This window comes from Panicum virgatum, chromosome 2N (genome assembly GCF_016808335.1).
Source record: "Panicum virgatum strain AP13 chromosome 2N, P.virgatum_v5, whole genome shotgun sequence".
Lineage (NCBI taxonomy): Eukaryota > Viridiplantae > Streptophyta > Magnoliopsida > Poales > Poaceae > Panicum > Panicum virgatum.
In genome coordinates this window covers 53454146-53522978 of record NC_053146.1, presented here as the reverse complement: position 1 = coordinate 53522978, position 68833 = coordinate 53454146, and the positions used below count along the sequence as shown (strand labels likewise).

General features: G+C 46.1%; 4 protein-coding genes and 1 pseudogene across 7 annotated transcripts; 3 read left to right on the top strand and 2 right to left on the bottom strand.

The window, feature by feature from the left end:
• The first annotated feature begins 15589 nt into the window (after positions 1–15589).
• Positions 15590–18412, top strand: LOC120662761 (transcription factor MYC2-like). The gene is made up of 2 exons (XM_039941840.1): positions 15590–16442; positions 18039–18412. Exons 1-2 carry the CDS (start codon positions 15590–15592, stop codon positions 18410–18412), a joined length of 1227 nt encoding a protein of 408 aa, XP_039797774.1.
• An 8763-nt stretch (positions 18413–27175) lies between these two features.
• On the top strand, positions 27176–35753 carry LOC120661264 (annotated as a pseudogene).
• Positions 35754–36912: 1159 nt separating this feature from the next.
• On the bottom strand, positions 36913–40759 carry LOC120661263 (ankyrin repeat-containing protein At5g02620-like). The gene is made up of 4 exons (XM_039940027.1): positions 40566–40759; positions 39612–40411; positions 38461–38870; positions 36913–38070 (listed from the first exon to the last, which is right to left on the bottom strand). Exons 2-4 carry the CDS (start codon positions 40018–40020, stop codon positions 37201–37203), a joined length of 1689 nt encoding a protein of 562 aa, XP_039795961.1. The 5' UTR covers positions 40021–40411; positions 40566–40759; the 3' UTR covers positions 36913–37200.
• A 4531-nt stretch (positions 40760–45290) lies between these two features.
• LOC120661260 (protein unc-13 homolog) lies at positions 45291–66093 on the top strand. Of its 4 annotated transcripts, none has more exons than XM_039940025.1 (27): positions 45291–45536; positions 46259–46348; positions 46436–46611; positions 46688–46752; positions 46974–47316; positions 47638–47704; positions 47808–47961; positions 48578–48745; positions 48835–48945; positions 49043–49252; positions 49347–49448; positions 51484–51714; positions 52237–52311; positions 52485–52556; positions 52899–53084; positions 53170–53328; positions 53507–53599; positions 54207–54278; positions 56276–56393; positions 56673–56851; positions 57772–57853; positions 58006–58116; positions 63989–64095; positions 64609–64686; positions 64770–64865; positions 65058–65153; positions 65500–66093. In XM_039940025.1, the coding sequence occupies exons 2-27, from the start codon at positions 46341–46343 to the stop codon at positions 65665–65667; spliced, it is 3327 nt and encodes a 1108-aa protein (XP_039795959.1). In that variant the 5' UTR covers positions 45291–45536; positions 46259–46340; the 3' UTR covers positions 65668–66093. The 4 variants fall into 4 exon arrangements, with proteins under 4 accessions (XP_039795959.1, XP_039795958.1, XP_039795956.1 ...); XM_039940024.1 differs by having other exon boundaries at positions 45329–45536; positions 46264–46348; XM_039940022.1 differs by having other exon boundaries at positions 45333–45536; positions 46264–46348; positions 54195–54278.
• Positions 66022–67838, bottom strand: LOC120661261 (UDP-glucosyltransferase UGT13248-like). Its single transcript, XM_039940026.1, has 2 exons — positions 67109–67838; positions 66022–67023 (listed from the first exon to the last, which is right to left on the bottom strand). The coding sequence occupies exons 1-2, from the start codon at positions 67766–67768 to the stop codon at positions 66301–66303; spliced, it is 1383 nt and encodes a 460-aa protein (XP_039795960.1). The 5' UTR covers positions 67769–67838; the 3' UTR covers positions 66022–66300.
• Positions 67839–68833: the final 995 nt, after the last annotated feature.

Here is a 68833-nt window from a genome sequence, read left to right as displayed (position 1 = left end):
TGTAAAACATGAGTCTTTTCGTCCTAAGATGCCCAAGCATAGAAGGGAGCCATCACCTCACAGATACTCAGAGCCTGAGGATGATATAGTTGTAGAAGAAGAAGAGGGAGGACAGCACGCTCAGCAGCAGCAACAGCCATCTCCTGGTGGACTGACTGGGACTGGTCTGACCGGTGCCCAAGACCGGTCTGACTGGTCTCGGCCTGAGCAGCACAGGCACAGGCACGGCTCCACCTCTCCCATTAAGAAGCTAATTAATTTGTTTGTGGGGATGTGTAAGAGCCAGAGAGATATAGAAGTTGAGCAGCAGAGGCAGTGGAGGGCTAGCAAGAAAGAAAGAGATTCAGTTAAGATGATGCATAATGCAATGAATCTACAGCCGCCTCGCTCACCCGTTTCTCCTTCACCTCCTGAGGCTGTAATACCATCAGTTGAGGACCGAGTTCAAGGATATGTGGACTCCGGATACTTTGAGCAGTATGGTCATATCTTCTACCCGGATGTCAGTGGTCCTTCTCAGGCACCTCCACCTCCTCCTGGAGAAGGAGTGTTTGGCACGTATTCAGGGCACTTCTATGAAGGAGAAGGACCTTCACATGAGTCATCTCGACCTTCTGCAGCATATCAGTTTGCTACTCGATTATCCGATGCTGTGTTTGGCCACCACTGGGATGATCATTCCTCTTTAGGTGGAAATGGAGGAAATGGACAGTGATGGGCAGCCTGGTTTCTTCTCCCAGCCCCTTTTATGGTGATGGATGACAAAGGGGGAGAAGAACGAGATTAAAGCTTAGGAAAAACAAAGAGGGAGAAGAACAAGGACTAAATCTTGAAGAAGGAGAAGAAGAGAGAAAATTCAGAGTTTTTGCTTTCTGTTCTAGACAGCCCGGTCTGACCGGTCTGTGCTTTGAAGCTCTGAAATTTGTAATAATCTCGTACTTTATCTAGTTCGTGGACTTGAGGACATTTGTATTGTGTGCTAATGAGTGTAATAGACTTAATCATTCTATCTAAGTGATATTGTGATAGTGTGATGCAAATTGTTTGATGTAATGTTTTTGGCTGGCTGTCTGGGGCAGACCGGTCTGACCGGTCTGTGAGACCGGTCTGACCGGTAGGCACCAGACAGAGTCACTTTCCTTTCTTTTTGATGAACTGAGTTATCCTGTCATATGCATCACGTATAGAATTTTTGTGTAGGCGCACTTACACTTTTTCACCCCACGGATGCTGAGATTTAGGGGGAGTTCCACATTTCTTTGATTTGTGCAACATTGGCATGTGAGGCCAAATTTGTTGAGTTTTATTCTTTTGCACAAATTAAGGGGGAACTCAAACTAAATCTGAGAATTCAAAAGAGTTATTGAATATCTTTTTGTAAGCTTTAATCGGTTTGTCATCAATCACCAAAAAGGGGGAGATTGAAAGAGCATCTAGGCCCCTAGTGGGTTTTGGTGTATTGATTGACAATACGATTAAAGGACTAACTTGTTTGCATGAGATTATGAGCAGATATTTAATTTGTGGAATGATATAGCTCATGTATTACAAGCAAATGTGTATGTCCCATTTACAATCATTATATGTGACAAGCTAGAATGAGAAAGAAGAATGGAAGAGCAAGGTATTCTTGTGTAGTATGAAGGCTCTAATATTGTGTTGAAGCTTGTTAGTTTATGTGGGACTCAAAGTGGCAAGCAAAAGTTGTAAAAGAAAATAGAGCAAGGTATTCATGGTTGATATAAATGCTCTAATATGCGAAGGCTTGTTTCGGATGTATATGACAAGCGAAACAAGAAAAAGGAAAAATGTGAGCAAGTATTCATGATTGACATGAAGGCTCAAATATCTATTAAAGGCTTATTCGACTTATGATAAAATTCGTATGACAAGTAAAGGTTATGAGAATGAGACAATATGTTGTTGCATAGTCTCAAATTGGAAAGACTTGTCGCATGAGATGAGTATTATTGTACAAGGGAAGCAAGCAAGAGAAAGGTGAATGAGACATGAGTTGATGTGCATATGTTATCTCAAATTAGAAGGCTTGTATATAAGATTGAATTGAGAATTCAAATTGACAACGAAGATTTCATGCATGACACAAATCAATATGAGTTCGAGATGGACGGCTAGGATAAAGGTAGAGGACCGAGAGGCGTGTTTCAAGAGGCTACGCAAGCATTGGCTTGGGGGGAGCAAGGAAATAGATACAGGTCAAAATACTGGAGATCCTAGAGTCATGGAGAGCTCTATGTTGAAGAGTGTCATTATTTGGAAAATGGGAGTGACTTGTGAATCAAAGATGGATTTCATTCTTATATGAAGGAAGATTCAAAGTCACTAGCTCAAGTAGGCATGCTCACTGAAATTAAGGATGTTGACAACCTCAAGATATTGATTGAAGAAGTTCGGCTTGATCAAGACATGAAAGCTCAAGTGTTTTGTATGTCATTTTATGTGAACTTGAGTATAGGATGCCGTACTATCAAGAGGGATGCAACATCAGTGGTTTGACATTACCAAAAGTGCTCATAGCTATCCCATGTGAGAAAAATCAGAAAGAAACACTTGGGAGCAGAAAACCTACTTGGACCGGTCTGACCGGTCCAGCCGACCGGTCTGACCGGTCGGGGTCCAACGGCTAGTTATTTTGAACTGACCGGTCTGACCGGTCTGACCGGTCTAAGTCTGACAGAGCAACGGCTAGTTTTGAGAGAGGGGTATTTATACCCCACACCCTCACCCATTCGCAAAGGCTGAAGCTATTACATTCTAGAGCCATCTCTGAGCCGTGAGAGCACTTGAGAAGTCCTCCCCAACCTCTCTTTGTGAGATTTGAGTGATTAGAGTTGAATCCTTTGAGTTGGGTTGAGTGAAATTTTTGCTAAGAGAGCATTTGAGCAGTGAGAGCATAAGCCCTAGCTTGAGCACTTGTGGTTGTGTCGCCAACTTGATTGAAGCATTTGTTACTCTTGGAGGAGAAGCCTCCTAGACGGCTAGGCGTCGCCGGCTAGCTCCCAAGCTTGTGGTGAGCAGCGGCAAGTTTGTTGCAGCAGCGATCGTGTGGCACGAGGACACATGGTCATATAGTGGAAAGGAGGAGATAGCTTGTCCTTGTGGTCGCGATAAGCTTCCTCAACGGAGACTAGGATTCACACGTGGTGAACGTGGTGAATCCGAACTTCGGTGAAACAAATCTCTGTGTCTCCTTGCATTATTTTCATTTTGTTTGTCTCACACTTTGTACTCTAGCTTTATTTGTGCTTCCGCTTCGATCTACTTGGTTTTGTTGTTTCTGTGTGTGCAGGGTTAAGAAATACATTTGTAAGCATCTAAAGAAGCACCTTACCAAGCTACATTTGTGCTAGAGCTCGTAAAGGGGAGGATTAACACTTTTGTGCAGGTTCTGCGTAGGACCGGTCTGCTCAACCGGTCTGACCGGTCTGAGTGTTTGAATCCTGTTTCTAAGCCTAGTACCGGTTTAACCGGTCTTCCAGACCGGTCTGACCGGTTGGTTGCTGACAATTGTGTTAAGTGCTTTAATCTGCAGGATTATTTTTAAACGCCTATTCACCCTCCTCTAGGCGACATCACGTGATTAAGGTCCTTTCAGGTTGGCCGTAGGACGTGACCCTAGGAGCGAAACCCATTTTCAGGCCCTTTCACACTAGGACTTTCCTTTCTTAATCCTTCTTTCACACAAATACTCACCACTGGTTCTTGCCCTGTTCCAGATGGCTGACAATGGATGGATTGGCGGAATCTGTCACGCAGAGCCCGGCCTTCCTAAGTTATTGATACTCAGCCTGGAATGTATTGGAGTGGTGGACCCACCAGAGTACGTCTACCGGGAGTACGACTCCAAAGGCACTCTTCGGTGCGACGTAATGATTTTCATGGGAAAGAGCACCCGCTACCCTGATGTGGATCCCTGGTTCATCTCCACCACTGGATTTCGTTTCCCTGACACCTACCGGAAAGCCGCCCGTAAAGCACTCTGACGCCTGCGTGTAATCTACAAGCACCATCTTCAGCAGACTCCCATGGGATTTTTCCCGCCTACTGAAGGAAGAGGACGCACATGGATTGCCCGGATGAGAGGAGTTGGAAGAGAAGAAGAAGACCTAGAAGATACGGTCTCCCACCTGTCCATCTATCTCACCGGCCTGGATGAGCTCTACCGCGAACAAGCGGCACAACTGAAGCAACAAGTCCACAGAGCAGAAAAGGCAACCCGAGAGCTGGATGAACAACGGACAAGAACCGCACGCGCCGAGTATTCCCTAGCCGCTCTCCAAGCCCAAATGCAAGAATGTGAGGCAGAACTGGAAGAACAACGAACAAGAGCCGCATGCGCCAAGAATTCCCTAGCCGCTCTCCAAGCCCGAATGCAAGAGTACGAGGCTCGCAGAGAAATAGGTGGGTGGATAGAGGAAGAAGAAGAAGAACCTGAAGAAGTCCAATGGGATGTAGGCACTCAGACGGAAGAAGAAGAACCCGAAGAAACTCATTGGGACATAGGCACTCAGACTGAAGAGGAAGAACCCGAAGAAACCCACTGGGATAAAGGTACTCAGACCGAAGATGACGTGATGGATCAGTGTCTTCCACTGAAGAAGCGCCCTATCCGGATCGAGGAAGAGTCCCCATGATAGGAGTAGCACCCTAAGCTAGAACCTCTGCCCTAATAATCGTGTATCCATGAAGTCTGTATCCCACCATGTTGCAATAATAAATACTCCTTTTGTGTACCCCAAATAATTGTGCAAGTTTATTCACCATATCTTTGTTTTCAGATGGCTGAGGAAGGTTGGACCCAGGGCAATTGCCAAGCTGCACCTGGCTTTCTTAGCCTGTTGATCAACGCTCTGGAAAGCCTTGGCATTATGGAACGCCCAAGGTACTACAGCAGAGAGTATGAGCACCATGGTACCCTCCGCTGCAGGGTGATCCTGGTCATCGCCAGGAGTGATCGCTACCCCGACATCCAGCCGTGGCGAGTGACCGCTACGGGATTTAGGCACCATGACACCTATCCCTTGGCCATCAGAAAGGCACTTCGTTACCTGTGCCGGATTTTCAAAGAACACCTAGCCCCCACGCCAATGAGGTTCTTTCCGCCGGCCATCAGAACCCCAGTTTGGGAAGCTCGAATGAGGAGTCTAGAACGGCGCCGCCATGAAGAAGATCCTCTGTACCAAGTGGCTACTTACCTAGCCGCCTTGGATCAGCTCTTTGACGAGCAAGCCAACATTCTGAGGGAGCAGACCCATCGAGCCGAGCAAGCAGAGCTCGCGGTAAGACTGCAACAGATCCGAGCAGCCCAAGCCGAGGCAAGAGCCGCAGCCGCGGTTAGCAGTGAAGCAGTTGCTCAGAAGAGCTTCAGGCAAGCCCGAGACCGGCGTATGCAAGAATGGATCAGAAGTGGAACCCCAGTCCCAGCAGTTGGGGGAAGACCAAGTTCTACTCGGGACACCCGTCATAGGATGGGGACCACTCATGATAACTCCACAAGCCCCACCCGAGAACCCTGAAAGGTCTACCGCCATCGATGAAGGAGAAGCTGCTATGCAACCCTTGGCAAATGGAAACCTAGAGGACGGCGAGCAAGGACTACTCGCACACCCCCGCCCCAGAAGAAGGCTCGCCCCGCGAATAGAATGCCCGACGCCACCCTAGTGTTGTACTTCCCAACCCCACTGACTTAAGTTGTACCCTTAAGTATGAACCTGTACCCGGACGTGTAGTACGCATTTTAGTCTTACCCCGTGTTGTACCCTCCCTTGCGATAATAAAGTTGTGTGTGCTTGTTGTTTGCTATGTTTGTGTGCTTGTTAGTTGTGTGCTTATCGGCAGAAGGAAGATTCTGCCTTTTCAAAAATACGAATTAAACAACTTAAACAGCATTTAATCCCAATCTCACAAAAACTCTACCCATTCTACAGATGGCTTCCCGAAGCGTTACGAGGGCCTCCCGCATTCGGAACCCTACAGTCACTGGTACGGGAGTGCAGCCTAATGGACAGAATCATCCTCAGGAAGAACAGGAAGTGAGTCAGAACAGGGGGAAAATCAAGAAGTGCCACTGCCACCACCACCACCCCTCGGAGACCTGGCACAGATAATCCACAATCAGACCCTCATACTGGAAACACTGGCCAATGCCCTTGTCAACAAGCGGCCTCGAGAGCAAACCATGAATGACAAACTGGCAGCTTTTCTGAGGACCAAGCCGCCCACTTTTGCCGGATCCAGCAACCCCTTGGATGCAGACGACTGGCTTCGGGTGATCCAGAGGAAGCTCGAGCCGTTTGAATGCTCATTCATGAGTTATTTTAAAAGGAAAATATTTCCTTCTCAATCACAATTGTTGTGTAGGTGAGATGGTAAAGGAGCAACAAGTGAGGCAAAAGGTTGTGGGTTCAAATCCAATCCAAAAGATTTTTTGCGTGACTATATTTTAGTACCGGGTGAAACCTTGACCGGGTACCAAAGGAGATCTAGGCACCGGTTAAAATATCCGGTGTCTTAAATGCCCTCTCGGTTTGGTAGTACCGATACCTAAGGTCATTTTGAACCGGCACCTATGGCCTTCTTTCTAGAGTGAAGCTTGTGAGATACTCTAGAAAATTTGTAGCACTCGAGAGTAGTCTCCACGTCGTCCAGTACAAAGCAAGACGCCAGTCGAACCAATGCAGCAAAAGCTAACTGAACCAAGCTCTTCGCTTTCGTTGTCTCCATGTTGGAGTAATGGGCTTGGCCCATTACTTCTAAAGCATTAAAAGAATTTAAAGCCCACTATTAATGCTAGGGAATCAATGCTTAATTCCGTACCGGGAATTGAGGAGGATCTCAACCGACTTAAAAGGTGGACTTCGTGTACACCACTTGTGAAGCCGGTAAGAGGAGGATGGTGAACCACACGCGCGCGCGCGCTCGCTCGCCTCGCCGAGCCGGGCCGGGCCGGGCCGGGCCGTGGCCGAGACGAGGCGCGGCGCGGCCGGCCGACCGGACGGGCGGTGCGGTGCGCGTGCGCGTGCGCGGCCGGACGTGACGTGCAGGTGCCGGTGCGGTGCGGTGCGGTGCGATGTGATGGCTATTTTGCCGTTGACAGCAATTAATCGTGCAATTAAACGTGCAATTAAATCTGTAATTAATTACCATAATCGCATCACCTAAATGACTCTGATGGTGTCCAGGTTCAACGATCCTGAGCACCTGAGTCACTATATAAGAAGTGACATTCCCCTCATCCATTCTGCACCAGAGCACTGAGGCAACTCGGCTCCTCTCTTCTCCCTCTCCAGTTGCAACAACTGAGTTCCCCAACGCTAATTTCTGCGCGCACAGAATTAGCGTGAGCAGGCCTCCGAAACCTTGCTCGCCTTGAGATCCTGCACGGGATAGGCGGGCAATCAGGTTTTTGGGTAATGCTTTAGCGTGACTGCTCAAAAATACAAAGGTTTTGCCCGATTGAACGACTACTTCCTGGGGGACGAGCCGAACGACTACGTCGACTACATTCTGGTGGCGAATGACTACGTCGACAATATCTTGGTGACCGTTCGCGGGACTGCACTGCGAACTTCTTCCTGCACCGATTTAGTTTGACTACTTCGACTGAGGCCAACCGAGTAGATGTCTACTCCAGTTGGTAACAGCGCAGCCAATGCCTCCGGCAACGGCCCCGCTTCAGGGTACTCCCTGAAACTTTGGTTATTTATATTGTTTATGCTTATCTGTGTGATAAGTATAAACATGTTCACATGTTTTATTTTACTCCTTAAATTCATAGAAATATTGCTAGTTTATACATTTAATTTTGGAATTAAATTGTGCCCGAAATTGCCTAAATTTCTAACAATCCAAAAACCTGATTGTGTTAATAGGCTTTCGGTATCTAGCTTTGCTGCATCAATCAAACCACCACCTTTTGATGGTTCAAATTACAAACGTTGGCAAGAGCGGCTTATACTGTGGTTAACACTATCGAGAGTGATCCATGTGAAAGAGGGTAAGCCTGAACAATTCTCTCCAGAGGAAGGGAGTGCGTTCGATGAGGCTGATATCCTCTTTCGAGGCTTGATCATTAGTGTTCTCGGTGATAACCTGGTGGATTCTTATATCCGGCTGCCAACTGGCAAAGCATTGTGGGATGCTCTTGAGGCTCAATATGGAGTATCTGACGCCGGGAGTGAGTTGTATATCATGGAGCAGTTCCTTGAGTACAGGATGGTCGAAGACCGTTCTGTAGTGGAACATGCTCATGAAATACATACTCTGGCAAAAGATCTCAAAAATTGCAGCAAAGAGTCCTCATGTGTGTTACCCAATAAGTTTGTGGCCGGAGGTATAATCTCTAAGCTGCCACCTTCTTGGAGGGACTTTGCTACTTCTCTAAAACACAAGAGACAGGAGTTCACAATAGATGGACTCATAAGGACTCTTGATGTTGAGGAGAAGGCGAGAGTAAAGGACATACGTGGGAAAGGAGTTGTTGGTGCTTCAAGTGCCAATCTTGTTCAGAAGAACAACTCCCACAAGAACAAGAAAAAGCCACCGCAGAACCAACCAAAGACTAAGAAGACAACCACTTTTAAGAAGAAGAAGAAGACGGGAGCTTGCTATGTGTGCGCTAGTACGGATCACTTTGCTGTAAAGTGTCCGAACCACAAAGGCAACGACTCCGCCAACATGGTTATTAGCGAGCCTGGAGGAACTTCGGGGTACGGTAATTTATTACCTACTGTTCTTTCAGTCTTTGGTTCACCCGAGTGGTGGGTTGACACTGGTGCTAATATTCATGTTTGTGCTGATGCTTTTTTGTTCTCTTCTTACCAGACCGGCGGGACTTCCTCCTTGCTGATGGGGAACGGATCACATGCGCGTGTTCTTGGTGTTGGTACGGTAAATCTGAAGTTTACTTCGGGGAAGACCGTGCAGCTGAAGAACGTGCAGCATGTCCCCACCATCAAGAAGAATTTAGTCAGCGGCTCTCTACTGTGTAGAGATGGTTTCAAATTAGTCTTTGAGTCCAATAAATGTATCTTGTCTAAGTTTGGTACTTTTGTTGGAAAAGGTTATGAAAGCGGAGGCTTGTTCCGTCTTTCTTTGTCAGATGTTTGTAATAAAATTGCATACAATGTTATTAACGTTGATGAAATAAATGTTTGGCATTCAAGGCTTTGTCACGTTAATTTTGGTTGTATGATGCGCTTAGCTAATTTGAGCTTAATTCCAAAGTTCACTTTTGTAAAAAATTCTAAGTGTCATGTATGTGTTGAATCAAAACAAACTCGTAAGCCTCATAAGACCGCGGAGGCAAGGAGCTTGGCACCCTTAGAATTAATTCATTCCGATTTGTGCGAAATGAATGGAGTGTTGACAAAAGGTGGTAAAAAATATTTCATGACTTTGATTGATGATAGTACTAGATTTTGTTACATCTATTTGTTGAAGTCAAAAGATGAAGCTTTACACTACTTTAAAATCTATAAAGCTGAAGTAGAAAACCAACTTGAGAGAAAGATCAAAAGAGTTAGGTCAGATCATGGTGGCGAGTATTTCTCAAATTTATTTACTTTATTCTGCGAGGAACATGGTATTATTCATGAAAGGACGCCTCCCTATTCACCTCAGTCAAATGGGGTTGCCGAAAGAAAGAACCGCACTCTAACGGATTTGGTTAACGCCATGTTAGATACAGCGGGACTTTCCAAGGAATGGTGGGGTGAGGCTATATTGACTGCATGTCATGTCCTAAACCGTGTTCCTACAAAGAATAAAGAGATAACTCCATTCGAGGAATGGGAGAACAAAAGGCCAACACTGTCATACTTACGTACATGGGGTTGTTTGGCAAAAGTGAGTGTGCCAATAACCAAGAAACGTAAGCTTGGACCTAAAACTGTGGATTGTATCTTTCTAGGTTATGCTATTCACAGCGTTGGATATAGATTTTTAATAGTGAAATCTGGAGTACCTGACATGTATGTTGGTACTATAATGGAGTCCAGAGATGCTACATTTTTTGAAAACATTTTTCCCATGAGAGATGAAACAAGTTCATCTAGGCAAGAGTTCATCGAGGATGATGGCTCTGCTGAGCCGATAGAACACAATGAACATACACTTGTAGAAAATCCTGAGGAGGATAACAATGATGCTCCGAGAAAAAGCAAGAGACAAAGGACTGTAAAGTCTTTTGGTGATGATTTCATTGTATACCTCATAGATGATACACCCAGAACCATTGAAGAGGCATATTCATCTCCTGATGCTGACCATTGGAAGGAAGCAGTAAGGAGTGAGTTGGATTCTATTATGTCTAATGGAACCTGGGAGGTCGTTGAACGTCCTTATAGATGTAAACCGGTTGGATGCAAGTGGGTGTTCAAGAAAAGTTTAGGCCAGATGGTACTATTGAAAAGTACAAGGCTAGGCTTGTGGCCAAGGGTTATACCCAAAAAGAAGGAGAAGATTTCTTTGACACTTATTCACCAGTTGCCCGATTGACCACAATTCGAGTGTTACTTTCCCTGGCAGCCTCTTATGGTCTTCTCGTTCATCAGATGGACGTTAAGACGGCTTTCCTCAATGGAGAGTTAGAAGAGGAGATCTATATGGATCAGCCGGATGGGTTTGTATCAAAGGGTCAAGAAGGAATGGTTTGTAAGTTGTTAAAATCTTTATATGGTCTCAAGCAAGCGCCTAAGCAGTGGCATGAAAAGTTTGATAGAACTTTGACCTCTGCCGGCTTTGTTGTGAACGAAGCTGACAGATGTGTGTACTATCGCTATGGTGGGGCTGAAGGAGTGATTTTGTGCTTGTATGTGGATGACATACTGATCTTTGGCACTAGCCTTAATGTGATTAAGGAAGTCAAAGAGTTTTTATCTCAAAATTTTGAGATGAAGGATCTGGGAGAAGCTAATGTTATCCTTAATATAAAACTGGTAAAAGAGATCAATGGTGGGGTGATTCTTACACAGTCTCACTATGTGGAGAAGGTGTTAAGTCGCTTTGGTTATAGCGACTATAAACCTGTCTCAACACCATATGATGCCAGTTTAATTCTTAGAAAGAACAAAAGGATAATGCGAGATCAGCTGAGATATTCTCAGATCATTGGTTCATTAATGTATTTAGCGAGCACTACAAGACCTGACATCTCGTTTGCTGTAAGCAAACTGAGCCGATTTGTTTCAAACCCGGGAGATGATCATTGGAAGGCTCTTGAAAGAGTAATGCGCTATCTGAAGGGGACAATGAACTATGGAATTCACTACACCGGGTACCCAAGGGTACTAGAAGGGTATAGTGATTCAAATTGAATTTCTGATGCTGATGAGATAAAGGCCACAAGTGGATGTGTGTTTACACTTGGTGGTGGAGCTGTTTCCTGGAAGTCTTGTAAGCAGACCATCTTAACGAGGTCAACTATGGAAGCAGAACTCACAGCATTAGATACCGCCACTGTTGAGGCTGAGTGGCTTCGTGAGCTCCTTATGGACTTGCCGATAGTTGAAAAACCGTTACCGGCAATCCTAATGAACTGTGACAATCAAACGGTAATTGTCAAGGTGAATAGTTCAAAGGATAACATGAAGTCATCTAGACATGTGAAAAGGCGGTTGAAATCTGTCAGAAAATTGAGAAACTCCGGAGTTATAGCCCTGGACTATGTTCAGACGGCTAAGAATCTGGCAGATCAGTTTACAAAGGGTCTTTCACGAAATGTGATAGACAATGCATCTATGGAATTGGGCTTGAGACCCACGTGAGTCATTCTATAGTGGAAACCTGTCCTATGTGATCGGAGATCCCGTGAATTAGGATGGTGAAACAAACTAAAGTCTGACTGTGAGAAGAGAACCTTTGTGAAAAGGGCTCATTCCGTGTATAAGGTGCATTTCTCTTCTAATCTGTATGGCAGGTTGGTCTATACCTTAATGTGTGCCAGGTGGTTTCTTTTAAACAAATGAGTTGTTTTCTTGAAACAAAGATGTTGTCCTACAGAACATCTGAAAGGAACACACCTATATGAGTTTGACCACTGGTCATGGTCTATGAGAATTGGGTATTCTCTAGAAACTCATGAAGGGCCTGGAGTATGACTTATAAGCTCCAAACCGCGGGGATGCTTTTGCAGCCTAGTACCAGTGTAGGGCTCTGGTCAAACTTGTTTGCACAAAACTGGCAATTCAAGTCATAGTCCATTGCACAGTTGTGAATAAGTGTAGCCTTTGTCCTAGATGGAAGTTCAACTTAACAGTCTCTGTCGAATACTGGTATATCAATGAGGGAATGAGGGTATTTCTAGTGTGGCTTGAATTTCTTGGTGGGGATTGTTGGAGTAATGGGCTTGGCCCATTACTTCTAAAGCATTAAAAGAATTTAAAGCCCACTATTAATGCTAGGGAATCAATGCTTAATTCCGTACCGGGAATTGAGGAGGATCTCAACCGACTTAAAAGGTGGACTTCGTGTACACCACTTGTGAAGCCGGTAAGAGGAGGAAGGTGAACCACACGCGCGCGCGCTCTCGCTCGCCTCGCCGGGCCGGGCCGGGCCGTGGCCGAGACGAGGCGCGGCGCGGCGCGGCGCGGCCGGACGTGCGGTGCGCATGCGCGGCCGGACGTGACGTGCAGGTGCCGGTGCGGTGCGGTGCGGTGCGGTGGCTATTTTGCCGTTGACAGCAATTAATCGTGGAATTAAACGTGCAATTAAATCTGTAATTAATCCACCTATGCCTATTGCCGTCCACCCGTGCCCCTACCGACAGCAGCCGCGCGATCGACGGCTGGGGTCACCTCGATCTGAACGGAGAGCGCGCGCCGTCTACGCGTCGTCGTCGTCGATGGCCTCCGCCTGGGCATTTACGCGCCGGGGCCCTGCTGGGCTGGTGCGAAGGCGCCGGCGTCTCAGATCCAACCAGGGATTGCATTATCGTTCGATAATCAACGATTATCGACTCATAATCGAAGCCGATTTTAGCGATAATCGCGATTATCATGATAATCGAAGCCAATATCAACGATAATCTGTATTGATTATCGCTACCGGGCTCCATTGATAAATACCTTACCGTTGGTAAGGTATTCCCTGGATCCAACGCGGCACCGCCCGGGCTGACCGGCAGAATTGCAAAAACGCCAAGGGTGAATGCAATGTATATAACGGATGGCTACACACAACTAAGTTTAAGCTAAAGCGATCGAGTAAGCGTACGGTAAAGTGACCTAATAAAGGTATCATGAATAATGCTTTAAGAAATTAAAAAATTTAGCAGTTAGGCTAATAATCTTTGAATTAAATCTCATGTCTGAAAACATGGTCCGCTTTTCAGATTTCTGCAGCAAGCAAGGAAATGTCCGTCTTGCTAGGTCTACACTGCAGTAGTTCCTTCACTCATACATAGTGGACGGGCCGCGTGCACGACGAACGTACCAGAGATTGACCGCTAGCTCTATTTGTGCATTACACCATCGAATTAGGCCATTTGACGGTCCAAAAATTACGCTAGCTAGGCCTGATAGGATAAACTAGTTCAGTAAATTCACCGTTATCATGCCGCGCTGAAACCTAAGATAACTTCATTCGATAATGTACCTAAGTTAACATATCGAATGATGATTTTGTTTTCTGTAAGTTACTAGTAGAATACCCGCGCGTTACTACGCGTGAAAAAAAATTATAGAACCCCATCCTACCATGCAACCATAGATGGGTTAGCGAACGGATATAAGGGTTGAAATTAAGTGTGGAAGCTAGTCATAGGATAAATCCATACCCAGACTCGTAAGCATAGCATACGATGAACTAATCCTTTTTATTTTTACAACCTGCTATATTCCATCAAAAGTCCAAGATGGTGAAAACTAAATTTTACGGTAGTTATTAGCTAGTTGCCAAACAAAATGAACAACCAAAATGCTCACCAATTCGTTGTGCCAAGTTTCAACATTCGTTTTCCTCGTCCATGGATATTCATGACACCCATGCTTTTATTCCTCTCAAACTGAAAACTCTGGTATGTGGTTTGGTCTGCAAACACTTTGATTATCTTATATATATGTACATCAATTTCAGTTTCCAACTTAAGGTATTGCCAAGTTCATGTCTAGGTAAGGGGATGTTTGGATCACAGCCACACATTCTGTGGCGAGTGTGGCGGCGCCTAAGTTGTGGCGGTCGAAATCGCCGCCGCGGCTGTGGCGTATTTTATAACGGAGAAATGTTGTGGAGGCCACTTCCAAGCTTTGAACCAAACAACTGCCATCTGCTGGTGGCGAGCCGAACTTGAGGCAAGCATCTGTGGGCTGTGGCGGCGAAGCAAACACCCCCTAAGAGTTTTGTGACTAAGACTACGTGTTTGTAGCCCAACGGTTCCCAAACCTCAAGCAGAGCCCTCCAATCCTCAATCATGGATTGCTGATCTTTTTTCTTTTCAATGTTCTACCTGCTTTGGGTGTGGTTTTTCTTTTGCGAATATACCTTCCTCCTCCAAGTGTTGATTGGTCTAATCTAACCGAAAAGGAAGTAAAAATTGTCAATTTGACACGGGAACAAAGGGCAATGTTAACTACCGAGCCGTTTGGGCAAATCCATAGCCGGATATGCGCACTAACCACAGAACAGAAAAAGTAAAGAAAGTCAGAGAGATGCAAAGAGCTATGTTCTGTGCCCATGCTACTAATTGTGTAATTGTTGAAAATAAAATAAGTATTGCCTTGCTAGTGTTTGGCTTCGCTCTAATTTTCACTCCGGGTACCATGAAATTAAAATCACGACACGTTGTACGCACGTCTGCCACGTCACAGGTGCCCCCAACAGTTTAGTTCGGCAGTGGCGGACCTAGGTGGTTTTTGAATAGTCCGCGACTTCGGCTTCCTGGCCGAGAAAATCCTCTTAGCCCTAGCTTCTTTGACTAACGAGAGGGATTTTTTTAACCTCAGTTTGAAATTCGCTTCCATCGGAAGTCGAACCCAGAACTCGAGGAGTCCTAAAAACCAAGTCAGCTAGGGGCCCTTTCGCTTGTGTTTACTAGTTAGATATCAACAGCAAATAGCTAGCTCATATACTACTACTTTGCAATCCCACTACAAATCCCTCTGCCAGGCATACCTTAGATTCGGAGTTCTGGGTCCGCCACTGTAGTTCGGAACACGTTGGCATGATTCGACCGTTGAGCTGCACAGCTTGTACCGGATCCCTGAACCCTGATGTACCAGAGCCAAGCTACAGAACGCACGTACGTATGGTATCCCGTATCCAGCCATGTCCTGCAAATTAGTATTTCGGATGATATACTGTATCCAGTACTCCGGCCACTGCAAGTCGAACAGCATCAACGCTGTTCGGAACTACGAGCGAGAGAGTCAAATAAAGCCGGTAGATGATTGAACACGCGTTGGGTGCATGGAGCTGAGTCGGCATTGGCATAGGCGTCTCACCTTCTAAATGAAATCAAGCTGATCAGCTAGCGATCACGATATAAAACCTCCTGATCACCATTTGCCATCTGCCACCTTCATCAGCGGTAGTGTCGCGGTCGAACCGGAACGTGCAAGGAGCGAGCGACGCCATGGATGAGGAGCGTCTCTGCCCATCCTCCTCCTCCGGACCCGCGCCTCTCTCCTTCTCCGAGGCGGCGTCATGCACGATTCTCGAGCTACCGTCCTTCGAAGTCCCGGAGCAGTGGCTGCTGGCCGATGTCATGGCGGCGGGCGAGAACGAGAACGATGATGTTGGCGCCTATTACCTGGTGGAGACGCCGACGCCGACGCCGGCGGCGGCAGGCGGCGTGCTCTCCCCAGCAGACTCGGAGCTCTCCAAGCTGATCCTCCCGAGCCCCTCGGCACCGGCGGCGCCGCGGCGGGGCCGGAAGCCAGGGCCGCGCGCCGCCGCGGGGGCCGCGGCCGCAAGCCACGTGGAGTCCGAGCGGCAGCGCCGCGAGAAGCTGAACCGCCGGTTCTGCGAGCTCCGCGCCGCCGTGCCCACCGTGTCGCGCATGGACAAGGCCTCCCTGCTCGCCGACGCGGCGCGGTACATCGCCGAGCTCCGCGCCCGCGTGGCGCAGCTCGAGGCCGACGCCGACGCGAGGCACCACGCGGCCCTGGCGAGGTGGGAGCCGGCCAGCGCCGGCGGAGATGACGCGGGCGCGGCCGTCGGCGGGGAGCTGTACGTGCGGAAGGTGGGGCGCGACGCGGCCGTGGTGCGCGTGACGAGCGGCGCGCGCCACGCGCCGGCGTGGCTGATGGGCGCGCTCCGGTCGCTGGAGCTGCAGGTGCAGCACGCCTGCGTGAGCCGCGTGCACGGCGTGACCACGCAGGACGTGCTCGTGAACCTGCCCGACGGCGCCGCCGCGCTGCAGGACCATGACGGCCTACGCGGGGCTCTGCTCCAGAAGGACAGCATGTTTCTCTTCGTTCTAAGCCGTGTGTTAGCCTTTTTTTATTTTTGTGTGTCGATTGCGTAAACACATCAATGTGCCATAGCCCATAGCGTAGAGGGACATCGATCACAGGAGGAAAGACAACCTGACGGTGTTCATAACATAATTAAAGAGATATCCCATAACAATATAATTAATGAGATCTCCCAGCACCACTGACGTCAAGACCCCTCCCGAACTCGCCGATTTCGCCACGACGCCCTCACCACCGCGCCGCCGCTGCGATCAACCCCGGTGCTGCATTTCCGCTTATGTCACTACCAGAAATTGGTTGCCGTGGGCGGCACTCGGTAAACCCTTCGCCGAGTGCAATTAGGGCTTTGCCAAGTGCCGCAGGCACTCGGCGAATACGCGAAATCCGGTAGTGTCTGATGCTACCTTTAGTGCATCTCCAAAATTTTTAGTTTAAAATTTTATATTATTTTTTTAATTTTAGATTAGATCTCATTTTAAAAAATTAGTGTAAAACTTTGAACTAAAAGGATTGGAGATGTACCTAAGGATTACCAATTTGTACCCCTAATGCTAGGTGTTGAGTGGGAGGTAGAGCCCGCCCGATGGCAGCGCCACCGGCGAGGGCTCGAGCTGCTCCGTGTGATTTGGCGTTTCGATTGGGATCCGGTACCCAAATCAGCCTCTGCTCCAAATGGTTTGCGCAAAATGTGAATGTTCATATTGTTCAAGTCACCGTGCCCCTGCTTGCTTTGATCAAGCGTCGTCTGGATGGAAGGAGAGAGCTAGCCGACCGGGTGGCTTCGCCGGCATCCATCCCATCGGCGACGGATAGAGAGGGTGGCTCGATCGCCACTAGCTCAACTCAAATGGAAGGGAAGGCAAACTCGTTATCCATGCGCTGGAGTAGCTCTGCTCGTACGTGTGTACGAGCTGCGGAAGAAGGGCAACCGCTGCTGTGCTATAATTTTTGCATTTTAGTTTTATCTCTTGAAAGTTTTTATATTTTTTATTCCGGTGGAAAAGTTTGAAGAAATAATGGATCCTATATTGGCAGCTAGCGCTAAAGGTTACGGCGCCGTGGGTAAATACCGCGGCGCCAGAATTTTCTTCGACAATGTTGCCGGCCGGCCGGTCGTTGTCGACCATCTCCTGCTCCTACACCACTACTACCATGCTACCAGCAGGGTACGTAGCCAGGCGGCCGGTGAACGGCGTCGTCACCTTAACAACACATTGCTTGTCTAATAGCACATGATGTATGATGTATCTCGGCAAGGACACCGTATCGATCGATGCACGTGATTAGCACGCACGGTATCGTACGGTCGCACGGGCTCATGCGTGTGTGCGACGCGCGACCCCAAAAGTAAAGCCTGGCATCATCGATCGTCAGTTTTTTAGGGGTGTGCCAACTTTACTCAAACAGCATACCTGGTACTACAAACTCCATAAGGAGGATAAAAAAAATAAATATGTCTTCCTAATGATTCATAAATCGAGCTTTTAGCTAAAGCATGGACATCAGTGTTCGATGCCCTCTCTTCATGGACAACTTCTGCTCTTTCGAAATTCGTCATGCCAGCCTTCATCTCTCTGATTACGTGGCCGTATCGACCCATTCCAGGCCCTGCCATGCTTCGGACAGCACAAGCGCAGTCTGTGGCAATCCGCACCCTCCTGATCATGAGGTCCGCTGCAAGGGCTAGGCCTTCACGGCACGCCAGCACTTCCGCCGTCTCCGGGTCGGATATGCCCTTCATCACTAGGGCCGACGCTCCCATGAAAGCGCCCGCCCCATCCCTCGCCACCGCCGCCATCGCCACAATATCAGAATTCTTCGAAAATGCGGCGTCGACATTTACCTTCATCAGGCCTTGTGAGGGCGGAATCCATTTGGGAGCTGCAGCAGGTGCACAGCCCGCACCCGCGTCCCCCTTCCTCTCCACTGTCAGCATAGCCGTCTCCAAGTCTGCAATAAACCTCTCTATGAAGCTGTGAGTGGACAACGGGCTCTAAAAAATATTTTCATGAATTGCCTTCCTCCTCGCATGCCAAATCGCCCACAAAGTTACAACAAGGCTCACCAACTTATCATGAGCGAGACCTGCTATTGCTTCGTGGATCCACCCGCGTCCATTGTCATATTGTGCCTGACTAATGAAATCAACAAGTTCATCACATTGTAAAGCCCAAACGCACCTGGCCATATTGCATTCAAGCAGCGAGTGCTTCCACGAATCCTGACCCCCACAGATAGAGCAATTGCTTGTATGTGCCATGTTTCTGCGATGCCGCACATCCGTCCAGGATCTTCGACGGGACCTTGACTGACCACAGATCCGTCCAGTCTTTCTGGTCCGCCTCGACATCTGATCTCCCAGAGTTGTGTTCAATCCAGTTCGACCGCCGTTCCCGTGTCGTGACCAGCATCTGGTAAGCCGATCTAACAGAGAAAACTCCGGACTTCTCATAATGCCAGGCCCAGAAATCCTCCTGCCTCCGCCCAGACAGCGGAATGCTTCTGATCAGCTCGCCATCCATCGGCATGAAGTGTGTGTCCACCGCCTGTAAGTCCCATGTAAACGTCAGCGGGTTAATCAGTTCACTGACCTTTCCCGGTGGTGTGTCACTGATGCAGCATATTGGTCGTAGCTGCCCATCCCTCGGAAGCCAATTTGAGTGCCACACCTCCGTATCTTCCCCGGTTCCAATCCTACGAATTAAGCCTTGTTTGGGCACTTCTTTGCCATCGACAATAGCCCGCCAAACTCTAGATGGAGAGGGTCCCAGGTCTGCCTCCAGAAATAAGTTGCTCGGAAAGTACACTGCTTTGAGAACCCTTGCGCTAAGCGAGTCAGGATCTTGCAGGATCCGCCATGCCTGTCGTGCCAGCAGTGCAAGGTTGAAAATCTCTATGTCTCGGAAACCCATGCCTCCCATGTATTTTGGTTTGGCCATCTCCTCCCATGCGACCCAGCATGTCTTCCTTTTACCCTCCTTGCTTCCCCACCAGAAACTCCGGAGTAGATTGTCAATGTGCTGGCATAGCCCCTGTGGTAGTCTGAAGCATGACATAGAAAAAGTTGGGATCGCTTGCGCTACAGACTTGATCAGGGCTTCTTTTCCTCCAGATGAAAGAGTCAGTTTCAACCAGCCTTGAACTCGCTTCCACACCCTATCTTTTAGGTACTTGAACGCCCCATTTGTTGAGACACCAACATCCGAGGGCATGCCCAGATACTTCTCACTCAATGCAACATTATGGACCTGTAAGGAGTCCATGACAGCCTCACGAATGCTCCCGCTGACACCTTTTGCAAAATGTATCGAAGATTTATCCATATTAATCCGCTGCCCAGAGGCTTGGCAGTAGATGTGTAATACATCCTTCACCTGATCCGCACTCTCCCTGTTTGCTTGAAAAAACAGCAGGCTGTCATCTGCGAACAGTAAGTGACTAACCATCGGAGCCGAGGCAGCCACTGTGATTCCCCTGAGGTTCGATGACTGGATTCTGGACTTCAAGAGGCACGAAAGGCCATCTGCTGCTAGCAAGAACAAATAGGGTGAGACTGGATCCCCTGGCGGATCCCTCTAGAAGGTACAAACCTCTCCTGTCGCTCCCATTAAAAAGAACAGAGAAAGAAACCGAGGTTACCAATCTCATAATGGTGTCGACCCACAAACAATGAAAGCCAAGCCGTAACATAATAGCCTGTAAATAGCTCCACTCTACCCGATCATAGGCTTTTCTCATATCCAGCTTGAGGACAGCGAACTTGCTGTCGCGGGCTCTCTTCTTCTTCATGAAATGCATACACTCATAAGCTATAATTATATTGTCAGTAATCGAGCGCCCTGGCACAAAGGCTGACTGCTCATCTGAAATAAGATCAGGGAGCACCTTCTTCAGCCTATTGGCCATCACCTTGGAGGCAATTTTATACACCACGTTGCAAAGACTTATTGGCCGAAACTGGCCTAGCTCCTCCAAGCTATCGACTTTTGGAATGAGCACAATACTGGTGTTATTAAATATTAATGGATCATCCTCCCCCCTCAGTACTCTGAGGACAACCACAGTTACCTCATCGCCGCATAATTCCCAATGGCGCTAGAAAAAATATGCTGGCATGCCATCTGGCCCAGGCGCCTTGGTCGGAAACATTTGGAAAAGAGCTATTTTTACTTCCTCCTTCTCGAAGGGCGCCAACAGTCCCTCATTCATAGCCGTTGTCACCTTAACACACGGTCCATATCAGTCGTGCCTTCTAATCGGTACAACGTCTTATAGAAATCTGTCGCCATAGCTCCCATCTTGTCCTCATTCTCAGTGAACTGACCATTTGATTTCTTGAGCTTTGAGATTTTATTTTTCCTCCTTCTTTGGCTGGCCCTAAGATGGAAGAATTGTGTGTTCTTGTCGCCTGCTGGCAGCCACATTATTCTGGATCGCTGTTTCCACATGATTTCCTCCCTGTAGTTCAGCTCCATAATTCTCTCCACCGCCTTGATCTCTGCATGTGACGGCCCCACGCGCGAAGGAACTGATCTCATACGGTCGAGTTCCTCATTTAGTGCCTTCAACTCCTGGCGGACATGGCCAAACGTCTGTGTATCCCACAAACTGAGACTCCCAGCTAAAGATGTCAACTTGTCATGCAAATTCTCTAAGAGTATGCGCCTTCCCAGCGCCCTGCCAAGTTCGAGCCAACATGGCCTCAAACTCGTCGTGAGACTCCCACATCACCTCATATCTGAACATCTTCTTCCTGTGTTTCCTTCTTCCCCGCTCCACCTCCCTATCCCAGCGGAGGAGGATGGGGTCATGGTCCGAGGCAGCAGCAGTGAGGTGCGACACCTGTGCAAGAGGAAAACGAGAACACCAATCTGCAGTCGCTAGTGCTCTGTCCAACATCACGCGGCAGAAAGTTCCTCCCGCCACTTTCTTCTCGAAAGTCCACTTCTGACCCACAAAACCGAGGTCGTACAAACCATAAAATGTCAACCATCTCCCGGAACCCCTCGATCTGCGCCCAGCTTTGTTCTTGCACCCCTGAATGCTCATCTCTATGCAAGACCTCATTAAAATCGCCGATACAGACCCACGGTAAATTAGATGATGCCTTGATAAATTTCAGCATATCCTATGTCTTATGGCGCTCTGCAACCTGTGCCTCGCCATAAACACACCTCAACCTCCATGGGTCATGCCCATTCTCCGTAACAATAGCATCGATATGGTACTGGGAGAATGGTAAGATCTCAACTCTAGTATTATTGTTCCAGTAGATACCGAGTCCACCACTGCGGCCAACACTACTTACAACAAAAGCATTATCATACCCTAGAGTATTCTTCAGACCTTCTACCCGTGCCTTGTGCACCTGAGTTTCGAGCACACATAGCACGGTCGGGGCAACCTTCTTCGCGAGATCGCGAAGTTCCTTCACCGTCGAGGCGTTGCCCAGTCCTCGACAGTTCCAACTTAAGCAACTCATTGCTCCTGGTGGCGCTCCGACATGGAGCCCGCCTCGTCGTGTGAAAATTCACCCCCTGCGCTTGTCGTGCTCTTCTTCCTGTCTCTCGGCAAGACATACACTGCAACCATCCATTTGATCGCCGGTAAAACCGCGCTGTCATCCTTCGTTAGCAACACCCCCTCTCGTTCCGTCTCACTGAGGCAGAGCTTCTGCTCCTCCACCTCGACGTCCTGCTTCCCTGTCTTCGTTCGCGATAGTCCCGCCGCCATGGTCACCCTCATCCTCACAGATCAAAAACTAAAACCCACCAAGGCCGGGCAGCTGAGTCAGATCAGCCCCATGGTCAGCCCGAGTAGGAACAGATCGAACCCAGGTGAGGAGGAGGTGCGGCGTCGGTGAAAAATACTTCGCCCGGCGGAGATCGCCGACGGAGTCGCTGGAACACTGGCGGCGGCGCAGCCAGGTATTTTGTGTGCGAATAATGGTTATCTAATCATCGACCGTCAGTTGCTCAGTGCTGCTACCCGTGGTAATGGAAAAGGAGGACTGGACCTCAACAAATCCGGCCCGCCCCGTTGATAGATTTAAGGAGACTGTTATTTTCCTTATTAAAAACCCCACGTGGAGCCCTGCGGCATGGCCTGCTCGTAAGACAGGAAAGTGGGTTCGGAGGCCCAGTACCCAGCAAAAAGGCCCAATTCTGTCGTGTTATGGGCCCATATTTTGAAAATTTAGCTGCCGAAGGACTGTACTGGAATTTTTTGAAATACCGGACCATAATTGACAATCGGTAGCTATAAATCCACCGCACAACTATTTTTGACTTATTTGGCACCCAACTATTTTGATTGATTGGCTATCTCTACCACAATTAGCTGATTAGAATCGTATTTGTAGTTAGTAACTTACTACCGTAGCACAGAGCCGTAAGCAAGGAACTATTCTTTTTTCCATCGAGCAGAATTTATAGAAAAGTCTATCCAAAATGATCTTTTTATTTAGCCATAGCCTAATTACCATTTTTAATCGAAAAGAACTCAATACTTTTGCAGTACACAATATAATCTTGAAGACAGGGGGTGAGGACATATATAACGGCATCTACAGTTTACACAAGTGAACGAATCTATCTATACTATAAAAGTTGAAACATTTGATACCTTTTCTCACCAAAGTTAGACCCACCGTACCCCTCACGGAGGTCCCACTTGTCATGCCAAAAGTTTTAACAAAAGGGGTGGAGTCCCATTTTTTATAGATAGAAAATGTTTCCACCCAAAAGACTTGTTTTCTTTCACCAAAAGTTTTACCATAAACATTTTTTTGGAAGTAAAAAGAGAGAGGATGCTGTTTTTTGGAAGTAAAAAGACAGAGGATCGCTGATTTTGGGGGATGCTGCTTTTTTGGAAGTAAAAGAGAGAGGATCGCTTATTACCATACCCACGACTGTTTTTTTGGAAGTAAAAAGAGAGGATGCTGTTTTTTTAGAAGTAAAAAGAGAGAGGATCGCTGATTTTTGGGATGCTGCTTTTTTAGAAGTAAAAAGAGAGGATGTTGTATTTTTGGAAGTAAAAAGAGAGAGGATCGCTGATTTTTTGGAAGGAAAAAAGAGAGGATCATTGATTTTTGGGGATGATTTTGGAAGTAAAGAGAGGATCACTGAATTTATGGAAGCAAGGGAGATCACGGTCATGTTCCTCTGCTGATTGTCTCGTTCGTCTCGTTCTGGCCGCCGCTTTCATCGCACAGCACCACGCGCTGGGTGCCCTCCCATTCCTCCGCCGCTCTTGTCACACGTCACCACGCGCTGCCTGCCCGTCTGCTTGGCGTGCTCACACGTCACCGCGTGCTGCCTGCCCGGCCGCGGCATCGACTCCTCGGCGCTCTTCCTTCGTCCCACGTTGCTGCACGCTGCCGTATTATTGATTGCATGCCTGATCGTTCAGCTGCTTCATTGCAGCCGTGTCCTCGCGCTGTTCGGAGTGCTCCATCCGCTCCACGTTGCCGCGCTCTAGCGCGTTCCTGACTGCCCGCCTGCTCGGCGCGTAGGGTTCAGGTTCAGCTGCAGGCACCGGCGCCCTCTGCACATTTTGTTGATCGTCGCCACCGGTGCCCCTGTCAGTCGAGAAGGGTGCCATTGAGGTGCGAGACTCCACTGGTTGGCGCCATAAACGGCTCTGGTCATCCCCATCCGACAGCCCTGTTCGCCGAGAAGGGAGCATAGAGGTTTGAGGTTTGATTCATAATTGTTCTCTAAACGTCTCCCCCCTCCTGCTCACAGAGGTGATTCTTCCTTTGATTAACCAGCACTGAGATGACTCGTTATTTATTTTTTGTTGTGACATATTTTGATGGGTTGAAGCAAATGGATGGTCGTCGACCACTTGGAGATAGCACAAATACCTTGAATCATCGTAACCGACATTCACATGATCAACATGATAACCAAGCTGTGCAAAATGGTATGTTTGTATGATCTTGTTATAACTGTTTCATTTTAGTTTTGCACATAATTCATAAACCATAACATTTGGAATTCCAGTTGATTGCACCGAGCAAAGGGAAGTTAAGCAGCAAAAGGCTAGCGAGAAATATGCAAGCATGCAAGCCAATAAAAAAAAGCCGAGTTGAATGCTAAGAGGCGAGAAAGTTATCATCAGGAAAAGGCCGAAAGAGAAGCTGCTCAGAATGATACACAGAATCTCAGTATAATTTTTACAACCCGACACATCAGTATGTGAGTCTGCTAACTCAAAATGTATTGACCATATGTAGGTGTTGCTCCTTTGATTAATGAAGCAAATACGTCCAATGGCGTTATTGAGCAACCGAATTCTGAGTTAGACGGGAGAACCACAATAGGTATATTTAAAAAAAAATTGTACCCGTCAGTGTGTGAGTCTGCTAACTCAATTGCATTTACCTTATGTAGGTGTTGCCCATGTGATTAATGAAACAAATACGTCCAATGGCATTGTTGAGCATCTAACTTCTGAGTTAAACGAGAGAACTACAGATGATTTTGATGATTCATAGTTGCATCACAATGATACTTTCCAAACAATTCCAATGGAACGTACAAGCACTTAATACAGAGTATATGGTATTATTAATTATTCGTATTATAGCTGGATCATATGCATAGTATCAATTCACTAACGTTCTTATATTTTATGAACCATGTGATAGTTCTTCCGGAATTGTCTCTGGTCGAGCGGCGGAGGGCGAAAGACAGAGAAAGGTGGAGCAAAAGGTACCTTAATATGACAAATGATCAGAAGGCTAAGAAAAAATGCCAACAAGCAATCAATCGGGACTATCAATTATTCTGATTTTATAGCCAGTGTTGCAGCCAACAAAAATTTGCACATTTCTTGAAGCATCATTTTTTGTATTACAACATATATAGTTTATTTCTTAATCATTTATGTTTATATATATTATGTTTATGTTTATATATATTACAGCATATATGGTTTATTTCTTAATCTTTTATTTTTTATATATATTCTTGTTAGAATTTTTTTGAGTGTGAATACGATTATATATATTGTGATTAAGTTTCATTATTCTAAAATAATATTTGTGCCTCAGTTTACAATTACTATGTATTGTTATTACTATTTTTTATTTTATACTCTATAATATAATAGCTACTGCATAATAATATTTTTAAATATAATTATTTCTTAAACATGTGATATTTTTAAATATAATTGTTCTTTAAACACACATCCACTCGTACCTCATGACAGTCATCCCTTTGGCCTGTGCAGATGCAGATGTTGTCATGTTTGTTTCCCCTCCATGGCTCCGTGTTAGATGCAGTTGGTCCAAGGCAAATTCCCGCTCGCTGCATGCCTGCACGAACTACATCAGTAGGGTCTGAATAGAATTTTATACATTTATGCCGACTAACTCACCATCTGTTTCAAAGAAAAAGAAAAAAAGACTAACTCACCATCTGTCATCTGAATCGCGTAGAGTGAACGTGGAAGGTTCAGCTGTAATCAGTAGGAATTGGCCGTTGGCAAAGACATGTTCTTTTCAAAGAGAGAGAGAGAGAGAGAGAGAGAGAGAGAGAGAGAGAGAGAGAGAGAGAGATGTTCATCACTACCGAGATGATTGCAGGTGCATGTGAACCTCTGTTTCAGTTTACCTTTTCTTTTTTCCTCAATTATTAGTTATCGTAGACGAAGCATACAAACTGGACCAGTGGACTCTTCACATGCACGCAGATACAATTTGCAGATGCAGACATATGGACACATCTCAATGGTACTCATCCAAACAATATAAAATCCCGGCCCAGAGATGCCTACATGCTCAATCAGCGGCTAACGGGAAGTCGATGCAAACTCTGACACCATGGGTGATCTGGTGCCGGTTTCCTATAAGAATCCTCGCAGTGCCACTTCATTTCATCCCCACATCGAACCGTCAAGAGTCGAGCCATCTGCTGAATCTCATGTTCCTTCTGCTTCTTTAAGAAGAACAGAGTAAAGATCTCTTAGCTTGCTGGCTCTGCTTCTCCGGAAAAGAATCTCCATCAACATCGATCTCTGCTTCCCCGGGTCGGCGCTGATCGTTGCAACATGAGCATGGAGGGGATTATCCCGTTCGTCTGCGGCGCGATCAAGAAGCGGAGGCTGGCGAAGAAGGCGGCGGAGTACGAGCGCCTCTCCTCCGCCGGCGCCCCTCCGACGTCGGGGCAGGAGGAGCGCTTCACCGGCGGCGCCTACCGTCGCCGGAGTCAGAGCTGCCGGTTCGCCGCGGATTCGCCGGCCGGCGAGCTCGGTTTCTCCCGCGGCGAGGGTGATAGGGCACTGCCTGAGGGCATCCCGCCGGCGGCTGAAGACGGGTGCCGCGGCCTGTCCAGGTCCAGGAGGTTCAGCAGCATGCGCCTGTTTGCGTGCGTCAGTGGCGCGTAGAAATCCCAAACTCCGCAGGGCATGGTGGTGGCTTTGTGACGCGAGCACATCCTGTACAGAAGATCCGAGTAAAAATGGCGAGTGAGATGTAGCAGTTGCTGCGAAGCAAAATGTAGAAGTGACCTTAGCTTTTCGCTGATGGCAAGATGAAAAGCTCTACTAACATGGCTGACTGCATTTTGAGTTTTTGACACATCCCTGAACTTGTTGCATTACCGTGGCACAAACCAGTGAACTTTTCTACTGGCCCAGAACAGTTTCTGTATTCAAGAGAACAAATTTAATTTGTTTTCCTAAAGACAACGAATCTGACACCCTGCCAGAGAAGGAGAAGAATAACAGGTGTGTTCTGATTTCTGACCGGCTGCTGCGCCGCACATCTGTTCGCCTTCCTCCCGCCAGATGCCATCCATGCGCCCGTGGGGCCCATGCTTGCCACTGACACCTGGGCCTACCGTTCAGGAGCTTTTCCTTTTCCATGGCCCGGCAGGTCCAGACGTCCAGTCACCCCAGCACCGAGCACAGCCTGAGCCCAGCCGTTGGCATCTCCGTCCCCGAAGCCATGGCCATGGGGCGGCCCGTACGGCTTGTGCTGGATGCCTCCCTCCTCCTCGAGCCCTCCGCCACCGGGGAGGCCGCGGCGGCGCTGCGGCCCGGGGCGGAGGTGCTTCTGCGGCGATTGGGCTACTCCAACCTGACAGTGGTATGACCGGATGAGTGACTTAATTCATGATCTGCCGTACTGTTCGAGGAAATGCCCTTGCTGATAGATTGTCCCAGGAAGTTGGCTAAAGGCGCAATCTTTTCCGTTTTTCCTGTTCGCTGATGTCATATGCTTGTATGTTTCCTATAATCTACTAGTATTAGTTTCCCTTGATATCTGGGTTCCATTTAGGGGAGTACAACTTCTTGTGGTTGATGGAATGGTTGGTTACTGTGTTCAAGACTTCAAGTTTAGCCCAACTGTTCAAATACTTGCTGTCGGTGGATCATTGCAGTTAAGAGTTCATAAACCGATCAAGCGATGGGCAATAGGGCAGACTAGTTTTACATCTAAACGTGGTACTTTCAACACTATCCCTTGAGATATCATATAATGAGCACACATTCCTTGCACATAGTATGACTTTTTTTGTTGTTGCCTATATCATTGTAATGTGATTGAAGTGCGCTATCAACATGTGGAATGAATATACAGCTAATGGTATCCTCCTTATCTTTTTTCAGGCAATCTGCTATGTGGAGAGCATGTCGACTAATGAGGTGCTCTATTACATCCCTTTGAAGTTGTCCCCTCACAAGTTCATATGAATACCTCTTACAACGTCTATGGGGCACTTCAGTTTATTGTGCTTCAAAGAATGGCACTAATAAATGAGAAAGCAGTAACTTATTATGGAAAGACAGTTTATTACTGGTGATTTAGAGCCTAGGGGCAAATTCCTGTTAGATTTCTTATAACTGACACATACTTCACCCATGGTCCCATGTCTCTAGCATATGTCCTATAAGGCCGCCTCCAACGGCTCCGGCAAAATTGCCAGCTGAGGTGGAGTTTGAATGGATTAAGAAAAACAGAAGTTATTTTAGCTCTTTTTGATTTCTGCATCCTCCCTCTCACATCACTCCGGTACTTGTGCCATGCGCTAGAGGTGGAAGAAGAGCTAGTGCAGCACTTTTTGCAATTCACCTTTTGCAATTCCTCTTTCCACCATTTCAGCTCAAACAAGTGACATCGTCGATTGTTGGAGGAGGCCTAAAACCAAGCGCATGATAAATCATGTCAAGTTCTCCATCAAATACCCTAATAGAATTGAATCTTCAATTAATCCTTCATGATTATTGTTATTGATTTTTTAAGCAATGGGTATTCTTTGGACATTGCCTCCGAACTGTCAAAATGTCCATGCCAACCAGAAGATTCAATACCAGTGCTCTAATATTAGCAAATGTATTTTTCTGAAAATGTCATGACAGTGTCATGACAGATCAAAAGAAAATTATGCTTACACATCCCCCTTATTTCCTTCTATTAGTCAGGCTTTCTTGAAAAGGTCGCAAGTTCACACTCCTTTGGATGTATGCCACTTGTAAAAAGCTGGAACTGTTCGCCAAACGAGTCAATGATGGAATGGAGTCAAACAAGTTCTTGTTTTTATGCCACTTCAAGAGCTGACAAAGATTTAATTTGTGAGCTTCAGAATCACAACTGGAGAATTGTTTCTGTAGGTAAGCATATGCTGGAACAAGCCAGGTTTTATTTTCATGCTGTTTTGAGTAGCATGTCATATTAGGATTTTGCTCAGGATATGTATGCAGTGATGTGTTGTATTATATATTGGAACAATTTGTCCTAGTGAGTGTTGATGGGAATTGATATTCTTCTCTGGTCCAGGTAATGAATACAACACAGAGGTTCCTGGGGTTTTAAATGTTGGAATGCTTCAGGAGTTGCTTCTCACTTTGGCTACTTTAATAAAAAGAGTAAATTTGTCCTTTCCATCTACTTATACACATTTTCCGAAACCATATAGTGCATTTAATTTGAAACGTGTCTATTTCTTTGACTTAGGAAATAGGTGGCTCATCTGTTCTGGTGATTGGGTATGTAATGAAACAATCCCGCGAGGAGGACTTTGCAAGGGCAAGTTTCTACAGTTTGTTATTGAATATTAACAACTAAATGTTCTATATCATCTAGAGCATCATGCTCTTTTCATCTCGCTTACAGAGAGGAGCATTTCCTATATATCCTAGTAAGAATGGTCTTATCTTTGTTCCTCTCTCATTCGAACTTCCTTTAAGTTCACAACTGCAAGAAGTTGATATGGTCCTCCACAAAATAACTGATGAGATTGTCAAGATTGATCCAAACTGCTCCATCGATTTTCCAAAAGGCATTTCATTTTCTGCAGGAATGTCTGAAATTATAAGGTAAATCACTAGGCCCTACCTAGATTTGAAGGAAGTATTCGTGGGTGTGCATGTGAATATTTTCTAATGCTTACCTGAGTAATTATGTTATGGCAATGGTTGTTTGAAATAATGTAGAATTGCTGTTACTCTATTTGTACATAATTTCTGGTGAGCTACCTTTGGCCTACCAACTTTCTGTAATCAACAAATTGATTTGACTACCAGAGGAAGTCAGCTTTCTGAAATTGTTTTCCAGAACACTGTTGATTCCAACCCATCAGAGTACTGCAAAGAAGCTTGAACTCCATAGCTCAACTATTTGCGTACGGACCAATCTGGATCAGAGATTGCGTTTGCCTTGTTTTATAACTTGTTTCCAAACATATGAGGAGAAACATGTGAGGCAAAATAGAGTTTAATTGTGAACAATCCTATGTGATGTTAGTTCTGTACATGAGCCTAGAAAAGTGAAGATTTGTGCATTAATATTTCCTGCTATGAAAAACTTCATTATTCTGTCTCACTATATCCCTCTGTGTTGAGCAGGTTTGTGGAAGAGCACCCTGATTGTTGCATCGTTGATCCATTTAAAAATATATACCCATTGCTTGATCGTCTTCAAATCCAAAATATCCTAGTCCTATTAAAAGAACTTGGCACTGAAGGAAAGCCAAAACTTCGAGCACCATATTCTTTGAAGGTCATTTTAATATGGTTACCGTTTTAAGTTATTGGCCCCTATTTTGAATGTTTAGTGCTATCATTTGCTTGACTAGCCATTTTTTAAAACAGGTTGATAACTTTCATGATGGTGAATTAGATAAGCATCTAGCAGAAGCTAATTTGTCCTTCCCACTCATTGTGAAATCACAAGTAGCTTGCGGAGTTGCTGATGCCCACAATATGGTTTGCTTTTTGTCATTGTATTTATATTCTTTTACATTTTGGACCATATATTAAGTCATTTTTTTCTGAATCATCACCTCTTATCACCAGTTCCATGAAGAAAATTAAGCATTCACTTGTGTCACTCCATTAATTCCAACCTTCTAAATTCAGAATTTGCTTCTCACACTGCTGAATCACAGTTTTTGCTATGTCCAGGCATTAGTTTTTCAAATTGAAGAACTTAGCAACCTTGGTGTGCCTCTTCCAGCGGTGCTACAGGTATGAGTGTGACATTGCCCCTTTTCTTTAATTTCTTTTCTTCATTAAGGCTTTCTTTCGTGATGCAGCTTTCAGTAACTGACCTGCTGAAGAACATTTTCAGGAATATGTCGATCATGGATCCAAGATTTTTAAATTTTATGTAATTGGAGACAAAGTTTTCCACGCAGTTAGGAATTCAATGCCTAATGCAAGTTTTCTGAAGTCATCATCAGGAGGAGAACCTCTTACATTTAATAGGTACCCTTTAAACATTACACATATAATTGGTGGATTGCTTCATCAGTCACTGTTCCGAGCCTGACACCGAACTACGCTTCGATTTGGCTTCTGCCAGTTTGAAGACTCTTCCGGTGGCTACTAAGGAGGAGCAACTGCAAACGAGGGTGCAAGACAGCAAAATGAATGCTGATTTAGTAGAAGAGGCTGCAAAATATCTGAAGGAATTGCTTGGACTAACGATTTTTGGATTTGATGTCGTTGTAAGTGTCCTCTGGTCCGTTGTTGTACATTACAGCTACAGACCATTTTGGTTTCTGGTACTCTATTTAGAATCTCTAAAATTGGATATCTGAAAGTTGCATTGTATCAAGATGCCAGTTAAATGAGTGTTCTTTGGCTGTGAAGGTTCAGGAGGGCACTGGAGACCATGTCATAGTGGACCTAAACTATCTCCCATCCTTCAAAGAAGTTCCTGATTCTGAGGCGGTGCCTGCGTTCTGGGATGCAATCAGGCAGACATATGAGTTGAAGAGAGCGAAGGCGCAAACTTAGTTCAAGGCTTCCAATGATTGACTCTGCTAGGAGCCAAATGTTGCAGCCTTGCAGGAGAGTTTGTGAATTGCACTGTCGCAGGCAGAGGTGTTTACTGAATGCAATGATTCTAGAGCAAACACGAAGTAGTAATGTTCAGCTCCACTTGTGGGCAAGTGGGAATAAGTGAAGATGGATAGCGTAATAATGAACAAACCAAACTGTGTTATGTCAATCTCATCCTTTCTGTGCATTTCGTGTCATCTAGGTGTCACTCTGAGCGACCTTGTGGACACTGCTGCAATTAGAAATGGAAACTGATACGCGTATTGCTGCTGGGCGTATAGTGTTGTTCTCTCTGCATCTTGACGCTGCATCCTAGATGCAGAAGTCTGATTTGCTTGCAAGTTCAGCAGAAGTCTGCAGAGTTGTTCAGATCTGGAGCGGCTGAATTGATTGGTCCTCCAAGGTATGAGCATATCCAAGAAATTTACGTGTCACAGCCAAAGTTTTCTCATTTCCATTGTTCATGTATATTTAGGGGTGGTAATGAACCATGATCCTAATGCTCTTTTCACAGTCTAATTTAATGTTTAATATTTTTAACTTAATATTTTTATCTCGAAATTATGTAAAATTAGAGCCCGTCTTTTTAGAATCCAGCTCTTAGATTAGCTAAGATCTTTTACCGCCCCTGTGTATGTCCTGCGGAACCCCTTCACCGGAAGACGAGTGACGAGATACCTCCTGCTTGACTCTTTCGCCGCCCGTGGTCCGTCGGAAAGCTAGGCTGCATTGGTGATCTCCATGTCCGGCGAACCCATCAGCCATCTTGGAGATGGAGGTCAAGTGAGGCCAGGGGCGGATGCACACCCCGGGCCATGGCCCGGGGTTCGGCCCAATTTTTTTTCATTTTGCAGTAGTTTCTATCTCTGGACTTGGATCAATTGCTGAAGAAGGACTTGGATCAATTGCTGAAGAAGGATAAATATATTACTTCGCGATGACGCTTTTTGTATGTTATTTATCTTTCTGTTTATATTTTCATGTATCTTTTGAACTATAAGTTTATGGACGTCTATACTTAAAACTCGGCCCGGGGTTAACTCAATCCTGGTTCCGCCAGTGAGGCCACGATTTACAGTGATGTTCCGTACATCACCCTCCGCAGATGGCATGTCATATCTTTTCGCCGGACGAGGGCCCACCGGCGACCTCGCGCATCTGCCACCGCTGGCCGGAGCGCTCGGCGCCTCGGCTGCCTCTCCTCCCGGTGCGTGCCCGCCATGGCCGTCGCCTCGCGGCCCACAGCTGACGCCGGAAGGCTGCCGGAGAAGGCGATTTCCCTGTGGGAGAAGGAAGATCTGGGTGCCTGGGTCCCTCAGCGTGTGTGTACAGATGCAGCACAATGGTCAGTGGCATCAGGGCGTCAGGCTTCCTGACGGTTTTAGGCGCAACTGCGCAAGCGCAATCCGGGACATCGAATCATCAATGGGCCATTCGTGGAGGAGCTAGAAGTTGAAATCTATGAAGGCGCTGCACGGCCACCATCTCGGCTCAGAGCTGAAGGTCAACCCTACCGCGAAGGGAAGGCGTCAAGGAGAGAAGAGAATCAGAGTAATTCTGATTTCTGAATCTGACGCAACATGCGCTCTACGCCTCGTTCGGCTGGCTGGTGGCTGGGCTGTGGCTGGTTTATTGTGAGAAAAAAGTACCGTTAGCTGGCTGGCAGGTGGCTGAGCTGATCTAGTGTGAGAGGAAAAACACTGTTACTGGCTGGCTGGAGCTGCCAGCCGAACAAGGCTGAAGAAAACTCATTCGTGCCATATGGAGGCCAATGAGAAAGGAACATCAAACCATATGAATCATCGACGCTGATAATGTCCACTCGGCTGCATGTGCCTGTCCCTTTCACCAACGCATCTCTTACATTTGTTAACATCGTGTGGAGCTCCAAGGATGGTTTTCAGCATTGCCGGCACGAATTTGGTCCTTAGTGAATATATGAACCTGCTCTCCCAGCGTCTCAGTCTTTGTGAATTCTTGTTCGATCCTTGTGACTAACGATCTGTGTCCCTGAAAATGGATCGCGTGAAGAGATTCACTGACATGGCAAAGGGCGCGTCTGCAGTCCCGGTTCGGAGAGATGAAGATGAGAGCTTGGTTCTGTTTGGGGAGCTGTACAAGCATGAGAAAGAGAGGGATGTGAACCTCCTTGAACCAATGTTCTCAGTGGAGTTTGAAGCTGTTCAAGGTGAGGGTTTACTTTTTCTTGTCATCCACGGATTCACCTGTTCATACTGGTATTAAATGACTGCCATGCTTCCTGTATTATTGAGGCTAAAGCAACAGAAGATGGATGCATAATCATGTCATTTATGAAGAAAAAATTTTGATTGAGTGCTTTGTAACATTCTTAAAAAACGTCAAGAAAATATGCTACTAATTAGCTTTCCAGAAGAGACCCTCTGATGAGTGTGGGTTGCTTCTTTGACTGAAACACTAAATATAGGAGATGGTCGCATGTTTAAGCTTCCTTCAGGGAAGAGGGATTACCTCCTGCCAGATGGTGAAAAGCATGACTACGATTGGTAAATACATGGAGATCCCTAATTTTAATGATATCCAAATGCATCCATCATTTCATTTCCAATTGTCAAACAAATAGCAGTTCATTTCAGGCTCAAGACTCCTCCAGCGACACCACTATTTCCCTCCCTTGAGATGGAAGCCAACTCCTCCCAGATGATTTTTCAAAAAGAGCTGCCTATCCTTCAGCCAGTCAGAACTTCAAGGGTATGATGAATGTTGCACCTGTACCTTTCCCTTTTTTACATGTAAATGACGTAGTTCAACAGTCACCAAGCTGAACTACTCAATCAAACATTCCACTTAATCACCTCATCCTTTGAGAAGCTGATGCATTAACATGCTCCGCAATGTCCGTTCTAATACCGTGTTTTCTCCAATCATATCTAAGTCAAAAGGGAAACATTTGATATTTTCAGTACAATTTCTTTTTTGTAAAAAAAACAAGAAAAATGTTGAGTTCTTTTTTCCCTGATCGTACTGTGATATTCTGAAACTTGTACAGTTCTCAAGCAAGCCTGATGCTACAAGTGCATCAACATCGTCTGGATCGCCTACCTCCAGCTCCACCAAGTCTGTAACTCCAACAGCAAGGCCCAGCTCTTCATCATCAAAGAAAAAACTCAACAGAGGAGCTGCTGCACCATCTAAAGAGCAGGATTCAGCTTTCAGAATAGATAAGAAATCCAGCTATACACCTCTGACGAATAGGCAGCACAATTCAATTCCTGCAGCTCCAACTACAACAACTACTACTACTACTACTGGTACTACAGCCACCAAAGCATCCAAGAAAACTTCAGGCAGCAAATCTCAACCATCAAAAGCAATCAAGAATGATGCCAGACCAGACAAGGCATCGAAGAATGTTACAGAAACCGCGACAAAACCTCGGCTGAATGATTCTTCAGTTGGTGCAAAGGATAAGAAGGTTAATGCTGGCACCGCCAGGAGACTATCATGCCCACCCGCTGCAAACCCGGACAATGTGCAGGCTACAGCAGCACTGAAAGGGAGGAGCAGAGCTGCTACCGTCTCTGTGCCTGCTACCCGTAAGGATGCCGGTCCCACCGATGCGGTACTGAAGGGAAGTAGGAGAGCAGGAGAGGAGAAGGAGCAGAGGCCAAAGCTTGGAAGCCGTGCAAAGAAGTGATGACAGTGGTTTCAGCTGATAAGAGTAGAATGGTCATTCTTGTTTCAGGATGGAATGCAGAGAGGGTAACATCCATTTGCACCTAATACAGGGATGAAAATTGGTGACCCTTAGGTGCATCTACAACCCTCTTTAGTTCAAAATTTTGTACTAATTTTCCAAAATGAGATCTGATTTTGGAGAAGTAGTACAAAATTTTGAACTAAAGAGGGTTGGAGGTGCACCTAAGAGTCACTAATTGACACCCCTAACCCAATATATGCAAATACACTTGTTGGAATGAACTTGCAGTTGTTACATTATTTAGTTATTTATGAAAACACATGTAACACGAAAGTTTTTCACTATTCACTAAAGTTTTTCATTATATGGTTCACCATTGGTTAAATCCCTGAGTTTTTTTTTAAATGACCATGTATTAATTGCATAATCGCAAGTTGAGAACCATATATTGTTCACACAAAATGTTTTGGCACCCAAGAAGTTAATTCATTCGTCCAATAGTAAATACAACCCTAATCTGCAAGGTAAGGACTTGAAATATTAGAAGCAATTGGTTTAGAGTCCACGGAATAGACCCTTGAACCTTGTAGTGTAAAAGAAGATAGCAACTTGTGCACCACTGTCCTCTTACCCTACGCAAATTCTTCCGGTTGTCAACCCATGGTTTCGTGTTTCGTCTGCATCTTAAGTCGGGACTTCACTTTCCATAGAAGTTTCTGAATTTCGGCCTTGTCAGTATCTCATGTAACAGAAGCACGAAGATTTGACTACTAACACCTGATGGAAGTGGTACACCGGAGACAGTTACACGAGTCAGCAACGTTGAACCATGGAACCGTTCGATTTCTCCTATCCACGAGATGTTCTCCGTGACCATCAAGCTGGCGCTTGTTGCTTTGCAGTAAGCGGAATCGTCTGCCGACGTCTGGCTGAATGATTGCTGGGACTGAAGTGATCAGGTCCAACTGCCAATCCGACAAGTCATCCTGTGCGGCGCAGTGTTCAGTCGCTCGACGTAACTACGGCGGATCAAACAGCGGGGTGAGCTTCAGGCACCTGGACTTGCGGAGTGCCACCGAGAACACGGCGGTTAGCAGGCTGGAAACGCAACAGCAAGCTTCAGAGATGAAGATGTTGGAGAGGCGACAACATTCTAAAATATCTGCTTGTTTTCCATGGAAACAGCCGTAATTTCAACGATTTTCCGGTCATCTCTTAACCCAGAAATAACAGCTCCATAGGAATGTCCATTTGATTTGACAGAACGGCTGCAAATGCCGCATAAATCATAATCATGACGGTCAACAATGGTTTTTTCTTTTTGTAAGAGACAGTCAACAAAGTTAACATATAGCTGTCCCACTCCTCCAGTCCAAGTCCAAAAGGTCATTTGTGATCATTGTTTTTGGCCTCAGCTTACTCCAGTCTCATGCTGCATCATATGGGCGCATCCATTACCGCATAAATTTTGACATAAGGGCAACTTATCTCATACTGTTCTACTATACAGATACAATTTCATGGCTTTAATTTCCATTCACGGCAGTAATAAGCATATAAGATAAACATCTTGCTTGGCAAATAGTCATATTTTGCCTACAAAAAGTGGCTACTCCTATCACCTGGAATTCACCCCTCTTCTCATGGAAGGAGGCTGCTGACTGCAGTTACATAGAGGTGCCATGTTCTAGGCCTAAATATGGTTCTAGTCAATCCCACTTAGTGCCATTGAGTAGTCTCTGGCAAATGGGTACATATATACAGGACTCGATGACAAGCAAGGACGACACCCTAAAGGGCGTACATCTTCTTATATTCACTGTTCATCAGCTCCGTTTCTGAGTCAATTGATACGGACCATGACTGGCTTGTGGAGGTCCTCCTAATTTTCCTCATGTTCTTCTCTTCCATCCTGTGAGCAACAATGCAATAACACATGGAACCGAGAGTGGCCACCATGATGACAGTGCCAATCGCCATGGTACACCAAGCCAACCACTCATCATCTCGGCCCACGACAACGTAGGTCAGGGCTATGAAGGCTGCCGAGATGCATAGGCATGCGAGCCACATCAACTTGTTTATCACAAAAACCATCTTCTTCTTTGCCTTCTGCTCTACGACAATTAGAGATGTCTGGACAATGACAACAGCAAGGGAGATAAAGAGAGCCAAGGCGTCAAAGACCAAGAAGATTATAAAGGCTGGATCGCTGGCTATCAAAGCTTGCCCCAAGGTCATGTCTGGATCTGGTGCATCTTTCATATTCTCCAGAAAATTACCAGGGAGTTGGAATATGGCTGCAAAGGCAACAGTGGCAATAAGCACTGCAACTACAGTATTGGAGTTGATGGCGTTGTTTAGCCCACCAATGTGGAGCTTTTGGATTCTCTTCTTGATTTTTTGGAATTGCATCTTGGTCTGGTGTGTTTGCTTGATCTGTGACTGAACATCATGCCTGATATCACTGACAGTCTGCTTGAGCTGCTTTGCTGGATTAGGAGGATTCACTTGCTCTTTTGAAGTTACTCCACCAACCTCTCTAAGGATGTTAATAAGCTCTTCATTAACTTGTTTCTCTGCAATAGCAAAAGCAGTCTCTCCAGCTCTATTAACTGCATTGATTTCAATCCCTTCAACTGATATTAGGGTCTGGACCATCTGTAGGGAACAAACATACAGTACAAGTTAGTAGTTTGTTGTTTGATGTTAATTCTATGTTATTATTAAGATCGAACAATATTCAATCCAAAACTGCTTAGAAATTCTTCCTTTGTTTTAAAGTTGCAAGGAAAAAAAGCATTCCCTTTTTTTAGTAATACCCTGAACTTAAGTTTTCTTTGATTCCTGGAAAAGATGCAGATTCTTCTTATTTAGAAACATTGGCTACTTTTTTTTTCGCGACCGGAAACATTGGCTACTATAAGTATTAAGCAAACAATATCTCATGAATGCAAGTAACTTCAATTTACTACTTGTCCTGAGCAACATAATTTCAACAATAAATAACAGGGGCACAAATCCGAAGATTTTCTCAGATAAGATACTTACAATGGTGTTCCCCTTCCGAGTTGCAACATGCAATGGTCTGTTCCCCTTGCTGTCTTCCACATGGATAACTGAGACATCAGGCTTCAACAACTCGAGCAGAATTTCGGCATTTTGGCCTTTTGAAGCCATGTGTAGCGCTGTCTGCCCCTTTTTATCTGTTCTGAAACTAATCCCTGGATCCTTATTCAACAGTGCGGTGACCACCTCCACATGGCCCATTCTTGCTGCTGAATGCAAAACTGTTTTCCCATTATTTCTTGCAATCCTAGCAAGGCTTGCATCTGTTTCTAGCAGAAGGTTAACAATATCAATGTGGCCCTGAGTTGCAGCTGTGTCCAAAGCAGTGGCATTTACAGAATTTGTTGTCATAGCTAATGAGGGAAAGGCTTGCAGCAGCTCCTTCAAGACATCTGCAAGACCGATAAATTGAACTGATATAAATATGTTTTTTCTTCTTAAAGATCAAAAGAATAGAATTTGGAAGATAAGATTAAATAAAACACTCTGAGTGAAACGACAACTTTGCTACTCACGACAGCATACCAACTCAAATATTTGAAATTACACAGCCTCATTGATTTTGTTAAGGTTTGTAGCTGAGCAAAAAAGTAGTAGGAAGCGCTATCTCATCGCTAGATCTAAGTCCAGGTAAATTATATTTCATTTTGAAAAGGAATGCTGCTCCATTGTTCTAGACATACAAAGTTATAAACAATTCTTTAAGCAAGATTGTTGGAAATTATAACTCATCATAAATCATCAATTTGTCTGCAAAACCAAAAAACACAGACATGGTAGGTTGGAACCTAGAATAAATCAGCCAAGTAAATTTATCAGCCAATTTGTTGCAGAAGGGAGTTAGCATGGAAATGATTTAGTACTCCCATGTTGTTGAGAAATAAATTAGGGAAAATGTCCCTTCATGAGCATAGAGATTTGCAGAAGTCAATGAGATACAAGTCAATTTTTATAACATACCAACTGCACGCACTAATGAACCAATATATGAAAGATCAGATAGAACTGCGTGTATAAGCCAGTGAATCCAGATATTAAAGAATTTTAATTCAGACTAGCCAAATCCTCAACTAATTGACTTTCAGGTAGTATTCATTGGGACCAAATTCAATGATGGAGGAAAGAGAACTAACCCAGATGGCCCTGCTTTGCTGCAATATGGAATGCATCGAAGCTGTTGCTGGCCTTGAGCCCTGCTGATTGAACATCAGAAGCCTTCAAAATCTCACCCACAACCTCGACATGCCCCTTTTCAGCAGACACATACAGCGCAGTCTCACCGTCCTGATTCTGGCGGGCAGCTAACTCCACCACTAGTTCTGGGTCGCACTCCGCAAGGATCTTCTGGACATGGGCAACACTGCCAGCCCTCGCCGCAAGGTGGAGTGCGGTGTCACCCCGCTTCCCAGGGCTGTCCTTGTTCCTTTTGAAGCTCTGCTGCTTCTCCATGGACAAGAACTTAAAGCTTCTCTGCTTCTCTATCCCCCGGAAGCTCTTCAGTTTTTCTAGCGGGCCATGTCGCGTGCTAGATTGCTTCTCCATGTCCTCCCAGGATCAAATGGTTCCTTACTTGTTCACTCTTATGGTATTGTTACGAATCCCAAAATTGGGAGGCCTTGTTCTTGCTTAATCCAATAAACTCCTCTATCTGTGCACTTAGGCAAATACGGCTCAGCTGATGGAAAAATATCAGGCCTCTAGATCGCAAGAAGAAGGACAAAAGTTTAGCAAGCCCTTGCAGAATCCAACAAGCTCCTCATCAACTGCTGTATCTATTTAGCCTTGGCTCACACCAATACCACTTTGGTTGCTTGACAGATAGACTAGGGATCGTCCCCAAGTTCGTCCATACATGTCTCCTACAGGGCGGCTACCAGGCCCATACGCAGAAGATGCTTGCAGATTTTGAAATCGAGACCAGTATCACCTCAAACTGCAGAAAGGATCAGCAGAATTAGCACATATTAACGTCTTGCGCATATGTGATCCTAATGAAGAGCAGCAAATCGAACGAAAATCAGATAAATTTCTAAGGAAAATGGGGGAAACACATTTATCCCCACGAAGGAAGATAGAGAGTTCCTCACCACGAGAAAACAGACACCAGACGAGAAGCCAAGCGGGTGCCCGCAGCGTAAGAATCAGAAGAACAAGTGGCCCCAGAGCCAAAAAAATCGCATCTTTCTAGCACCAGCCAAAGGGGGAAAACCGGAAGAGAACGCGGTGGGAGGCCGGGAGCTAGTGGGTATCTTGGAAGTTGGGCGCCTCCGAAGTTTTCCTCCGGCGGTCCTTCTCCTCTGCCAGGAAGCTTTGGCTATTTCCAACCGTTCTCCCCATCCAACTCCCCCCAAACATACTATTTACTATATTTTACTACCTCTCTCCAAAAGATTTCTCCCCCTACAGCTCTTTCTCTCCAACCATTCCCTCATATCTATTCCCTCTATATACTATTACTCATTAACTAACTATTTATTTATTGTTTTTGAATTTTAAAAAAATCATACAATATTTGTACTGTCATAATACACATTATCATCATGTTACGGGACTCAAACGAGATTAATATCATAAAGAAACGATGTGAATAGAATATAGAGGGAGTTTCTATATTTGAGGGGAGGACCGAGCTCCCCGGACACGGAGGGCACGGATAGGGGGCGCCATTAGAGAGGGAAGCGGGAGTACTGTGCACCGAATATAGGGTGAGGGGAACCTTTAGCGTGTATGGTTGGAGGAAGCCTTACACCCTGCTTAGTTCCCACCCCATAAATCTCATAAACAAAAAAACATCACATCGAATATTTCGACATATGCATAGAGTACTAAATGAAGTCTATTTACAATTTTTTTTCATGGATGGGCTGTAAATCGCGAGACGAATCTAATGAGCCTACTTAATCCATGATTTGCAACAATGATGCTACAGTCCTATCCGCTAATTATTGATTAAATATGAATTAATTAGCATCATTAGATTCGTCTCGCGATTTACAACCCATTTGTAAAAAAAATTTGTAAATAGACTTCATTTATTTAGTACTTCAAATTAGCAAAATTCTAACGCAAAAAAATTTTACGCTGAACTAAACATGGCCTTATTAGGTTGGAGTGCTCCACCACCCCCTGCTTATCATCATCATCGAGGACGACGACTGCTAGAGGAAGTGAGCACACGTTTGGTAGTCTTCTTCGGCTCTTGATTTTTCTATTTTCACCCGTGGGGGAATAATTCCGTGACTTTGCTGCCTTCCTTTTGCGTCAAAAAAATTCATCCTTATGCGGCATATTTTAATCGTTTGCCTTTTTTATATTACGTACGTTTGCCGTCAAAACCATGAGGCCCATTTACATTAAAGAAAAGTAAATTAATTTATATGTCTTAATACTAGAACTAGACCAATTCTTTTTTGCATGCCGTTCGGAAATGAAATCCATGCGCTTAACATAAAACAGTATTGGGTTTTACCTATATCCTATACCTGATTTTAACTACTACTCCCTCCGTTTCAAATTATAAGTCATTCTAAAAATCTTGGAGAGTCAAAAATTTTCAAATTTGATTAAATTTATATAACAAAATAATAACATTTAAGTATCATTAAATTCTTTGTTAGCTATATTTTCATATTATACTTATTTGATGTCATAAATCTTTGTATTTCTGGTCAAATTTTGAGATGGTTTGACTTTCCAAGATTCTTGCAATGATTTATAATTTGAAACGGAGAGAGTATATTTCATAGGAATACATCATAAAGTATAAAAATATTATATAGTTATGGAAGTAATATTTCTATAATCTTATAAATTTTAGGAGATAATATAAAAGGCCATGTCAAATAAAAAAACGCATCATACTTTTTTTTCATCAGTGAGCATGTGGTTTATTGCTTGAAGAAATGAGATTGTTACTGTGATTTCTTGTGCCGTTATCAGCTCCAATCAACGCAGGTTATCTACTTGCCTGGGACTTCAATCTCAACTTGACCCAAATTGATTTAAAAAAAACTTGACCAAAATTTATCGTCCTTGAAGTTACAGGTGGGGGCACAGCATATTTGTCCATGTCCTCCCATGTCAGAGAATTTTGGACTGACTGACCCAAACTATTATTTCTCCAGTTCTGCACGAGGTTTTTTTTATTTATACACTCGTCTGGTGGCGACATAACATATGCGTGAGACGCAGTCGCACATGCGAGTGGGTTCCACCCTTTCCCTCTCCTTTTGTCCTTTGGTTGGCGGCCGTGGCTCTCAACGTCACCGGTGTGAGCGAGCGAGCGAGCAAAAAGGCGACGGCGATGCACATCATGAACCCCCACACGCTAAATTCTGACGCCGATGTTTTGGTTCCAAAAGATGGGGTGCCCCACGCGCGATCCTCATCTATTGCGGCAACCACGACTAACGGTGGACTCGGTGTGCTGCGTCAGTGGCCTCGTGGTACACAAGTTACGCCTGGAAACACACTGATTAGCACTGTACCTTCCTGTCCACCCTGCATTCATCCTGTGCTAGATTTTTGTTCTGAGAGGGGAAGGATTCCCGATTCCCCTCTCTGCAACCCAAGTTCGTTTGGTCGACCGGGTGAGCAAGTGCAGAACAGGCTACAGCAAAAGGCGGGGAATGCCACGGTGATGCTTCCAAAAGTTACACAGCCAGCCATAGATTAGATAGAGCACACGTCGAGCTTAAAGCTGCTTTGGGATCCATCACAACCTCGCAACAGAAAGGTAACTACTAGTGCGCTCTCCCTTTTCACACGCCAATCGCCAAGGCACAGGGCAGCCTGCCTCTGCATCCTTTTAACTTTTGTGTATTGTTTCCTGCGCGAATCCTCATCGATCGCACACAGACAGAACCTAGTCCAACTCCAGGCGCGCATCGACCTGCCGATCCTGTCTGCAGGGATGAAAACGGTAAGGAAACAGAAAAATAGATGTTCGAAAATATTTGAGATATCCGAATCCGTATCCGTATCCGTACGAATCCGATCAGTTTCCATTCTAAGGGATGGAAATTGAAAAAAATATAAATATAATTATTCGAAATATCCGAATTCGTATCCGTGCGAATTCGATCCGTTTCCACCCTTTACCTTTCTGTGCTCCTCCACGTCCACCACCACTAAGCACTCTAGCAGCGCTGCAAAGGGAAGCGCAGAAAAGGAGCTTGGACTTGGTTCTCGTCACTGCGTACACACGGTCACAGTGACACAAAAAGCCGAACAGAGCGGGTCAATTCAGCAACGACCAAAAGGTATTTGGCACGCACGCGTTCACTCCGGGGGCTTTGCCATTGCTCCCGCTCATCTGATCGGTTGTGGGTGCCTGGGTGGAGTACGCTGCTGGCTCTGCGTGAGCGTGACGGGGTGCACTGGACCTCTGGTCCCCGAACATGCTGCTGGCTCTGCGTGAGCGTGACGATGGCCCCGTTATGGAGGGCTTCCGGAGCGGCTTCATGAGCGGCTCCAGACGAAGTCCTGCCAAACGTTTGTTTTGTGACCGGCTTCACGTGTGAAACCGGTCCTGAAGCTATCGGCGGCTTACACAGGCAAGATGAAGCCATGAAATCGTGGCTTCACGCGGTTTACACATCAATCTAACAAGTGAAGCTGTTTTGCCAAACATTTTCTAAAACGACTCCAACTCTACCAGAGAAGCCGCTCCATCTGAGGAGCCGGAGCCGGAGCTGTTTTTGGAAGAGCCGGAGCCCTGCCAAACAGGCCCGATGTAGCATCGTGTTCGGCAGGCTGGAGCGGGAGGCTGGAGCTGGAGTGGTGTGAGAGAAAAATACTATTACCTAGTTGGTGTCTGGAGGCTGGAGCTGGAGTGATGTGAGAGAGAAATACTGTAGGGCTGAAGTTCTGAGGCTGGAGCCGAACACGGTGAGCAGAGCAGTAAAGTTCAGGTCCCCGTCGCCAACCTACCGGTACGAGCCTCCAGCCAACAGTCCAACACAACACCATATCTCCGCAGCTCAAAATACCCACCACGGTTGTTTTTGTGTTGCTACAGCCGCCCGTTCCAACCTCACTCATCCTGTAATTCCTTCAGTTAGGCCGTGTTTAGTTCCACGCGCAAAATTTTTTGTGTTGTAATCTTATTAATTTGAAGTACTAAATGAAGTCTATTTATAAAATTTTTTGTACAGATGGATTGTAAATCGCGAGACGAATCTAATGATGCTAATTAATTCATAATTAATCAATAATTAGCGGATGGTTACTGTAGCACAACTGTTGCAAATCATGAATTAAGTAGGCTCATTAGATTCGTCTCGCGATTTACAATCCATCCATATAAAAAGTTTTATAAATAGACTTCATTTAGTACTCCATGTATGTGTCGAAACATTTAATATGATATTTTTTTTTGTGTTTACGGATTTACAGGGTGTGATCTGTTGGGCTTAACACATCAGCCCAAGGAGAACCGTGCAAGGGACAGGCGCGTACCGACAGCTGACCTTTCTTCTTCCTTCAGAGCTCTCCGTTTCAGCGTCTGACGTGGGTCTGGCTCCCCTCCTTTGACCACAGATGCGGCGTTTCGCTCGCTGATCGGTCAAGGGCCTCTAGAACGCGCATGCGGTTGCAAGGTTCAGTTCGCGGTTTGGGCCCAAATCTACAAACGGCATCTCTCTCAAACAAGAATTTTCTACGCGCAGAGCGGCCCGCAACGGCGAGGCCCGGCCCACAGACAGATCCGAGCACACTTGCGCCGTTGCGCGTGCCTGTCTGCACCAGCCTCCTGCCTGCTGCCTCGTAGCCGGAGAATGTCGCGCTCCGTGCCCGGGCGGTGCTGTGCCCTCGCGCATCCCAAATCCACACCGATCCGCGTCCGCCAGGCGCCAGCTCACCTCCTAGGCTCTCCTCTCACTTTCTCTGCAAGTCCGATCGACTCCTCCTGCTCGCGGCCTCTCTCTCGCCCACCTCGGGGCTTCTCACGCGCGGCCGCATCCCCACCACCACCGCTGCCGCGCTCCGCAGCGGCCAGGCGGCGGCCGCGTCCAGATCTCCGCGGAGCAGCTCGGCCGGGATCTCCGCCTCGCGCGCAGGTACCCCGGCCAGCCCGCCTCGTGTTTCACTCTCTCCGTCCAGATCCAGCGCTGCCCCCCGTCGCTCATTGGCGCTGCCCTGTAGTCTGTAGTGGCGGGCGCGAGCGCCGCCGGGTGGATGTGCCGCGGGTTCGGACAGCGGCGGGCTCGCTGCTTCGGCGTCCGTCGCTTAACCTGCGGGGCGCGCGCGCCTGCCTGCGTGGGTTGTCTGGAATGGAGCGCTGGCTGGTGTGTGAATTGGTGTGGGGGGTTATCTGCTTGTCGGAGCCGGGGGGATGCGGATTAGTTTGGCATTGTGTGTTTCATGCTCCAAAGTTGCGCAGTGGGCAGCGTCTTGCTGCTTTGCCGCGAAATTTGGCTGGATCGAGTGTGTCGTGAGAGCTGTGGTTGGTTTCCGAGTCATGATGTTGAATGTCCGACTTGTTTGGTGAGGGTCTGTACTTGTTTGTGCTGTACTGGTCAGCCTGAAATTTCATATGGGTTAACTCAGCTTCTATCTACAGTATTGCAAAAAAAGAAGTAAATAGAACCCACAAAATCATATCCACCAGTCACTCTATGAGATTTCCAGTTCACTGACCCGTCTGTTTTTTTACACAAATACAATACTTCACCTACATTGCAACTTATTTTTGTAACGGCTTGTTGCATATCTCCTGTTATCAAGTTGTACGTGGTTGTTTGTTTGATGTAATAGTAGTTAATCGTTGTTTTCCCCCCAGTGCAGCTATGCTGGTTACAAGCAATTGGTAGCACTTCGATCAGGGTTTTGTAACTCAGATTGCTGTGTCCCCGGCATACAATATGGATGAGTAAGGGTTGCTACAGAATAAGCCTCTTCCATTTAAAAATGTTACATCCAGTTGCGAAATGACTGTTTTACGTTTCAACTTAACCAGAGAAAATGTTATTGAGCTGCTGCAACGCTATCGCCGGGACCGCCAAGTATTACTCAACTACATTCTTTCTGGCAACTTGATCAAGAAAGTTGTAATGCCACCTGGTGCAATCTCTTTGGATGATGTAGATATAGATCAAGTCAGTGTTGATTATGTCCTCAATTGTGCTAAGAAAGGTGAAATATAGCTTCATCAGAATTCCTTCATTTTGTTTTGTTCTTTTATCTGGTCTGACAAGCTTTGATAGTGTAGGTGAGCCTCTTGATCTTGGAGACGCCATCCGCCTTTTTCATGATAGCCTTGACTATCCATATGTGGTGAGTTAATTTGTATCTTCTTTCCTGAGAAATATTTTGGTCTGAAAAGTTTTGTTGCATTTTGTCAATAAATTTTCCATTTGAGTTACTTTCCATTATGATTCATCTCATCTGAACGTTTGGATATTTCTGTCTCCCCAATTTTGATGTAAAAAAAATCTCATTTATAAATGCTATCCACTATGGCATCCATATGCCTAAATATATATTTTTTTTGCTAGAATAACACTGGAGCTACAGAAGAGTTTTATTTGCTTACAAAACCAGAATATTCAGGACCTGCGCCAACAAGGGAACCACCCCCTGTCCCTGCCACCACACCATCCCCAGTTGTGATACCACCACCAGTAGTGGAATCAGAGCCAGTTACCGTGTCGTCCCCAGCCGCAGCTACTAACTTAACAAAGTCACAATCATTTGATTCTCCAAGCGAGAAGGAATTAACCATAGATGACATTGAAGACTTTGAGGATGATGAGGATGAATTTGATAGCCGAAGGGCTTCTAGAAGACATCAAACTGATGCTAGTGATTTATCACTGCGTTTACCACTATTTGAAACAGGTAACAACTGTTTGATATTACTTGTTCAACAACAGATAAAGTGCTGTCTTTTGTTCCTTTAGAATTTAGATAATCTTCATGCTGGTGGAATTACACAGAGTGATGATCATTCCATCTCCTCTATTTGCATTCGGGTATTTTGTTGGTGATTTTCTAATAGCATGCTAGTCATGTGCTATTTCTTCGTTGAGTTTCCTTTTTTTATTACCTAATCAAGTTCACTTCAGTGATTAGGATAGCTAGGCCATTATTCGTCGGTTACTTCTTATCCTTGTCCCTCTTTGAGCTAGAATGTTATTGGCAGCTATGCTATCTTTTCAGGTATCACGGATGATGATCTTCGTGAGACAGCATACGAGATTCTTGTTGCTGCTGCTGGCGCTTCAGGGTATGCCTGTGCATCTCTCTGCACCCACATATTTTTTTTTCGTTCACACGTCTTCCTGGATTATGATAGAACCTGCCTATTCTTGGTCCATGTGACCTTTTAGGGGGCTTATTATTCCTCAGAAAGAAAAGAAGAAAGAGAAGAGGCACAAATTAATGAGGAAACTAGGTCGTAGTAAGAGTGAAAGTGTTGATACCCACACTCAGCGGCAACCTGGTTTGGTTGGTTTACTCGAAACCATGCGAGCCCAACTTGAGGTATGATGTCCTAACTTTCTGTTCCTAATGACTAGCTTAGCAGGCCACATTTCATTTTAACCTTTGTGTCCTCTGATATTCTAAATTCTAAACTAATTAAGCCACTCAATTTAAATCATATTACTACATTTGATCACCTGTACCTTCAAAACTTATTTTTAGTGTTGCACCTGATTTATGAAGAGATTCGTAGTCTGACCAATATTTTTTGAAGTGTAAATTGGTCAAAGCATGTTTTTTCATTTTTGTTTCTTCTACTTTATCCATAGATAATGATGAAGAAAATATTTGCCTCTTTAGTCAAACAAGATAGTCACCTGCTTCTTGAGTGGGTTATCAGAACACTTTTTGAGGAAGATTGCTGAATACTCCTATATTGGAACTGCTAATTTTGTCTAATCCAATCTAGCGCTTGACTTGCTATTCAACATCTTAAGAGAATAGATAACTTCTGGTAGTTGGGATCTGGCACTTGAAAGTTTATAAAGGATAACTTGTTAAGGTTTAGGCTACAGCTCCCTATGTTGTATCTAGGTGAGTCCAGGTTTCTTAAAGCTTTTGAACATGCTAATTTTACATCTGTTGACTTCCTTCTCCCCCTATTTATTTTGGATAGATAACGGAGTCCATGGATATTCGAACTAGACAAGGATTACTAAATGCTATGGTTGGCAAAGTTGGAAAACGGATGGACAATATTTTGATTCCGTTGGAACTACTGTGCTGCATATCCAGAGCTGAATTTTCTGACATGAAAGCATACCTTCGTTGGCAGAAGAGACAGGTTAACCATTCTGTTGGGCAGTTGTTTCTGACCATGAGCTATAGCTGCATTTCATAACATTATATGCTTTGTTTGATTTTTTCCCGTAGTTAAACATGCTGGAGGAAGGCCTTATAAATCATCCAGTTGTTGGATTTGGGGAGTTAGGTCGAAAAGTCAATGAGCTAAGGAACCTTTTTAGAAAGATTGAAGAATCTGAGGTTTTAATCCTACTTGATGAAAGTTTTATGTTTGACATTTTATAACCCTTGCACGGACACTCCGTTAAATGATATTATCCTGATGTATTTTTGCTAGTCCTTGCCACCATCTGCTGCGGAGGTTCAACGTACAGAATGCCTAAGATCACTGAGAGAAGTTGCCACTTCCCTATCTGAAAGGCCTGCACGGGGTGATCTTACTGGTGAGGTTTGTCACTGGGCTGATGGATACCATCTGAATGTAGCATTATATGAGAAGATGCTTGGCAGTGTTTTTGACATCTTGGATGAGGGGAAACTTACAGAGGTCGCTACTTCATATCCATCTTTGCATTTTTCGACTAAATAATTTCACCATTAGCCATGATAATTCTCATGCGTTTTTTGCTTTAATCCACCAGGAGGTGGAAGAAATACTTGAGCTCTTGAAGTCAACGTGGCGGATACTAGGAATCACAGAGACAGTTCATGATACATGCTATGCATGGGTATTATTTCGACAGGTGAATTATGATGAAGATGTCTCAATTAAGGCTACATTTATGGAAATTGTGTTTTCCCCACTCTGTGTTTTGGGTCTAAATATCTTTACAAAGGAAATCAATTATTTATTTTCTGCTGATCAATGTCCGTGAACTGCTCAATGAACTCAGCCTAGCATCTTGTGCCTTTTCTTTCTTTTTTGCTTGAATACGCCGGAGAGCTGCATATTATTTCATTAAAGAAAAAGAAAACAATTATAAAAGTATAAACTTGTTCAAACAAACATTCACACATTCCTCCAGTAGCAAAAAAGAGAACCAAGGAGACACTACTGAATTAACCCGTGACTAGCAGCTTCTTCATTAACTCTGGCTGTACACGACAGAACAGCCTCTTCTGCTATCAACCTTAGAACCACACTAACACTGGGTGTGTCTCCATTGAACACACAACCATTGTGCTGTTTCCAAACTTTGGTAGCAACAAGGATTATGAGAGATTTGAGGCCCTATTTGTTCTATTTGTCGACCATTTTCAGTGCATGGCACCACAACTAGAAAAAATAAGGCAGTTTCAGGCTGTGGGGTCGCCTCTTGTAGCCCAACTTTTTGAACGACAGTAAATTATACTTGCCAAATGGAAAACATTAGATCAAAAGATGCTGAATAGTTCCATCTGCTTTATCACAGGGAGGCCAAAACACTGGGTGCGGAAGTCCTCTCTTGGCCAATCTATCCGCTGTCAAGACCGGCTCAGAATAGCTAACCACATAAATAATTTGCTTATTTGCAATGCAGCTGTGCCAATGCTTTCTAGAACCTCTTGTGCTTTTTCTTAAAAGCACCGCATCAGCCTGATGCAGGGAGGAAGTTGTTCAGGATAGGAGTCTGACTTTTCTGTGTTCATATTTCTGGCAAAATTATCTGATAACCACCCCTTTGTACAAAATCCAACTGGTCTTTGCCAGTTAAGCCTGTCATTAATTAGGATAAGCCTTTAGCATACAACAACAACAACAACAACATAGTCTTTTTTCCCAAGCAAGTTGGGGTAGGCTAGAGATGAAACCCGAAAGAAATAAGTTCAAGGTTCAGGCACATTGATAGCTAGTCTCCAAGCGCTCCTATCCAAAGCTATCTCTTTAGAAATATTCCAATCCTTAAGGTCTCTCTTAACCGACTCATCCCACGTCAGTTTAGGTCTACCTCTACCCCTCTTTACATTATCGACCCGCTCAAGAACCCCATTACGCACCGGCGCCTCAGGAGGTCTTCGTTGGACATGTCCAAACCATCTCAGCCGATGCTGGGTAAGTTTCTCCTCAATTGGTGCCACCCCGACCCTATCCCGAATAACTTCGTTCCGGACTCTATCCCTCCTTGTGTGCCCGCAAAACCATCGCAACATCCGCATCTCTGCTACACTCAGTTGCTGGACATGTCGCCTTTTTGTAGGCCAACATTCAGCACCGTATAACATCGCCGGACGAATTGCTGTCCTATAGAATTTGCCTTTTAGCTTTCGTGTCACCCTCTTGTCACAAAGGATGCCAGAAGCTTGCCGCCATTTCAACCAGCCAGCTGAAATTCTATGCCTAACATCTTCATCAATGTCGCCATCCTTTTGTAGCACCGATCCTAAATACCGAAAAGTATCCTTCTGGACCACCACTTGCCCATCTAGACTAACGTCTCCCCCCTCATGCCTAGTCGCGTTGAAATCGCACATCATGTACTCGGTCTTGGTCCTACTAAGTCTGAAGCCTTTAGCATACAACAAAATCTAAAAAAGTTAGGCCTTGTTTGGTTTGATGTGGATTTATCATGGAATGAGAGGGATTGACAGGGAATCGATTCCATTCCTATCGTTGCCAACCCCTGCGCAACTGAACAAGGCCTAGCCATTGGGTTGATCACTTATCGTTCATAGACAATATTGTTTACTGGAGACTAGATTTCCTTCAAAGTCCTGTTCTATACTGTGCTACTGGTTTAATTCTTGAAATAGGTTGGCTCCATAAGAGTATGATAATGAAATGTACGTTTTGCAATACAGTTTGTTTTTACAGGTGAGCAAGGACTTCTGAAAGTTGTGATTGACCATTTGAGGAAGATACCTTTGAAAGAACAGCGTGGTCCACAACAAAGACTACACTTGAAAAGCCTGCGTAGTTCGGTTGATGCTGAGGGTGGCTATCAAGATTTTACATTTTTCCAGTCTTTCCTGTCTCCAGTTCAGAAATGGGTGGACAAGAAACTAAATGATTATCATCAACACTTCTCAGAGGTTTGTTTTCCAACATCTTGGTTTGATCTTGTGCTACACTGCTTGCATGGGCAGTTATGCTATGGAAAATATATCTTTACTATTTGGAAGCTATCCTGAAGATGTTTTTGTAACATGTCACACATCCTGAAGTCTTATGTCCATTTGATAGTTGCTACTGAATGTGCAGTGCACAGGTGCATTAAGTTGGCCATCGTCATTGCTGATAGCTACATTAAATATGATTGCATTTCTATGATATCAAATATGTTGATTTCAGTCTATTAGTAAATTCAATCTCATAGTTCTGTCATGTCTCTTATTGAACTTTTCATCTTCATCTCTTTTCATCTTGGCGTCTTTTATTTTTCATAGTTTTCGCCTCGTATGCATAAGTTTTACCACATGATTTTCTCTTAACCCTCCATTTTGTCCATGTATGTTGCTAATCTTTATTCAGACTCCAGCATGTGGCATATGCTGATCTGCTTGGAACGAGAGGTCATTATTTTCCCCACATTAAGACTGTCTTTACATTTACAGGGTCCCAGCTTGATGGCCAATGTCGTGACAGTGGCAATGCTTACGAGGCGGATCCTTGGTGAAGAGAATGACAAGGTGCTTATACTTTACCTTTATTTCTAACCGCAGTTATTTCTTTCTAACTTTGGCAATATATTGTACAATTTCATGTAAATACATTCACTGAAGAATATGGAGAGCAGAACTGTGTTCACTATTTGTACATGTAGAATTCATGTTTCGTGAACCCATTTGCTTTTTTGCATCAGGTGCTGGAGTCTCCCGACAGGGATCAGATCGACCGTTACATCACTTCTTCAGTCAAAAGTGCTTTCTTGAAGGTGACCTTTGTTTGCATCTGCCATTATTACATCAGTAGTGTACTTATAGTCCTACCTAAGATGATTATAGATCATATGCACACTTATGTTTTCTAATATGTGAAACCTCAAATTTTATCAATTACCACCACACCTATACATTTCTTCTGGTATTTCATTGCTATCTGTTTGACCACATTGACTCTAAGGTAGACATAATACTATATTATTGCCAGTGCGGGAAAGATTATTCGCAGCTGGAGATGTTAGATTGATCAATGAAACATTCTACTATTTCATTTTTTCATAAGAGAAACTATTACAAGTACATTGGTCAATGAAAAATTCTACTATTTTTCTCAGATGGCACATTCTGTAGAGTTCAAAGCGGACGCAACACATGAACCTGTTTTGGCGACTCTAGCAGAGGAGACAAAGAAACTTCTGAAGAAAGATACAACCATTTTTACACCTGTTTTGTCAAAATGGCATCCACAGGCAGCAGTTGTTTCTGCTTCACTTATCCATAAACTTTATGGAAATAAATTGGTAGGTTATATCTGGCATATCTTATAAATGACCGAGGGTTTGTAACTTTGTGATTCTGCATACTTACATACAAGTGTTTTGCCAGAGGCCATTCCTTGAACATGCTGAGCATCTTACGGAGGATGTGGTTTCTGTATTTCCCGCGTCTGATGCTTTGGAGCAACACATAATGTCCGTGATGGCTTCTGTTGCTGGAGATGATGGTTTGGACAGCATATGCAGACAAAAGATAGCTTCATATCAGGTCATCTCAACCTTCCTCGAGTACTAAAACTTAGAAAAGTGCAAACCAAGCATGTGTTTTTTCTTCATTTTGTCGACCACTGTGTGCTGTGTAGTAAAGTAGAGAAAATTCTGTATGTCTTAAAGTCCATTGTTGGTATGGTGTTGTTTATCCTAATTCCCCCCCTTTGTTTCAATAGATTGAAAATAAATCTGGAACATTAGTTTTGCGCTGGGTGAACGGGCAACTTGAGAGAATTGAAACTTGGATTAAAAGGGCTGCCGACCAAGAGGTAAAACATTATTTTATATAAAGTTTTCTTGTAACTGTCTTCTTGCTAGTCCAACCATTCACAATGTGATTTGAAATACTTGAATTATTATATCCTTAGAAGTATCTTTCAGCATATTTGTTAGTTCTAGATATAGTTCTACAAAGTAAAAACATATCTGCCAAGTGTCAGCTTTATGCTTTAAATAGGGACTATATAATATCATTTGTGATAGTTGAAGCTGTTAAGACTCTAAGGTGTATATTGAAATTACTAAACACACAAGTGCTTCTGCACGTGTAGTTTTTCAGTTGAACTGCATGTGTTTTGTTTCTGGGTTCTGTATTCCTGCCAGAAGACATGGCCAATCCCAATTATGAGTAGGTCCAGAGTCCAAAATTGAAGTAGGGATTTCTTTAACCTATAGAACTGGTAACTTGGTCTAGTTCTATTTTCTAACATATATGATTGCACTTTTCTGTCTATTAGTTTGTTTAAGGATCTGGTACTTGCTCTTCCTTCCTGTTTGTCTCTACTGTGTTATCTTCACTTCCAAGCATTATTTGGTACTTGTAAATTACAATTCTTGTTTTCTGTGTTCCTATCTATTCTAAAGTTTACGGTACAGGTTTGGGACCCTATATCACCTCAACAACGCCATGGCAGTTCTATTGTAGAAGTTTATAGAATCATAGAAGAGGTGCTTCTTTTATTCCTATTTCTCAGAAATTTCTTTCAACACTTTCTCCTGACATGCTAAAGGTTGTTTTTTATTCAAATGGAGCTTCTCTTTTATGCCATAATCTGATAATTATTTCATTTGCACTTTGTAGTTTTTTTTAATGATATTTAGTTTGCAATGCTACGTTGTAAAAAATGTTGATTCATGTGAAAGAGTATGTTTGTTGAACTACAACTTAACTATTAATGCATTAAAAAAACTCGACCATGCTTCGTACTTTGAACCTGAATCGGGGATAGGAGCAATGTTTTTAAATCGCCTAATCGTCTGATCGAACAATGGGTGGACCAAACGACTAATCGTGATTAGTCGTCGACTAGGGTCGATTAGTCGGGTCTGATCGACCCTAGTCGTCCACTAGTCGTCCAGGACATTTAGGATATATATATATAGGAGTTAAGTCCTGAAGTACTAATATATATTCTCATATATATTTCAGGCCAAGAAAGTGTCAAGTTTTCTATGTCTAGTACTGAATATAGAGCAAATGGTGACTGCCTGGCTGGGAGCCTCTCCAGTCTTGCCTCTTAAGTTCTAACCCTAGTGGGCTTTGGGCCTCTCATTTTCTCACCAGCGCACAAGCAATCCAGCCCAGTTACACAAACCTGATCGAGAACACCCCTAGTCGGACGATTAATCGCCTCTAATCGCCGATTAGTCGGTCGATCGGTCGATCAGGCTTCTTGATCGAGTCGTGGACCCTAATCGAGCACGCTGGACCGATAAGGTCGATTAATCGCGATTAATCGCGATTAGTCGCTCGATTTGAAAACATTGGATAGGAGTTTCAATGGTTCCCGGAGTTCAATGTTCAAGAAGCTTTGAAACTATTAATGTATTAATAAAAAGCTGTCTGGACATATTCCCATGCCACGGCATGAGTGTAGGTGAAATATGAGAAGTTTGAGCTTATAATTCCAAGGAGCACCTACTTATAGGCTAGTAGTTTGTTATTTTTTTTATTCCTTTGAGGGCATTGTAAAGTCTTCTTGGATCCTTACCTGCTGCACCATTTATATATATCCTTGCACCATGCACAACAAGTTAGTACTAATGTTCTTTGTCATTACTGTCTTTGTGCTTGCATGGCTCTGTAGCTTGGGCCATTACTACAGCAACAGCGGCTTGTCCCCTATTTATAGAGCCTGCCGTACCATATCAAGAGAATATAACAAATCTGATGTAGATGTCCCTAACAAATAATCAAACTTAAGAGTAAGCAAATAATTTTTCTAAAATATATAGAGAGGGCTGCTGCTGATACTATAGTCATGGTGCTAAAGTACCATGTCAACCCCAAGCATGGCATATCATCCTAAAAATAAATAAATAAATAAGTAATTTTGAGCATAAATTACAGCTTTTCTAATTATCATCTGCCTGAAATTTGTATGTCAAATTCTCAATCACATAATACCATGTGTGTCGTCAGATGTTTATGTGGTTAAAAAAACGTGACTGAAAAATTGCAAAATTTCAGTCACATGTAATTAGGATCTTCAATATATGAACAATACTATTTTGGTTTGATATATATACAAGAAGATGCATTTGAGTGTCAACGTTATTTGAAATCATCTTCTTTGATCAACATTCTACATGTATTTTTTTTTAGTTTTTTACAACTTACTTTCTGCTGATTTTACATGTGGTCATTTCACATGTCCTATGTAAATCAAGACAGTGCCCCCAAGTTTATGGGTGCAGAGTGCTCCAATCAAATTTTAGGTGTTAACAGTAGTTTTACTTTCCATGTTTTTTTTGGTAAAAACATGACAACCAGTAACTATCATAGGAAACTTACTGTACCTAGACTCGATGAATATTTCTCCATATTCTTTCCTTCTTAGCAAACTCAACTGCTGTATCAATTTTCTCTTGTTGATTGAGCTGTTCATAAACTGTTTTGAACCCTTCTCTAAGGAGCAAAACACTGATTCCTCAAACTATTGCAGACTACAGATCAGTTTTTCGCATTTAAAGTGCCCATGCGAGATGGAGAATTAAATAGTCTCTGGCGTGGTCTTGACAAGGCATTCCAAGTCTATACACAGCTTGTTACTACCCCCCTAGGTTTGAACAACCATGTTTTTTTTCTCTCTAGATAAATTCTTTTTGTTTATATGTTCACTGCTATATTTAATTTCTTTTCTTCTGCCATGGTTTTTCTTGTTGTCTAAGGCAGATATTGTCCTGTGTATGTCTGCTCAATAATATTTGCTGGACAGGTGTAGATAGACATGTACTTTACAGTATGATTTGAGAAATATTGTTTATAGTTTAACCCTTTTCTGATTTCAAACCTCTTCATTTCTCTAGGCACTGAGTAACAATGGCTTTGTCTGTTTGCAGTTGATAAAGAAGATTTAGTTCCACCGGTTCCCGTTCTTACTCGACATAAAAAGGAGCTTGGAATCAAGGCTTTTGTAAAGAAGGAGGTCCAAGAAGTTAAAACAGTTGATGAGAGAAAAGTAGCTGAAATTACTCAGCTTACAATTCCAAAGCTTTGTGTACGGCTTAACAGTTTATATGTGAGTTTCTGATTTACCATAGCTCAGTTTCTTATCAACTGTAGCTCACGATTATTTAGAACAATTTATATGTGAGTTCCTTGTTTACCATAGTTCAGTTTCTTATTTACCATAGAATTGGAGAAGCATTTCTGTAATGCTGTCAATAATTATGTTTTTATATTATATTCCACATGTGCTATTCTACACCCTAGGTGTAGCTTCACCTAACTAACTATTGAACAAATTTTCAGTAATAAATACTTGCACGATTACTAACACCCCTTTTACTGAGTGCGATTCAGTAATATGGTAATTCAGTTCAGTAATTTATGGTAAGTTTGGTCAGTAATTTGACTGCTAGGTGTAGAATAACCACTACACCTAGGGTGTAGAATATTGTATTCACATTAAATATGCATTTATAATCAGTCATATATTTCATGGTTCCTACTCTGGTGTTATTTCCCTTTTAAATTTAGCGACGTACTCCCTCCATATTGTAAAGGAAGTCGTTTCGGACATCGACACGGTCTCCAAAAGCAACTCTGACCACTATCTTTTTGCTATATAAAATTAATAAAATATAGTCAAAACATACTTTTACGAAACTACTTTTCAAGATGAATCTACTTACATCCCTTTCATATTTTCAAACTCAACCCAAAAGAATTTATTTATAGTCAAAGTTTAAAATGTTTGACTTGAGACAAACTCAAAACGACTTCCTTTACAATATGGAGGGAGTATACTGGTTTAATATCAGTAAGACAGTAACTTATACAATGCTGCCTGCAACTGACGAGTATTCGAATATCATGCACTATTGCACTCCATCATACATCGATAGACCATTCATCATTTTTTTTATATTTTTTCAAACACTTCCCCTGTATTTTTTTATTATCAGTTTTCTAACCACAAGTACTTTTTTTATGCAGTATGGTATCAGCCAGTTGAGTAAGTTGGAGGACGGCATTAATGAGAGGTGGGCTCGGAAGAAAACTGAAAACATTAATATCAGTAAGTTCTCTCTTTTCTTTATAATAGTTCCATGCAATTTATCTCTTGATAATTGTACCACTTTCCTGAGACCCGGTTTTGCATCGCTTGATCTTCCAGTTCGGTGCTTGTAGATTAAAGCTAATCCTGTATGCTTGTAATTTATATGCCAGGACGATTAACACATGAAAAATCAAAGAGTGCTGTTCCCAATCAGAAAAATCAATTTGATGGCAGCAGAAGAGAAATCAATTGTGCTATTGATCGCTTATGTGAATTTACTGGTAAGGAAATATGTGATGCAATGTTTTTGTGGAAGCTTATTGGCTTATTGCTATTTGGTATTAATACGTGCATCTTTTTGTAGGAGAGAATAATTGATGTATTCATCCAAACCCTAGAAGGGTGGGTATATATAGTCCTATACATGGGCCTCTAGGTGGGCCTCTATACATGGGCTCAATATACACCAACACTCCCCCGCAGTCTGAACTACCGGCGCAACGGTGTTTAAGACTGGACAACAAGAAAACCAACACAACACCTCCCTGCAGTCTGAACTACCGTCGCAGCGGTGTTCAAGACTGGACAGGAAGCAAGTACAAAGGGCAAATACCCCCCGCAGCCACAACTAGCCACCTGCTACGTTGAGGCTGGAGCGAAACTCCGAGAAGGTCGAAGAGGGTAGTCCCTTGGTGAAGATATCAGCAAACTGGGAGGTGGTCGGGACATGGAGTACCCGAACATCGCCGATGGCGACCCTGTCGCGCACGAATTGTAGGTCGATCTCCACATGCTTCGTCCGCTGGTGCTGGACGGGGTTGGTGAAGAGATACACGGCGCTGACGTTGTCGCAGTAGACGAGCGTGCTCTTGGTGAGCGGGTTGTGGAGCTCCGCCAAGAGCTGTCGTAGCCAGGACGCCTCCGCCACACCGTTAGCGACAGCACGGTACTCCGCCTCGGCACTGGAGCGGGAGACAACCGGCTGTCGCTTGGACGACCAGGAGACCAGGTTGCCGCCCAGGAAGACGACGTAGCCGGAAGTGGAGCGGCGAGTGTCCGGGCAGCCAGCCCAGTCGGCGTCGGTGTAGACAACCAGCTCAGCTGAGGACGAGCGGTGAAGCACCAGGCCGAGGTCCACAGTGCTATGGACGTAGCGGAGGAGACGCTTCAGCGCAGCAAGGTGTGACTCCGGGGATCATGCATATGGAGACAGACCTGCTGAACAGCATAGGTGAGGTCCGGCCTGGTGAAGGTGAGGTATTGCAACGCGCCGGCCAGACTCCGGTAGGCAGTATGATCAGCCACCGGATCACCCAGATCAGCAGACAGCTTCGCCTGAGTGTCGACAGGAGTGGAGCAGGGCTTGCAATCAGTCATCCCAGCCCGCTCCAGAATATCCAATGCGTACTGCCGCTGGTGAAGGAGAAGACCAGACGGGCGAGGCTCAACAGTGACGCCCAAGAAGTGGTGGAGCTGACTCAGATCCTTCATAGCAAATTCCTGCTGCAGAGAGGAGATGACACTCTGAAGCAACTGCTGACTGGAGGCTGTGAGCACAATGTCATCGACATAGAGCAGCAGATATGCAGTCTCATCCCCACAGCGGTAGATGAAGAGAGACGTGTCAGACTTGGCATCGGTGAATCCCAATGTCAGCAGGAACGTGGCGAACCGAGAGTACCAAGTCCGAGGAGCCTGCTTCAGACCATAGAGAGACTTGTTGAGCCGGCAGACCATATCCGGACGACTCGAGTCCACAAATCCCGCTGGCTGAGAGCAGTAGACAGTCTCTGATAGAGTGCCGTGAAGAAACACATTCTTCATGTCCAGCTGGTGCACAGGCCAAGAGCGCGAGAGCGCAAGTGAGGACCGTGCGCATAGTAGCAGGCTTCACCACTGGACTGAAGGTCTCATCATAGTCCACACCAGGCCGCTGATTGAACCCCCGAAGAACCCAGCGAGCCTTGTAGCGCTCCAGTATGCCATCAGCCCGACGCTTAAGCGTCCAGATCCACTTGCCAGTCACCACATTGCAACCAGACGGACGCGGCATGAGGTCCCACGTCTGGTTGGCAAGAAGAGCTGCGTACTCCTCTTCCATCGCGCGACGCCAGTGAGGATCCGCCAAGGCGTCGCGGACAGAGGAGGGTACAGGAGACCCGCGGCTCTCCCTCGGTGGCGGAGAGAGTCGCGGCTTGAGACGCCATCCGCCGAGTCACCATGGGATGGACATGCCAAGGATCCCGATGGATGACTGGCGGGTGGTACACCGCCGGCTCGGCTCGAGAGCGTGTCGGCGGAGGCAGCGGCGGCAATGGCTCCGGTGGAGGCGCCGCAGGAACCTCCGGAGCAGAAGGCGGCGCCGGTGTCGGTGCCGAACGACGCCGGTACACCTGTACCGGCTCAGCGTACCGCGCCGGCGCCGGTGTCGGCGCCGAGCGACGCCGGTACACCTGCACCGGCGGAGCGTACCGTGCAGGTGTAGGGGAAGGCACCGGGGCCGCACGTGGCGCAGCAGGAGACACCGGGTACGTGCGCGGCACGACCGGAGGTCCAGGGGCCGCGCGTGGCGCGACTGCGGGCACCGGGGCTGCGCTCGGTGCAGTAGGGATCACCGGAAGCGGTGCCGGTGCGCCGGGAAAACCTGCAGGGAAAGGACAAACAGGTAACGGTGGCTGAACCACCGGGTCAGTCGGAAACAGAGACTCCAGCTCGGGGTCAGGAGAAGGTGTGGAGTAGGGGAAATCCGACTCGTCAAAGACGACGTGTCGGGAGATCATAACGCGGCGAGAGGTGAGGTCAAAGCATCGGTACCCCTTGTGGTCAAGGGAGTACTCAAGGAGGTGTTAGGGTAACACGCACACCCGAAGACCCGAAGGTGGTCGTAGCGAGGAGGGGTACCGAAAAGAGCGTGGTGTGGAGTAGGAGCAGGAGAAGCAGTGGACGGAAGACGGTTGAGCAAGTAGGTGGCTGTGTGGAGGCTCTCAGCCCAGAAGCGCGGGGGCAGTGATGCCTGGATCAGAAGGGTGCGCACGACGTCGTTTGTCGTGCGAATCATCCGCTCAGCCTTGCCGTTCTGAGGAGAGGTATACGGACAAGACATACGCAGCTGAACACTCCGAGAGAGAAGGAACGGGAGGTGGAGTTATCGAACTCACGCCCGTTGTTGCACTGGACGGACTTAACGGTGAGGCCGAACTGAGTGGACACCCAGACAAAGAAGTGGAGTAGGGTGGGGAAGGTCTCAGACTTGGCGCGCAAAGGGAAAGTCCAAGAGTAATGAGAAAAATCATCAACAATGACCAGATAATATTTATAGCCAGACATGCTGAGGTTGTCAAGTTTTGGTCAAATGACAGTTGACTGGAGTAAAGGAATGCGGAACAGGAGATGTCCACAGGTCAGTGAATAAGATCAAAAGCATGCGCAACATGCGAAGAAGAAGAAAAAGGAAGTCTAACATGACGACCTAACTGTCACGCATGACAGAGGTGCTCAGCAGGAGCCCTAATACATGGAACATCGGTGCTACGACTGAGCTGAGCCAAAACATCGCGGCCGGGGTGTCCAAGCCGGCGGTGCCAGGTGGTGGAAGACGGCGTCACGGCAAAAGCAGCAGACGAAGAAATCGAAGGCGGAGCAGCGGAAGCAGGAAGCCGAATAGTGTAAAGGGGCCCCGGGCTGTCACATCTGAGGAGCGGACGCCGGGAAGTCGAATCCTACACAGTAAGACCAGAAGAGTCAAATTCGATAGAACAGGAGTTGTCAGCAGTAAACTGGCGAATGGAAAGAAGGTTGTGAACCATCTGAGGAGCAACAAGAACATTAGGAAGACGAGGAGCTGAACCCACTGCGGTGACAGGAAGGCAAGACCCATCACCAACCATGATGGAAGAAGGAAGAGAGGATACCGGCATCAGGAGTGGTGTGGAAGGAGGCCCCCGAGTCGGCGATCCACTCGGTGCTGACCGGCGGCGTTAGTCCCATGGTGCTGAAGGACTGCTCCAGAGCGGCCTGGTCCCACCCCCCAGGCCAGGTCGGCTGCTGGCTGGGCTGAGCGGGCGGGGTCCAGGATGGCGCGAAGAGGGGAGCAGCACCGGTGAACATGGCTGCCGGCTGGAGCTGAGGACGAGGCCCCCCTCCCGGACTCTGGAACGGCCACATCGAGATGCGCCCTGACCATGGGTTGCTGAAGGATGGCCAGGGCGTACCTCCAGGGGCAGGAGCCGGAGCTGGAGTCGGCGCGCCCCGACGGCCCCCACCGGTACCGGTACCGGTACCCCTAGGAGCAGGGCCACCAGTACCACCACCACCCCGTCCCCCCCTCCCCCCCCCCGCCGACGACGTCCACGCCCCCCCCCACCTCCGGTCTGCCCGGCGGGAGCAGCACCAAGGAGCGAGGCGGCAAGAGCGGCGGAGGAGCAGCGACGAGCGCGGTGGGGGTGGGCGAGGACGATCCGGACGCGAGACCTCTAGTGATCTCGAGGGCGAGGTCGTCCCGGACCTGCAGGAAGGAGGGGAAGGGCCTTTGGCGAGTGATTCGGGTCTTCAGGTGGTCATAGGTGCTGGTCAGGCTCCGCAGGACATTGAGCACCAAGACCCGATCGGACACCGGACACCTGAGGTCGTGAAGAGCATCTGCCATGCCCTTCATCCTCCGGCAGAACTCACCGATGGAGAGGTCCTCCTGCTCGAAGGTGCGGAAGGTGGTGTCGAGCTGGAGGGCGCGAAACTCGGCGTTGCCGAGGAACTGCCCCTCGAGCGCCACCCAGGCCTGTCGCGCGGTGCCGTCGTGGGTCCTGACGAGGTCCTGAAGATCGAGGGAGATGGTCCCAAAGATCCAGGACAGGGCGACGCTGTCGAGGCGCAGCCACACCACGTCCTGTGCCTCGATCGGCGAGTCGACGAGGACGTGGTCGTCGAGGGCGTAGCGGCGGAGGGCGAGGAGGACCTGGTCCCGCCATCGTCCGTAGGAGGAGGACGTGGGGTCGAGGAGGATGGTGACCAGGGCCCGGATGTTCTAGACGCCGGCGGCCTGGAGGTGGAGCTGGGCGACCATGGTGTCGGTCGGGTCGTGCCGTGGTCTAGATCCAGGGGCCGGGGCCGGTTGGGAGGAGGAGGTGCCGTGCTCGGGGAAGACGGGCGGCTGGCTAGAGGAGACACGGAAGAAGTGCTCCACCTCGGCGACCCGGAGGGTGAGAGCGTCGGCCGTGGCGCGCTCGCGCTCCCAAGCGAGGGCAGCCACGCGAACCCGCTCCTGGGCCGCCGAAGCCTCCGACTTAGGTGCGAGGAGGGCCGCGGCTAGATCGGCGTCGGCCTGCTGCCATCGGAGAGCGGCGGCGGCAAGCGGCGCATCCGCGGGCGCCATCCCGAGGCCGGACCACGTGGGATCGGCGGCTGCGGCGGCGGGCTGCTTGCCGGCAGTGACGGCGGCGCGGTGGGCGGCGGCGGCTGGATCGGGCGTCGTGGCCTGCAGCAGGGCCTGCTGGGCAGCGGGATCGGCTCCTGCGCCCGCGGCTCCGGCACCCCCTCCAGCAGCGGCGGCACCAGCAGCGGGAGCCCGCTGCAGGGCGGTGCTGGCGGCGGCCGGCAGGGGCCCCTGCACCGGCGGCGGGCCCTGCCCAAGCGGCTGCAGGGGCGGGGCGTCCAGGGCGGCGGCGGCCGGCACAGGCTCGAGGGCCGCCAAGGCGACGGCCGGGCTGCACCAAGGACCAGCGGCGGCGGCCTGGAGCAGCGCAGGGCCGCGCCAAGGGCCAGTGGCGGCGGCCTGGAGCAGAGCCCCGGCGGCGGCGGCCGCCGCAGGGCCGCGCCAGGGGCCAGAGGCGGCCGGGCCGCGCCCAGGGCCAGCGGCGGCGGCCTGGAGAGCAGATCCGGCGCCGGCAGCTAGAGCAGAGGAGGAAGGGAGGGGGGGGGGGGGGAGAGAGGGGGGGGGGAGAGAGAAGGGGGTGCTGGCGGCCGGCCATGGCTGCCGGCGGCTGCCCTGGGAGGTAGGAGAGGAGAAAAACCTAGGCAAAAGGTACCATGTAGGAGAGAATAATTGATGTATTCATCCAAACCTTAGAAGGGTGGGTATATATAGTCCTATACATGGGCCTCTAAGTGGGCCTCTATACATGGGCTCAATATACACCAACACTTTTCTTTTCTTTGTAGGGATGAAGGTTATATTCTGGGACCTGCAGCAGCCATTTATTGACAACTTATACAGAAACAATGTTCCCCAAGCTCGATTGGAAACCATAACGGAAGTGCTTGATTTGGTATGTTGATAAACTTTCATATACATAAAATTGGAAAAACAATATTTAAGAGCTGGAATGTGTCCACTTTTATCTGTTCAATTATTTTGATCACCTGACTAGATTTTCATGGAATTCACTTTCCCTGGTATTTTTGTATGTTCCTGTCAAACTTGAAACCTGTAAACATGCAAAAAAATCATGTTTGACTATTGAAATGCTAGTTTAACTATAATAATTTGTAGGTGTTTGACATTTGAGTGCACCCCAAGCATGCTAAGTGCCATGTTTGACTTAACATGCAATGATGTGTCCATATTTGTCTGTTGCTTATTCTGTTGTTAAAGAAGAAAATAGAATGAGTTTGTTACTCTACGAGTTATATCTAACATTCTGGCCAAAGTGTGAAGCATAAGCTGCTACCTCAAAAACCTGGACTAATACATTTGTTATGTGTGGTTAACAGTAGAATAAAATTTATATCTGCTTCTTAGTAGGTTTCTGCTTCTTTTTTATGCTATGACTCAATTTCAGGCCCTTAATCAACTTTGTGATGTCATCGTGGAGCAACTGAGGGATCGTGTGGTTACAGGGCTTTTGCAAGCGTCCCTGGTAATCACTTCAGCTTCTAATTTGAGGATGGAGTTTCATAGCTAATTAGGGACTACAATTCTTAAAGTTCTCTTGATTGGCAGGATGGCCTACTTCGTGTGATACTGGATGGAGGGTCTACACGTGTGTTCTCTCCAAATGATGCACCTCTTTTGGAGGATGATCTTGAAACCCTGAAGGTTATATCACTTGCAAACTTTATATTTGCTTGCTTTTGTTGTGATTTATTTCCTCAAGGGATTTCAGAACAGTGGCACCATTTTATGCCTGGTGGTTTTTTTAATTTTTCCTGGACATGATTGAATACTGTTTTTGCTGTCTTTGTTGGCCAAACAATAAACTGTACCTAAATAGTCATCTGCTTGCTGTAGGAATTTTTCATAGCTGGTGGAGATGGACTACCTCGGGGAACTGTTGAGAACTTGGTCTCGCGTGTACGGCCTGTAATAAACTTGATCAAGCAAGAGGTAAAGTTTGGATTATGTTCTCAGGGTACTTAGAGAATAGCAAACAGAATGTAGGCTTGCTGATAGAACCTAGCGTTTAGCCATGACTTCAAGTCCCTAGTTCTAGTGGCCCTATCCTTTGGGGCCCAGTATGCTCATTCAACCTTTTTTTTTTGTTGGGGGTTGGGGGTTGGTGGGGGGGGGGGGGGGGGCAAAACAGTATTAAGATTGATTGCATTTTCATAGGAAATTGGCAGTAATTCTATAAAGAGGGCTATGTAATTACTGATTAAGGCAAGGTAGACCTTTACATATTTGAATATTATCGTTATGGCAATAATTATGTTCTGTTTCCACATTTTTGCAGACACGTGTGCTCATCGATGACCTACGAGAAGTTACTCATGGGGGCAAAAGCAAATTTGGAACAGACTCTAAAACTCTGCTTAGGGTTCTGTGTCATAGAAATGATTCAGAGGCCTCTCATTATGTAAAGAAGCACTTCAAGATACCAAGTTCAGCTCCGAGCAACTGACTGCAAACCAAAACGAAAATCCTGGATGTTTCACCAGAGGTACATATCCAACAGGACAGTGTAGCCTTGCTTGCAACCTGGAAACATTGTTCCACTACCCGCTTGTTGTAAGATCTTGTAACATTTGTGCATTAGTAACACTAGGGATTTAGGGTGCACACTAATTGCGGTAGTATACAAGTACAATAGTTCTAATATTTTTGCCTTCTATTGATGGGTAGTTTTGGCCTTTTGGAGCTTTAGTTCAACATTTAGGTTCTTTGGACTGAAGAGTGAAGACCATCCTGATCGGAATATCAGGTAGGAATGTATGTTTCATGATTGTGCAGCATGTTTGTGACCCGACCAGGAATCTGATGACTTGTTTGCATCATGTGCCATTTGATGCAAAATTGATGTTGGTGAACTTTTCTATACCATTTTACACCTCGTTTCTTCAAAATTAGCAGAACCTTTATAGATGTGGCAATGGAACATTTTATTGAGGTGATCTCTCTAGAAAAAGCAGTATAAGCAGATCGATGTGACAAATTAAGGATTTATTGCATGGCACTATGTGGTGTAACTGGCCATCAGACATAACAGGTATGATGAGCTTCTACTTCTCCATATGTTTATGTACTGGCGCCATAATCACTTGAATCGGATCTTGCTGAGGAACTCCACGATGTTACTGTCCGAGCTGCCACCTTCACTCATGGCTCTTTTCGCCTTCTCGCTCAATCCTGCAGCATTCTTCCTGTATTCCTCGCTCCTTTCTCCTTCCATCACCTGCCTGACGCACCTCTCCACCTCCTCCTTCCTCACAACACCTTCCGCGTCAGGTTGCAGCTTCACTCCCACTTGCCAGACATGCTCAATGTACTTGGCGTTTGTTGGCTGATCCGACCATTGTGGCATTGCCACCATCGGCACGCCAATGCCTAGGGCTTCCATTGTCGAGTTCCAACCACAGTGCGTCACGAAGCATCCAACCGCAGGGTGCGCTAGGACCTCCAACTGCGGGCTCCATGTCACGAGGAGGCCCCTCCCTTTCACCTTGTCGACGAAACCTTCAGGTAACTTGGAAGTCTCCGAGGCCCTGACAACCCACAGGAAATCCTTGCCGCTGTTGTCGAGCCCCTCCGCCACCTTGGCCATTTGGCCTGCGCTGGGCGCGGCGAGGCTGCCGAAGGAGACGTACACGACGGAGCGCGGAGGCCTCGCGTCGAGCCAGGCCTTGCTTTCCTCCGCCATCGGAGCGTGGAGGTGGAACCCGTAGGACACGTCGTCCGTGAGGCGGTTGTCGAGGTACGTCGACGGCACGGTTGGCCCGACCGTCTTGGCACCCCATCGCGACGCCATGTACTCAGCTTCCTGCCAAATTTCAGCACCTCATCGTGCAATTCGAGCTGCAAATCGAACACTGGCACAGATGGAGGGAGGGAGGGATCACTGGCACCTTGGGCTCCAGCTCGTAGAACGAGTTGAGGAGGACGTGGTCTGCCACCTCAAACCCCTGGCACTGCTGCAGAACGAGGTCAAGGTAGGCGCGGCCGCCGCCTTCGGGCTCCGTGAGGAACGTCGGGAAGTCGGCCGGTCCGAGCCCCGCCGGCAGGCCGGGCAGCTCCGGCAGCGCCTTGCCCGGCGCCACCGGCAGGTCCATCCGGCCGGCCCACGCGTGGGCGTACGCCACGTTCACCACGCACGCCTGCGTGAAGAAGGCCGCGCACGCCGCGCCGTGCCGGCGCGCCACGCGCGGCGCCCACTTCAGGAACGAGTCGTACACCACGGCGCGCACGGGCCGGCCTCCAGCGGACTCGGCGCGGAGGAGCTCGTCCAGCGACGCCGACCCCGCCGACTCGAGCCGCGCGAGGTACGCCTCCGCGTCGCCAGCCTCGTCGTAGCCGCCCGTGTCGCAGCCGTCGGAGTAGGCGGCGACGTGGACCGCGCCGGTCTGCGGCTTGCTCTGGCCGAGGAGGAACCGGGTCACGGCGAGGGTGCAGCGCACGCCGCGGTGGGCGGCGAGCCTCTTGCCGAGCTGGAGGAGCGGGTTGATGTGGCCCTGGGCCGGGTAGGAAAGGAGTAGCACGTGGACGCTGCTTGTGTCTGAGCTCGCCATTTACCACTGGCTGTCGGTAGCGCGAGGGATCTTGCTTACTGCGCGTGGGTATCAGGGCTGCTGCCTTTGCCTCTGTTTATAGCTGGCTGTCAGTAGTAGTGGGGCGGTTAGCTAGCTCTAGCCCTAGCTGAAAACGTTACGAAATTATTGCTTCCCTTGTGCAATTTTTGGATGTCTAGTCACTTGCTAACTACTGAAACCCCCATTTTCATCCTCCAATTGTGGGCTCATTGTCACAATGAGGTCCTCCATGTTTACCTTTTTAACGAAATGTTTGAGAGCCTTGCCACTGTTGCAGAGTCTCTGTTCCTTTCCTGTGTGGCACACAGTCTATGGGTGCATGCCTTTTGCTTTGGGCACGCCGAGACACAAGGTGAAAGCTAAACTGCTAAAACGCAAGTTTGTGTCGTCACAACCTCACAATGGGTACACGCTTAGTATGCAGCATTTTGGGTACTTGCTTGCCAGGGGCGGAGACGGGGCCAGGGGCCTGGCCTCCTATAGTTCCCAAATTTATATTGAACATTTGAATTTTGACTAAATTATTATATAAATTAGTATGGTTGGCCCCCTCTAATAATGAAAAAAAAACAAATTCCTGGCTCCGCCCCTGTTGCTTGCATTCATTTATTAGCTAAAGGTTGATGTCCTTGATGAGAGCTGTTAGTGGGAAATTCTCAGTTGGTTTGCTCTATACTCCCTTCGCTCCAAATTGTAAGTCATTCCAATTTTTTTTAGAGTCAAAACATTTTAAGTTTGATCAAATTTATATAATAAAGTACTAATATTATGATATCAAATAAGCATCATTAGATTCTTTATTAAATATACTTTCATACTATATCTATTTAGTGCTATAAATCTTTGTAATCTTTTCTATAATTTTAAAAAATAGTTTGACTCTTCAAAAAAGTTGGAATGACTTACAATTTTGAAATGGAGGGAGTAGATTATTGAGAACCTAGATTCTACTTGTCATTGCAGTGACTTAATAGTATGTGCATGGTCGATGTCACAAAATGACTGAAGAGTGAAAGGTTCATCGTGATTAATGATAAGATTTTG

What these genes read in the sequence shown, in the direction of transcription:
- LOC120661263 (XM_039940027.1), bottom strand. Translation starts at nt 40,020, where the DNA reads ATGGAGAAGCAATCTAGCACGCGACATGGCCCGCTAGAAAAACTGAAG. An exon ending in AGCAAAGCAGGGCCATCTGG is followed by an intron (nt 38,871 to 39,611) that starts GTTAGTTCTCTT and finishes TCGGTCTTGCAG; the next exon opens with ATGTCTTGAAGGAGCTGCTG. An exon ending in CTCGGAAGGGGAACACCATT is followed by an intron (nt 38,071 to 38,460) that starts GTAAGTATCTTA and finishes TGTTCCCTACAG; the next exon opens with ATGGTCCAGACCCTAATATC.
- LOC120661260 (XM_039940022.1), top strand. An exon ending in CATGGGTATTATTTCGACAG is followed by an intron (nt 49,449 to 51,483) that starts GTGAATTATGAT and finishes TTTGCAATACAG; the next exon opens with TTTGTTTTTACAGGTGAGCA. An exon ending in AAAAGATAGCTTCATATCAG is followed by an intron (nt 53,329 to 53,506) that starts GTCATCTCAACC and finishes TTGTTTCAATAG; the next exon opens with ATTGAAAATAAATCTGGAAC.
- LOC120661261 (XM_039940026.1), bottom strand. Translation starts at nt 67,768, where the DNA reads ATGGCGAGCTCAGACACAAGCAGCGTCCACGTGCTACTCCTTTCCTAC. An exon ending in TCTACGAGCTGGAGCCCAAG is followed by an intron (nt 67,024 to 67,108) that starts GTGCCAGTGATC and finishes GAAATTTGGCAG; the next exon opens with GAAGCTGAGTACATGGCGTC.
- LOC120662761 (XM_039941840.1), top strand. Translation starts at nt 15,590, where the DNA reads ATGGATGAGGAGCGTCTCTGCCCATCCTCCTCCTCCGGACCCGCGCCT. An exon ending in GTTTCTCTTCGTTCTAAGCC is followed by an intron (nt 16,443 to 18,038) that starts GTGTGTTAGCCT and finishes GACCCATTCCAG; the next exon opens with GCCCTGCCATGCTTCGGACA.